Genomic DNA, 72,089 nt, shown 5'->3' on the forward strand with positions numbered 1-72,089 from the left:
TGGCACAGGTTGTGAGATCCGCGGTATTGTGCTGCTGGTAGATAAGAAAAATTGGAAGGAGGAGGGGAAGTGTGCGCTAGTCCATCCCACCCTACAACCAAATGTGTATGCATCAGGTCCTCCTATGCACTTCTGCCTTTGGTAAGTGACTGTGGGAGGAAGGTCAGGGTTCTCCTGAAGCTGCTGCCTGTCTGTTCTAAGTACAGGCAGCAGATTTAGTGGAATTATGTTTCTCTACATGCCCCTTTACCCCCCTTAAGTGCCTCCCCCATTAAAACCTAGATGAGTTTTCCCCTTGCCCCCACAGAGCCCCTGGCATGCTGTGTTTCCAGATGCCACTTTCTGATCCTTTTGTCCCCTTCTCCCCAGAGACTGGTCCCTTTATGTCCCCCTCAAAACTTGACCAGCATGACCACATCATGTGCAGTAATCCAGACCTGGGTGTATCTGCAATTGTTATTTTATTGTATATAGTTATTATGTGCTATGTATATTGTATATTATTTAGCCGTATCTTCCAGTAAAGAATATGGATGGCAAATGGTTGGCAAGAACAGGGCTAACCACCCTGTTTCTCCCCTATTGGTAGCAATGGGCTGGTCCTGCTTACTGCCAGGAGGGGGAGTTCCTGTAAAAACACAGAGAGGAGAGGGAGCACATGTGTGAGCTCCTACTTCTAGGAACCTGAGGTTATTCTGCTGTGATACTGTATCAACAATCCAGAGAGGCCAGCAAAATACAGCTTCAAGAAAGCATCTGTATAACAGGACAGCAGAGTAATCAGCAAAATACTGCTGTAAAGATACTGCTGCAAGGTGAGGGACCACGGTTCAGACACCATCACCTATACCACCACTAGGCCAGATAAAGCTCAAGTTGGAACCTTACAGTGGACATCTACTTTATACCTACAAGAGCCAATATATGGTCATCCAACCTGCCATCATACTTCATCAACGGGTGCCAGAAATTGCACTTTGTGTGTATTGCTGCTGCGGAGGTCGGTTGTGAGGGGACTTGTACATGTTCACATTACCCTAATCCTTGTGTATTTCCCAAAATCACAATCACAATGAATTTCAAATATACAGAATTATCTTTAACACTTAGAGACCTTGTCCTAGAGTAGAAATATTACAAGTCATGACATATCAGACATTGCTTGATAGAAGAGCTCAAAAATCTATAATTATCACCATCTGTAAATCTGCAACTAATCTATCTATCTATATCATATGTATCTACAGTGTCTCATATCTATCTATTTATCCTTAGCTCTCTCTCTTTCACAGCATTCACTTACTCGGAGGACATTATTTCATTAGTCCTGGCTCTGAAGAGGTTAACACATCTTAATTCTTCACCGAGCGGCTGCCCTGGAATAAGGAGCTCTCAGCAGCGTCTTACGCTCCTGCACGGTGATGGATCTCAGATCCACCGTTCGCTGCGTCGTGTCGCAGTCGGCTGTTTATTGTGTGTGTCTGGTCTCCATGGTAATGCGCTCACGCCGTTTCACTGATTTTATAACTTTCCTGTAAATGTTCAGTACGATCCTGGATTTATTTTAAACTGTCAACACCTAGAATGGAGCCCACCTCTTCACGTGGTCGGCCTGGCCAGACGCCGCCGTCTTTTTCTTCTTTTTTTTCTTCTTTTTATTTCCCTCTTGTTCGTTCGGAAGAGGGAAAAAAAGGAAAAAATTGGAAACAAAATGACAAAACAGCAACAATACAAAGCACGTGACTTTCCCGAAGGCTGAGCTCATAGCTAGCAGGAAAGGAATATGTGACTTATAGTGCGGTGGATGTATGTGGAGATAGAAGGCGGTTTAGTCTACAGGTTTTTTTTTTACGACACAATAAAATAGAGTTTTTTCCAAATAATCAGTAGTCGGTAGCCTGAAGTTCCAGATAATTGTATAGCTGTAAATAATTGGATGGAAATTTCTAGCAGTACTTGCCAGTTTCGCAAGAGACTTTTAACACATGACTCGAGGTTTTGAAGGAGCAGAGGCGATGAAACTCAGGTCCCAAACTGCTACATCCAGAAAGCATGGCAGAAATGTGCATTAACCCCTTAACCCACCATGACATACCCATTCGTCATAAGTGTTAGGGAGTTGTATGGGTCGGACTCAAGCACTCAGTTCGCTCGGAGATAACACAGAGATCCTGGTCATGTAGCCCCTCAAATGCCGCGGTCAATAGTGACTGTGGCATCTGTGGGGTTAGACAGAGGGAGAGTGCTATCTGATTGAATACTCTGCAGCAAAATCTCCAATCAGCTACCATGACACCTGGGGTCATCACATAACCTTATGGTGTATTGTTAAGTGTTCTTGCATGGCAAGACCACTTACTGTTATCTCACATATATATTCTTATTATTATAGCCAAATATACCACTCTTCCACAGTTTTTACACTACATAGACAGTAATATACCGAAACGTGCGGATTGTTCCTGATTGGTGTGCTATTACTTTGTGGAAAGTTTTGCCGAATGGTTAACAAAATATCGGCGTTTTTGTTGTGAAATTGGTCCCATAGGAATGAATGGCGGAATGTTCAAAACTAGAGTGGGAGTTGACAAAAGTTAGAGTGGGAGCTGCAAAATCAGCACATGATTTCTAAACTGCCACCACTCCCTCACTTTCAAGCCCACCTACACAAATCTTATATCAAAACGTTCAGCTATCCCTGCTGCCACTAAAAGCCATAGTCCTGATAGTTTTCACAATATGACCATTTGTTTGCAACTCACGCCGCCCATTGACATTCATTTAAACTCCACTCTAGCCACCTCAAATTTCAAGGGCAATTTCTAAACTGTGACTGTGCCTTCATTTATAATATTTCAGAGACATACTATGCAATGTAGGTCTGGGTCTTGTGATTCTCACAATATAAAGCTCTTCGCTGTAGGTTTTATAATTTTTAAACTACAGCCGTTTGAAGATGGCAACCGCCAGTGAAGTGAGCAAGTTGGAGCAGTTTGTTTTTAACCGCTCTTCTCTGCCCTTGCTGTAGAGTGAGTTGCCATAGGAACCCAGGTGTGTGAGCAGTCAGCAGAGTGACAAACGCTAGAGTGTGAGCTGAAAAATCAGGACATGATTTCTAAACTGCCACCACTCGCTCATTTTCAAGCCCACCTACACAAATCGGCTGCTAATGTTTTTATAAATGTATGTTTTAAAGAGGACCTTTCACTAGAATAGAAAATCTAAACTAACTATACAGACATGGAGAGCGGCGCCCAGGGATCTCCCTGCACTTACTGTTATACCTGGGCGCCGCTCCGTTCTCCCGGTATAGCCTCCAGTATCTTCATATGTTCGGCTCTACCCAGTTGAGCCTGCCGGCGTCTCTTTCTCCCAGGCTGTAGCGCTGGCCAATCGCAGTTCTCAGCTCATAGCCTGAGAGAAAAAAAAACTCTCAGGCTATGAGCTGAGCGCTGCGATTGGCCAGCGCTACAGCCTGGGAGAAGGAGACGCCGGCAGGTTCCCCTGGGTGGAGCCTAACTATGAAGATACCGGAGCCTATACCGGGCGAACGGAGCTGCGCCCAGGTATAACAGTAAGTGCAGGGGGATCCCTGGGCGCCGCTCTACATGTCTGTATAGTTAGTTTAGATTTTCTATTCTAGTGAAAGGTCCTCTTTAATGTAACTGTGAAGCACTTTGGGCAACAACATTGCAATTAAATGTGCTATATAAATAAATAAAAGTTTAAATGCATTTCTCACTCTATCAAGCTTGCCATGTGCACTTTTTAAATTTGATCAATCAATTGGTTAGTGTAATGATTACTATTTTTACTCACTCCAAACACTCCACACAGTTACTCTGCCCACTACATAAAGTTACTCTGCCCAGTCCAACCTTTCCACAGTTACTCCAGCCACTCCAACCACGCAACAGTTACTCCAGCCTCTCCACCCAGTTACTCCGCCCACTCCAGTTGTAGACTACTGGTTGAGGCAAGAACACTTCACACAATTTAGCCAGAAATTGTAGCTTTTCTAGTTAGGATATGCTGTAGCATTCAGATCGGTGAGGCTCTGGGGTCTGCTATCTGTCCCATCCTGAAAACTAAAGGTGCCATGCACCCTCTTAAAGGGGCTCTGTGCATTCTGGGCTTTAATTATCTGTGAATGAAGAACATAATTTACTAAGGGCAGGTTCCCACCTTAACTGATCCGGCCGGCTGTTCAGGCAGAGTTCACTGGATTTAGCCTATCTGGATACTGCTGTTGACAGCACAACCACATTGACTATAATGGGATCTAGAGGGCATCCGGCCAACTTTCTGGAGAAATGCCGACTTTCAACCGGACAAAAAACTTTGTCAAAGCTGTCAAAGAAATTATGTGGAGAACAGAAGTGCCTGACTAGGCCAGATCCAGTAAACTCCGGCAGGCTGTTGCGGTAAACAGAGGTGGGAACCTACCCTAATAAATGGATTACAGAAGCCAACCTAGGATCCACAACCAGTGACTAGTAAAAAGTGTAAGTCGGAACAATCTGTATCCATGTCAACATTGAGGCTTCCATCCCTATGTGTGTCCACCACTGATTAGACTAGATGATATGCTAATATTTAAGCCGCAATGTAATAAGAATGTCCTGATTTGTGGATGTTGTTGCAGATGTTTGTAAATCACCAAAATCAGTGTTCGCCAATCTATGGCTCTCCACTGCTCCACTCCACTGGTCGGTGGCAACTCAACTTCGCGCCTGGACAACCTGGATTGGCATGAGATGCCTGACAACTCCATCAGAGGCACTAGCTGTATCCACAACAACCAGTCAGCCTTAGGGTACTTTCACACTTGCGACAGAGTGATCTGGCAAGCAGTTCCGTCGCCGGAACTGCCTGCAGGATCAGGCAAAATGTATGCCAACTGATGGCATTAGTAAGACTGATCAGGATTCTGATCAGTCTTAAAAATGCCTGATCAGTCAAAAAAATGCATTGAAATGCCGGATCCGTCTTTCCGGTGTCATCTGGCCAAACGGATCCGGTATTTATTTTTTTCACCTTTTTTTCGGTCTGCACATGCGCAGACCGGAAGGACGGGTCCGGCATTCTGGTATTTTGAAAGCACTAATACATTCCTATAGAAAAAAAATTCTGGCAAATCGCCGGAGATAAGCATGCTACGGTTTTATCTTTTGCCTGATCAGTAAAAATGACTGATCTGAAGACATCCTGATGCATCCTGAACGGATTATTCTCCATTCAGAATGCATGGGGATATACCTGATCAGTTCTTTTCAGGCATTGAACCCTTTTGACGGAACTCAGTGCCGGAAAAGAAAAACGCTAGTGTGAAAGTAGCCTTAGAAAACTCAGCTCGTAGCTAGGTTGGCACTGTGTTGAGGTCAAAGAAGGAAAAAAGCTTGTCAACAGTCATACAGTACCATGTCTGGGGTCATCTCTGCCTACAATGAAACTTTGGCAAAACTATAGCCATCTTCAAACACTGGGATCTCCAGTTTTAGAATTCCCTGACAATAATGTTATTATAATCAGATTACATTGGTGGAGGTCAGGGAGCATTTCTAGTTTCTTAAACAGATATTAGGAGCCATCAGTATTGATCTATCTGGGCATCTATGGAATTTTTGCCATTACATTCTCTATAATCTGAACCTCCCACTCGCATCTTCAAGACTTCTCTTGAGCTGTACCAGTTCTCTGGAATGCGCTACCCCATAAAATCTGGTTAATTCCCCACACTCACGGCGTTAAGCAAGCCCAACACATCTTTTTAGGGGGGCCTATTCCCTACTCTAACTCTTTTCCTTTTACTGATCTTCTACAATAACCCTCAGAACCTGATCCCTTCAACCTACAGTCTCCCCCATACTCCATGCACCCCAGAGAACTTCATATCTGTGCAGTGGCGTAGCGTGGGTTGCCAGCACCCGGGGCAAGCCAACAATTGCACCCCCCCCCCAACCTGTGGTCACGCCCCTTTATACAGATAATGTAGTGGATATCACCTACAGTCCTATGTAACACCACAGATAACAGAGTGATAACTCTCTGTGTACAGATAATGTAGTAGATGGGTGTGAGCCCCCAGAATTCAGAACACCACAGTATGACCTGAAGTCTGGGGCCAGAATGCAGCAGGGTGGGCCAAATTCTATATCCACCCTCCCATTACTACAGAACATACAGGGTAATACAGCGCACATACCTCTTACATCCAGTGACGTCTCTTTGATGTAGATATTCCTTCCATCTTTCCTCATCTTCTCCTTTCAGACCTTCAGACCAGACCACTATTTTTCAGCCATTTCTCGTCTCTGCAGTTTGACAAAAAAAAATATAAGTTCACTACTTTTCCATCATCCTCCCATCTTCTGGACAAATCATCCTACCACCCCCAATACTGTGCTGCTGTTCTCCCTTATATTATACTGCAGAAACAGGTAAACCCCCTGATAATGGCAGTACCATGCAGATAGTGCCCTTTAATAATTATTGGCACACAATGCCCTAAAATAACTGCGCTCAGCAAATAGTGCCCATGACACTATTAGTGTAAACATAACGTTCCCCAAAAATAATTGTGGTAAGCTGATACTTTGCCAAGGTGCCCCCACATTAATAGTGCTCCCTAAAATCCCACCAATAGGAATAATTCTCTGTCAGAGCACACATGGTAGTAATAGTGCTCCTACAGTGCCCCCAACATGTCCCCACTGTGCCCCAGAAGTAATACTGTTCCCATAGTGCCCATACTAGTAATCATGTTCCCCCTAGACCCCAGTAGTAATAAATCCCACCATAATGCCCCCAGTAGTAATAATTCTCCTTATAATGTGACAGTGCAAAAAATACCCCCTTTTAATGCCCCCAGTTGAGCTAATGTCCACATAGTGCCCCCATAATGTGCCAGTATAAAATACCTCTATATAGTGCCCCCATTAAACTACCCATAGTGCCCCTCTCCCCCCTTCTTTCTAGTGCCCCTATAATGTACCAGTATAAAATGCCCCATATATAGTGCCCCAGTAGATGCCTTTATTTTCCCCCATAATTTGCAAGTATAAATTACCCCTTCTTAGTGCCCTTGTAGATGACCCCAAAGTACTCCTCTCTCCCCTTCTCAATAGTACCCACCATAATATGCCCCAGTATAAAATGCCCCTATACAGAGCCCCCCATATAAAATACTCCTTCTTTGTGGCCTCAGTAGATGCCCCCAATAATGTTCCAGTAAGAAGTGCCCCCATAGTGCCACCCAATAATGTGCCAGTAAAAAGTGCCCCCAATAATGTGCCAGTAAGAAGTGCCCCCATAGATGCCACCACAGTGCCCCCCAATAATGTGCCAGTAAGATGTGCCCCATAGATGGCCCCCCAATCATGTGCCAGTAACAAGTGCCCCCCCAATCATGTGCAAGTGAGAAGTTCCCCCCATAGATGGCCCCCCAATCATGTGCCAGTAACAATGCCCTCCAATAGTGTGACAGTTGCCAGTATTGTACCATATAAAAAAATAAACACTTATACTTACCTCCATGGCTGCGATGCGATGCAGGCCTCTTCCGCCTGTGTCCCACGCTGTACGGCTCAGGCAGCGCTATGACGACGTACCAGAGAAATGGGGAAGGGACACACCTCTCCCCTCCCCTGCCGCAACACAGCCATCTGTTTTGCTGTCCTGAGGACGGCGATACAGATGACTATGGGGATCAGCGCTTCCACAATGAAAGTGCTCATCTCCCTGTGCCCTGCCGCCGCCCCCCCACTTGTGAGCAGGGCTGCGCCGCCTGGGGGCGATCACCTCACTTTGCCTAATTGGCGGTGCGGCCCTGCTGGCTCCCCCTAAAATTTTGCGTCCGGGGCAACACCCCCCCCGACCCCCCCAAGCTATGCCACTGCATTTGTGCATATACACATATAGGCTGTTGACTGTTTCATGCAAATGTATGCATGCTAACTGTAGGAGTTCCTGTTTACTCTTCCCCTCCCCTCTCCATAGATTTGTATTTGTATGTGTAGTTGGATCCTTCAGTGAGATACTCAAGTTCTGGATGGATTAAAAAAATAAATTATCAATGGGAGGTGGGGGGGGGGGGGTTAAACAGCTGAGTGAAAAGTTAGTGACCATTTAAGGATTTTTTTCTTAAATATAAATATTGACATAGAAAATGGAAAAAAAATCACCAAAAATTGCATGCTTTCATGACAGCAATGAATTGCCCACTTACTGTTAGTATATATTTTTGTAATTGTTTGCTCTTTGCTTAGACCCGATGAAGTCCATAATCGAGGTCCAAAATGCAATGTATATACTGCCATATAGAAAGATTTTATTTCTCCCGATTCTTTGGATGGTTTCCTTGAGTTGTCACCTTATTGAACCTTTGATGTCACCTTATTGATCCTTTGATGTCTGTATTATTATGTGATTCCTTTGGGCAATTATAATACAGAAGGTGTGGCTCCAATTTGCCTACTGAACAGCTTTTGCTTGGGACTACTCCTAAGGGCATTGTCAAGGTGGACCTCTGGATTTCAACCTGTCACACCATTAGGGATCTAGATTTAACTGCATTGGCCACCAGGCCTCTACATCTAGGAGTAGTCTCTGTTCAGACACCGGTGCCAAGGCACCAAGGGGACATGCAAGAGTGTGGTGAGTGTACAAGCTGACATCAAAACAAGCAGAGTTCATGCAGTACAATAGTCAATAGGTCAGGGCAGGCAGCATGGGGTCAATTCAGTTATCAGGCAGAGGTCAAAACAGGCAGAGTTCATGCAGTACAATAGTCAATAGGTCTGGGCAAGTGCCACAGGGTCAATGCAATGATCAGGCAGAGGACAGACAAAGCTCTTGAAGTACGGTAGTCAGAACAGGCAGCACAAGGTCAATACGATGACCAGGGAGGGGTCAGGGCAGTCAGCACAGAATCATAAACAGCAAGGGGTCGGGCATGGGAGGGCAGAACAATACAATAGCACAACTTTGAAGGAGTAGAAAACCTAGGAACCTATAGCTCAGGCACATTCCCATAGTGGAAGACAACCTATATACCCCAGGGAATGCTGCCATTGGATTTCCCCCTGTACTTGCTAGCCCTTTAAGGTTCATGAAGAGTATGTGTGCCTTAAGGAAGCAAGTAGTAGGAAGCAGCCAGGCTTGCAAAAGAACACAGCGTGGAGCAGTGGGGTGGGTAAGAACTCAGGGGAAGAGGAGAGAAACCACCGTTATCACAGCAATCCAACTATTGTCAACAGAAATTATAAAATCAAAACTGCACACAATATAGAATGTAGCAGAGCTGAGATTGTCATAAAGTGATGGCATTATCTGTGCTTTCACATAAGACAGCAGGTAAAACTACAGCAGAATTATAATCATTCTGCTGTAACAATAAAGTCTAAAAGTTAAATGACAAGTGCGCCTCTGCTACATCCGCAACAATCTTCATGGATTGAGAGACTTGTGGTGCAAGGTATATTGTGTCCAGACATGGATGATTTCAGCGTCATCTCCTTTTCCTCAGCCCGTCTTTGAGTTGCCAGATCGTGCGGGAGTTTTCACAAATTCCACTGGTTTCTCCATTTCTCACGTTCACCTTGAGGAATAAGTGGATATGTCAGGAAGATTGGGGCGGAAAACAGCATTCCTAAGACAATTATACCAGTTCAGCTCCTTTCACCATATGTTTTGTCATCTTGTACAAATACACATCCAGAATCAAATCCTTAACCATGTCATTGCCTGAAATGATGAGGAAATTGTACATGTGATCCACTTTCAGAATAGCTATCAAAACCGGCCATAAACCCATTGATCAGGTGCTATAATAAATGGAGGCCAAATTAGTTAATTAAAGCCGTATCAACATTTATCCAGGACCCAACCCAACCTAAGTTAGATAGATAGTAGAGATGAGCTAATTATTTGAATAAATTCGACCTACGGTAAATTGAAAGTGCTCAGATTGTCCTAAAAATTTGTGTATGACACTCTGAGGTCTCCTGGGACTCATAATTTACTCTCTCTTGTCGTTCTCTCTTTTTACATTTTTCTTTCTCTCTCTCTCTTTTTTTCTCCCCTTTCAGCTCCTTAATGCAACAGTAATATCAGAGTGACGCTGACATATATAGCTATGGGTACACACATGGCTGATGGTATTACCAAAACAGCCTGTTTAATAACACACTGCATTGTAGGATTTGTTATAATTTTTAAAATTTTTAAATGTTCCAAAAATTGTCCCTTACTGGGGGAAGATGACTGCTGGTGTTTATACACCTATGGTAGTATAACAAAAAGCAGTGGCTTGTTTTGAACAAGCGGTCCAAAAAGTAAACTTTTTACAAGATCAGCATAGGACAGCATGGAACCTGATGGACAAGGCAGGTGGTGTGGCTATGTAGGGTAGCAGTAGTAGCCACAGCGACAGCAGTATAGTAAACAACCTGACAGGGGATGTGTGGCTGCGTAGGGGTAGTAGCAATAGCAGTAGGAAAAGCAGCAGCTGGAGCAGTAGCAGCAGCAATACAGTATGGAACACGATGGACAGGCAGACAGCAGTAGCAGCATTATTGGATCAGCGATAAATAGCCACTGTCAGCAATGGCAGATCTATTCATTGGCCAGCGGGAGGTGTATGAAAAATCCTCACCAATTCATTCATGAATCATTTTCATAAATGTAATGTGGAAGTTTATTTTGCCCACTTCTGTGTGACAATACCCCCAGTTCCAGCCACTGTTCCAGTCTGCTTCACAAGAAGGCTGTGGGGTCAGGGAACAGGGTATGAGCCGGGAAAAGGGCACAGTCTAGTTAGGACTGAACCTGGTTGTTCTGGTAGTGCATATCCATTTGCTGATGTGAAGATGGCGTGGCACTTGAAAAAACTGTTCCATCATCTTCAGCAAACTTAGTTGGCTACTGGTGGTGCTGCTGCGACTTCTGATACTTGGTGCAGAAGTAGCACCGGCAGAGCCAACAATTGCTCTAATATAAATATCAGGAGGATGACATCATTGATTCCACTGTTGTTCCTACTGACAAATTTATTTGAAGGAACTGCGACATGCATCCCTGATGATCTGCCACTGCCTGAGCTCAAAATAACATATGCTCCCTGCTGTGGGTGTCTGGTCCATGATGTAATCATTGATGGCTTTACCCTGCACATAAAGACGATCTAGCCAATGCAAGGTGGAATTCCAGCAAGTTTAAATGTCACAGATCACACGGTGCAAAGACAGACATTTCACTGCAAGCCCATCAGGGCCTTCTTAGCCGCATAAGAATGACTGAAATATGCAGACACTCTTCTGGATGTCACCAGCACCTCCTGCAAGCCACAATACATTTTCAAAAAGGGCTACACCACCAAATTTAACATGTGCGCCACACAGAGAGCATGTCTTATATGTACAAATGCAGTGTTGCCATTGTTGCTGATCATGCTTCCCAGTTGTAGTTGGCAGTGAATTAGCCAGCATGCAATTTGTTGCATGATGCAGAGTAGCAAAAGGTTTAGAACTCCTTTGTGGCTTCTCTCGCCCAGGCTCATCATTGGTAACACCGCATGACAACGCTTAATTTTGCACAAAGAGAGAAGTGGAGCGGAAGCAACACTCTGCCCTGTTTCTGTTGGGAACAGGAGAATTACCATTGAAGAGTGCATGGAGGAAGTAAATAAGCTCCTGGTGTGGGAACCAGACCGACACAAATGTGGAGGTGACAATAGGATCTGGCCTTTTTAGTGCAGCATCGTCTCTGCCAAGCAAAACATTAACCCAGTGGGTTATGAAAGATATATACTGTCCCTGCCCATAACAGCTGCTCCATGTGTCAATGGTAGCTTGCACTTTGCCACACAGGGTTGTGTGAGCATGTGTCATCAGTTCCCTAAAGGCAGTAAAATCCACTGAGTGGTATGGCAGCAACTGCACCAACAGCAGATTACTTCTTAAGGATGCAGCCTGGCTACTAGAATGGAAATGGGAGAAGGAGCAAAGTCTTGTTTCGACTGTTGGCCAGTTAGATTTTTCCATCGGATCTAGTTGTCACGAACCAGCGGGTGTGAACTCACTGTGCCACTGACTGGATATACTTTGGAGGGGCGTGTATAAGCAACTACCTGATTATCACTAGATCATGAGATGCTGAGGATAGACTTGAGCTGTTAGAGTAGTTGCCAGGGACTACTCCAGAGCAATCCCCGAGTCAGTGGCAGCTGGTCCAGGCGGACCAGAAGATACCTGGGTAGGTACCAGAAGTACACGCAAAGTCAGGCAAGTGGGATCGTTACCAGGAGCAACAGTGCAGTACCGAAGGATGAGGCAGAGGTGCAGTCAGAGAGGCAAAAGTTCAGGGCAGGCAGCACAGGTACAGGTCAGGCAATCTGGGTCGGCAACAGGAGAGACAAGGCAAGCAAGCAGGGATCAGACGATAAACAGAGTCCAGGGACGAGGTATAAATCAGGAGCACACGAGAGTATCAGGAACCAACAACTCAAGGACCTTGACACTGAGGCATCTGGGAAAAGGGCTGAGCCACTTAAATACCTGCAGGATAGCCAGGGTTGGTCAGTGAGATCACCTGACCTAATCCACACAGCCCGAGAGTAATGCGCTCCATCCTTATAGCAGTGTAACACAAAACCAGCTGACCTCATGCTGTGTCCAGGGCTGAGTGGAAGCTGTGGAGCGGAATCCTCAAAAGCAATACCACCTACAGAAACTGAGCCCAGGACCGCAGCAGTGAAATGGAAGCACCAACCACAGGTCACCGCTGAGCGCGACGCCCGGAACCGCTGCGATAAGCGAGGGAACAGCGGCGTACAGCAGCAGCTGTTACAGTACACCTCCCCCCCCCCCCGTACGCCCCCTTTTCTGGAGTCCATGACGGGACAATAACTTTTTTATCAGGTCCGGAGCATGAATATTCTCCTCCGGCTCCCAAGACCTCTCTTCCGGACTGAAGCCCTTACAATACACCAGCTAGTAGGTTTTCTCACCACGCCTCCTGAAGTCCAAGATGTCTTTGACCTTGAATGTCTCTTCCGAGTTTTCAGACACGGGAGTTGCCGTAGACGGAGCTGTAGAGAAGCGGTTAAGGACTACCGGTTTGAGCAAGGATACATGGAAGGCATTGGGGACACAAAGAGAGAGAGGTAGCCGTAACTTATAGGTCACTTCATTGATCTTCTTCACAATTACAAACGGTCCCAGGAACCTAGGGGCAAACTTGAAACTAGGAACCCTTAAATGGATGTTTATGGAGGAGAGCCATACCTTATCTCCAGGAGAGAACTGAGGCGGTCTTATTCTTTTCCTGATTTGGATGTAAGACTCACTGCAAACACGGCTCTGTGCCTCTGTCTAGTTTGAATCACCCCTTTCAAAAATGGCATACTGAGGAAGAAGTAGGGATCTACTTCGAAACGCGTCTGGTAACTACAATTTACTCGCAAAAGTCCTGAACAATTAGCATGGACATGCAACAAAGAAGGAATATATCTCGTCTCGCGATAACAGGAGCGAGTTTTACGGCATTCTGAGGACATTCCATCCACCTCACTGATTTGCCCTATCTCGCAAGAACGCTAGCGAGACACCGAGAACCGCCTATTGGCCGTACGTACCTGATCTACTCTGCATTCAGCAAAGCGCTGTCACACGTGGGACGCCACGAAACTTGCGCTACCAAAAGTGAGTACCAACAAGTTAATATCTTATATTGCCACATGTCGCTATATATTCCACACACTATGGACTGTACTAACTAACCATTGGAAAGAATCATTTGTTGACAACTGCAGGCTGACAATTGCAGTATTAACCAAATTAATTGCATCTTAGCTGATTCCCTTACTACTTATTAACCAGCTACATTATATTGGGAATAAACCGTATGCTGCGAATACTAACCACTATATTGATCTACAGACCAATCACCATACTAATATTAGTGGAAGATTTTATCAGGAAAGAGGAATAACTGTTTAACAGGAATAGGAATCACACCAATGACTGCTTTGATGTCCAAGACATATACTCATGCCTGATATGCCTTATATACAGCTATAGCTTCCTTTGATTTTTAATTGGCTATTGATTTTAATAGTATTTTCGGGTTTTTTACATTTTTTATATGTAATGTTCAATTCTATATTTTATATTTTATCTTCATTGAGTCATTAAAATTGCTTTGTACTTAATACTCTGTGGGGTTTGCTCTTCTCCAGGGGTCACTCACACAAGTATCTTCACCAGACACCAAGTTTAAGGTCCAAACATCGCTTTTATTTGGCACCTCAGCAAAACAAACATAAATCATACAAAATAAACACCTGCCCGGCTGGGCTCTAACTAAGCAAGGTATCTTCCTACCTTACTTAAAGCACCGTTCACACATGGTAATTACAAGCGGCACTTCCAGTACCTTTATGGGGAGGGTGGCCCAGTAGTCCCTCCGACTCTGGGCTTGTGACCCTTGCGCCCAGGCGTCACGGCTTCCCCCAATGCTCCGGCTAGCACCTAGCCCCGTGGCCTTTCAGCCAGCCCGGCCGAGACCACTAATACAAAGCCTCAAGCGGGACCCTATTGCACAATGAATCTCCTTTTTCTAGACTGACACCCTGGGAGGTTCTTTATGCCAGCCCGAGCACCTCCAGCTGGTCTCACCTGTGGAGGAATAGGGGTGTGGACCGCACTATCCACCCCTTCCTTGCCTCTCACCTCTGTGAGACTGTCACTATCTCACAACTCTCACGTGACCCCCAGTGTATGAGTGCCGGTCTTTATTCAAAGTAACACTTATTATTTTCCTGCCCGCATTCGTCTTCATGCGGGTCACTGCTTTATCGATGCAAATCTTGGTATCCTGACAGATCTTAAAAAAATCCCTAAAAGAGGAATCCGCCGCTGGTACCCCAGAAGATATAGTAACAGGGAGAGGAGTATGAGGATCTTGTCCAAAAACGACAAAGAAAGGAGATGACCCGTAGACTCACTAGTATGGTTATTGTAAGAGAACTCCTCCCAAGGTATCAATTGTACCCAGTTGTCGTGTTGAGCTGAAACAAAATGCTGAAGGTAATTCTCTAACTTGCCTGTTGGTTTGGGGGTGATAACCGCAGGAGAAGCCCAGGTCAACTTCTAGCAGTCGGCAAAGAGCTCTCCAGAGCTTGGAGGTAAACTGGACTCCCCAATTAGAAACAATATGCCCCGGCAAACCATGCAGACGGAATATATGTTTTACGAACAGTTTAGCAAGTTCTGCAGCCGAGGGCAATCGAGTCAGGGGAACGAAGTGTGCCATCTTGGAGAAGTGGTCCATCACCACCCAAATCACAGTACATATGGCCGAAGAGGGCAGATCTGTAATAAAGTCCATGGCAGTGTGTTGCCATGGAGCATCAGAAACAGGTAGCGGTAACAACAAACCAGGCAGTTTGTTCCTGGAGATTTTATTCTGAGCACAGACGGTGTAGGCAGAGACATAATAACGCACAACCTTGGATAATGTGGGCCACCAGTAGTGGCGAGACACCAATTCTGTGGTCTTGCAAATACCTGGGTGACCGGCCAGTTTGGAGCTGTGGCCCCACGTTAGGATTCGTTGGCAGATGGCATGAATGTTCTCCCGGGAGAAATGTCTCTTACCAGGACAGGAGCCACTGTGACCAAGCGAGCAGGATCTACAATTAATTGGGGTTCCACCTGCTGGTCTGCAAAATCAAATGACCTAGACAGAGCATCCGCCTTAATGTTGATGTTCTTGTCATCCGTGAATATTATCACTGGATGCTGGGCCCCTTCCAACAGATAACGCCACTCCTCCAAGGCAAGTTTTATGGCTAGAAGTTCTCTGTCTCCTATACATTAATTCCTCTCAGCCGGTGAGAAGAGTTTGGAGGAGAACCCACAGGTAAAAATCTTGCACTTGGAACCTTTCTGTAAAAGAACATCACCGTCTCTTATGGAGGAGGCGTCCACTTCTAGAAAGAATTGGTGGGAGACATTGGGATGACACAGAACTGGTGCGAAAGCAAAGGACTTCTTTAACTGGATTAAGGCAGCCTCTGCCTCAGGAGTCCATTTATTGACATTCACCCCTTTCCCAGTAAGAGCAGAGATCGGAGATGTAAGGGATGAAAAATTTAAGATGAATTGCCAATAGAAATTAGCGAATCCTAGGAAGCGCTGTATAGCCCGAAGACCCTGTGGGCGGGGCCAGTCCATTACTGCCTTCAACTTTTCAGGATCCATCTGCAACCCGGCATCCAAGATGACGTATCCGAGAAACGGTACAGTAGATTTTTGGAAAAGGCATTTCTCGAGTTTGGCGTAAAGACGATTTTCTCTCAACTGCTGTAATACTAAACGTACATGCTTCCGGTGAGTGGTTAAATCCGGGGAATAGATCAGTATATCATCCAGATACACTATTACGCAGACATAAACCAGATCCGGGAGGATGTCGTTCACCAACTCCTGGAATACCACGGGAGCATTGCACAGACCGAAGGGCATGACAAGATACTCATAGTGTCCGTCACAAGTGTTAAAAGCAATCTTCCACTTATCGCCCTTTTGAATGTGGATAAGATTATATGCGCCGCGCAGGTCAAATTTAGTAAAGACCTTAGCTCCCCGTATCCTGTTGGTTACGACATTAGCGGTAGAGGGTATCGGTTCTTGATTGTGACCTTATTCAGACTACGATAGTCAATACAGGGCCGTTATGATCCATCTTTTTTTTGCACAAATAAGAACCCAGCACCGTCTGGTGAAGTAGATTTCCGGGTAAACCCCTTCTCAAGATTTTCCTTAATGTACTCAGACATCGCTTGGGTCTTGGGAAGTGAGAGGGGGTAGACTCAACCACGAGGAGGAGTGGCACCAGGCAGAAGGTCGATCGGACAATCATACGGATGATGAGGAGGCAGGGTCTCCGCCTCTTTCTTGCTGAAAACCTCTGCAAAACTGGCGTACTGCTGCGGGAGTCCAGGCAGGTCTACTGGTACAGTAGGCGAGGAAGCAGGTCGGACCTCCGATAGACAGGTGGCATTACAGGATGATCTCCAGCGTAGAATCTGACCGGAGTTCCAGTCCAGAACTGGAGAGTGCTGACGCAGCCAGGGAAGACCGTGGATAACCCGATTCATGGACACTGGCAGCACGTAGAAGGAAATAATTTGAGCATGCAGAACCCCAATTTGCATTTTGAGGGGCATAGTCACGGAGGTCACTGGTTCAGGGAGTGGCAGTCCATTAACGGAGGCCACTGATAGAGGCCTTTTGAGATGGATGGTAGGAAGCTGGAACTGATGGAGCTTTCTGAATGAAATTACCGGCCGACCCAGAGTCCAGGAATGCAGGCACAGACAGCGTGACTCCCTTGTGCGAGAGAGTCACCGGAACAGAAAGTTTCAGAGAGGACTTCTCTTTGTCTATGACCACCTCTCCAACAGATCATAGACATTGGCGTTTTCCTGGCTTCAGGGGGCAATTACACACGAAGTGGGTCTTGTCTCCACAATACAGACACAGGTTCTCTGCTTTGCGGCGCAAACATTCCTGGTCAGACAATCGAAGGCACTCTATGTGCATGGGGTCTTCAGGTGGGGTGGACACTAGAGGAAGGACTGGCCTCTGGAAGGATGGCGCTAAACGAGGTGGCCTTCTGGTGCATGCAACCTCCTTAGAACGTTCCCTGAAAAGCATACCTATCCTTGTGGCCAAGGTGATCAGGTCATTCAGAGTGGACGGACGGCCGCGACCAGCTAATTCATCCTTAATCCGGTCAGAAAAACCCTCCCAGAACACCGCCAGTTGAGCCTTATTGTTCCATGCAAGTTCGGCAGCCAGGGTACAAAACTGGATGGCGTACTGACCCACAGACGAGGAACCTTGTCATCAGACAGCAGGGACACAATGAAGGCAACCTTGGACCGCTCAGTAGGAAACTTCTGCCCATGGAACTCAAAGTGGATCAGGCGACCCTGCAGTAGCTGGAGAAGAGATGGCCTCCAAACGAGCAGCAACGTCTTGCATGAAGTTCATCATGACATCCTGACGTTCGCTCTTGCGCCTCACTTCAATAAATAATTCCTGAACGACAGGCTTGGAGTGACAAGCGGGGTCCATGGCCTCAGTGTACTGTCTCGAACCAGCGGGTGTGAACTCACTGTGCCACTAACTGGCTAAATTTTGGAGGGGTGTGTCTAAGCAACTACATGATTTTCACTAGAGCCTCAGATGGTGAGGATAGACTTGAGCCGTTAGGGTAGTTGCCAGGGGCTACTCCAGAGCAATCCCCGAGTCAGTAGCAGCTGTTCCAGGCGGACCAGGAGATACCTGGGTAGGTACCAGAAGTACACGAGTAGTCAGGCAGGCGGGGTTGTTAGCAGGAGCAACAGTGCAGTACCGAAGGATGAGGCATAGGCGTAGTCAGACAGGCAAAATGTCAGGGTAGGTGGCACAGGTACAGGTCAGGCAATCTGGGTAAGCAACTGGAGAAACAAGGCAAGCAGGCAGGAATCAGACGATAAACGGAGTCCAGGGACGAGGTATGAATCAGGAGCACACGAGAGTATCGGGAACCAACAACTCAAGGACCTTGACACTGAGGCATCTGGGAAGAGGGCTGAGCCACTTAAATACCTGCAGGAGAGCCAGGGTTGGTCAGTGAGATCACCTGACCTAACCCACACAGCCCACCGAGTAATGCGCTCCGCCCTTAGAGCAGTGTAACTCAAAACCAGCCGACCTCATGCTGTGTCCAGAGTGGAAGCTGTGGAGCGAAATCCTCAAAAGCAATACCACCTACAGAAACTGAGCCCAGGTCCGCAGCAGTGAAATGGAAGCACCGACCTCAGGTCACCGCTGAGCGCGGCGCCTGGAACTACGGCGATAAGTGGGCGAGAAGCGGGGGAACAGCGGAGTACAGCATCCGCTGTTACACTAGTGATACCACTTTATGCATTTTGATACAGCATATTAGTGTCTGTGTTTGAATGCCCACAGAGTCAAAACGCGTAAAAAATATGTTACACGAGTGTGGATATAAAGAGTGGTATCCAAAATGCATAGGTAATTTTATTCACCTAATTTCCAGTTGTGGATCATGTTTTTTATGAGAAATCAATAAAGCATACTTTTTATGGAGAAGAGTGCTGAATATTTGTTACAGTATATGCAGTGGTTTACCCGGAAGCTGAAAAGTCAAGCACCAATTTGACGCATTAGGAGGATAATGGTATCAAGACACATGGATGTGGTGAGCTGGAAGATTTTTATATCTTCTATATTTAATGACAAATCTGCGACATCACCTATTCCTGAGCTGACCACAGTAGAAGCAAATCTGGCCCATGTCAGTTTATGTATGTTATGGATGTACATTTTCTCTGCCCTCTACTTTTTATTGCTGTCACCACCCTCATCCTCTGATGTCATCATGTCATCATCACCTTGATCTAATTCCCAGGTCCTGTCCAATACACAATCAACATCATAGTCATTGTGCACCCCAACACTTTTCTCAGACTGTGCTATTTCATGAGCTCCTTGCCTCTCTTGCATCCCGTATCTGTTCCATGTGCCACAGTGCCCATACTAGTACCACCATGTTTACAAGTGCCCCTACCACCACCTCCATGGCTACGAGTTCTTCTACTACCACCATCATCAACACAGCTATACATTTGCCATTAGGATTTTCGCCTCTGAACTCCATCATCATGGCAGTCCAAACACTGACTGTTGTCACACAGCTCATCAACAAAAAGACTATCTTGAGTATCTTCCATAAAACAGGGGGTGTTCTCTCTTCTTAGCAATTAAAAGGCACCACGTTAGAAGGGTGCAGTGAAGACAAAGGGTATGCAAATGAATGCCTTCTCTGGGGTTGCAAGGAGGAGGAAAAAGCAGGAGAAATGCACTGACCCAGGGCTTAAAGCCACGGTGACATCAACATCATCCTGCTGCGACTGAGAAGGAGTGAGCAATCCAGTCCACAATGTCTTCTTCTTTTTCTGTAATAAAAGTCTGTTTCCTAGTTTAACCAAGGGAGAACAATGACCTGATACTACTACTGGCTAAAGGGTTGGTGTCGAATGTGCTGCTATTGCCCACACTGCTACAGCCACCCACATTCTCACTTATGGATGATGTGGCACAGGAATTTTATTTTCCATTATCCCGCCCATTGCCACTCTGTCATCTTCCATTATTTTAAGTCTATTAAAAAATAAAAAGTCAGAAGTTTTGTACAGTGCACTGATTATTAAATGGGAAAACTTGCAACAGGTTTTGGGGAAAAATGGCACAATTGCACAACGTCTGTCACCAAAATATATCCTACTGGTCAGGCAGTAAAATTTGCTTATTGTACACTTATTAACTTTTCTACAAGTTTTAAAAAAGGGCACCCCTGCGACCAAAATACACCCTGCCAATGATGCTTGAAAATACACCTGTTGCACACATATTAACTGCGACGTGTTTTTGGGAAACAAATGGCACAATTACACAGCATCTTCTTATACTGTCAGTGACCTTGGAAATTACGCGTTTTGCACACTTATTAACTGTGAAAGCTTTGCATCAGGTTTTTGGGGAACATTTGCAAAACTAGAGAACATCGGCAGCAAAAATATACATTAGTGATGGTGCTTATTGTATGTAGTTTTTTTTTTTTTTTTAAATGGCACAATTGCGCAATGTGTACAGCAGAAATATATGCTGCTGGTCAGGGGCAGACACAGACAGCAGAAGGCCCCTGTGCAAAGAATTTGCCCTCCCCCCATCTTTTCCTCAGTTCTTTGTGACAAGGGGCATTGGTGCACCTAGCCTTTCTGCTGCCAGAGGCAAAAATTAATAGATAGATCTGTCTATAATTGCAAAAATATATATTGATCAGAGCAGGATACTTTCATCCCCACAGATGTTAGCTGAGCAGATTGCTTATAACATTGGACACTCGACTAGTTGATTAGCTGGTTATTTCACATCCGATGATGTCACTGCTCCTGGTGCTGTGATGTCAATAGTCCCAGCCTAGTGGCACCTATGGATGCCAGCCTATCCATGGATTGGCATTTTATTACCAACTAAAGTAAGCTTTTTTTTAAAAGACTTGCATCTTGCAAACTCCACTGAGTCAATGATGGAATCGTTCGTATTTAGAAATTCTTACTGGAAAACATAACAAAAATACAAACGTCTTTCATGTTTACTCATATTCTAGACCTTCAAAAAAACTAGCGACTGCAATGGAGGGTCTTAGGTTGGAAGGGTCGTGGATTGCAAGCATTTCCTTGTGGCCTTGACTCAAACATGGAATTCCGATATTTAATCAGCCGATTCCGGTTAGCCGAGATGATTTCATATTTCATTTCTCCCTGATTAGATGGCTCATATTTATTTGTTGTGATCTATTACGAGTGCGATGTCGGGAGAGACTTCTGTAAACAGCTTGCAGACTTCAGACACCGGGAGCATGATGATTGATGACTTGAGGTCTGGTCTTTGAAGTTAAATTTACCCTTCAGTGACTCAGTGTAAACTAGATTCAAGCTCCTTCATCCCATTGGTCAGCCAGTATTGTGGTTGATAATGTAATATACAGAACATCCTAAAAGCAAAAATCATTCTCCCTAGACATCTTCAATTATGATTAAAAGGTCATGTCTTTTTTCTTTCCACCCAATTTTTCATTATAGACATAGAGATATGATCAGACACTTATATTAATCTGAGCTTTGCTTCAAGTTTTCGTTTTTTATGTTAAACATATTTTTAAAGCATGTTTGACTTTGTTTTTTGTTTTCATCTTCCATGTCACCATATTAAAAAACTGAAATCTTGCAGTGAACTGCACTGCATCGACTGACACTTCCTGTTTTGTGGAGATCAGTCCTCAGCAGTCATCTCATTATCATCGCAGGCAAGATTACAATTATAGGTGACACAAGGAGCTCCATTCAGTTATTGCGCAGTCAACAGAGCAACAGGGACGTCAACAACATTTAATATTCTTAAAACAAAGGGTCGTTTTAGATGCTGGTCTTGATAAGGCCTTGTGTTGGCGGTAGACCCGCCGGAGTTATGAAAAGGCGCAGGCCTCTTCATAACTTGGGCGGATCCACTGCCGCTTCTAAAAAGAGCTTACTTGCTGTCTTACATTTAGACCATTTTCTACGCCTAAACCAGATGTAGAAAATGATAAATGAGACGAGCCTGCTGGCCCGTCCCCTTCCCCGCCCATCCCACAACCACCTTTTAAAACCTTCCGTGAACGTGGAGAAGTTGCAGACTGCAGCACAAAAGAACCACTGCGCCGCAATCTGTAACAGAAATACACCTAATTTACCCGTATTTCTGTTTAAAAAATGTCTCCATGTCTGGCATGATGATCTCCTCTGTCTCTGGCCATCATTCCAGTGCCTGAGTAGTAAGTTTATATTGGGCCACTGCTCTGTTGGTTTGACCCTGCTTATCTTCTGACCTCTGCCTTTCATTTACTGTATTGTCAAAACATTCCCTGTCTCTACCTTAGCTTGTCTACCATCATGAATAACCTCCACCTGCCCTGACTTCTGCCTGCCTGACTACAATTATTGCCTTGAATACAATTAATCAATGTGTCCAGTCTACCAACAGGTCAGCCAGAGTCAGACTGGCCCACCAGAATACCAGGGAATCCTGCTGTGGGCCTAGTGTCTGAAGCCATCATGGGCCCTAAAGGTCACTTGCAACTAGCATCTATTTCTTTGATTCAAATCCTATGAGGGTACAACCACACAGTCAGATTTACCGATACAGTTTTGAAAGCCAAAATCAGGAGTAGATCATAAAAGGAGAGAAAGTATAAAGGACAGATACGACTTCTCTTCTCCTTGAAGTAGAGGAGAATTCACTCCTGGTTTTGATTTCGAAAACTGCATCAGGAAACCTAAACATATTGCTATACCGTTAGACTTTTTTTTATAATATAGGGATTGGGCCTTGAGAATAATTTCTTCTGGTGGGCCCAAGGAACCCCAGTCTGATACGGACGCCAGTTGTTGCTAAAATATACTACTCTGGGGATTCCTTATGAAAAGGCTATATATCTCACAAGGATTGTAGGGTAAAGAACTCACAATCCCTTATTCGCGGCTCCCTGGTTTAGCTGAACATCAAATCTGTAGAAACCCACTGGGTTGGCTTCATCAAATGTTATTCCTCCAAGATATGTTAGATGCCGAGATACAACAGTTTTCTTCTAGCAGTTTTTGTAAATATAGGAGAGGTGATCTAACAGCAAAGTGAAGACTCTCTCTATTTGATTTTATATCACCACATTGTAGGACAGATTCCTTTTTAGGCATCATGCACATGACCGGTGTGTTTTGCGTTCTGCAAATTGCATATCCGCAAAACACGGATGGCGTCCGTGTGCGTTCCGCAATTTGCAGAATGGCACGGACAGCCATTAATATAACTGTCTATTCTTGTCCGCAAAACGCGGACAAGAATAGGACAGGTTATATTTTTTTTGCGGACCACGGAACGGAGCAACGGATGCGGACAGCACACAGAGTTAATGGGTCTGCATCCAAGCTGCCAAAACTGTGGCTTGGGTGCGGATCATGCTGGTGGTGGTGAGGTTGCTAGTGTTCACGCCCCTGCTCATTTTGGTACGGCACAGGTTGCAAATGACAATTTTTTTATCGTTGGCACTTTCCTTAAAAAAGCGCCAGACTGCAGATCACCTACCTCTTGGCAAGGGAGAATGCCGCAAGGGGGTGCTTTGGGGAACAGTTGCTGGCCTGTTTGGTGTGCCCCGCCTTCTCCCTATTGGGACCCCACTGCCTCTTCCAGCCTGTTGCAGTGCTGCTGATCCCTGCTCCTCTGTACTGCTGTCCTCGCTTGGCTTGCCACCTTCCCAGGTTGGGTCAGTGATTTCATCGTCCACCACCTCCTCTTCCACTTCCTCACTCTGGTCATCCTCCTAACTTTTTGACCTTACAAGAACCTCACTTATTGACAACTGTTTCTCATCCTCATCATCAACCTCTTGAGACACTAATTGCCGTTAACTTATTGGCAACTGTGTCTCATCATCATCATCCACCTCATGAAACACTTATTGCCGTTCCCCACAGTTATCTTTTACTGACTGTGGATGCTCAAGAGTTAGGGAATCAGTGCACACGATCTCCCCGAGAGGCCCAAAACAAGGAATGGCTATGAAAAGAGCCCCTCGGAATATCCGAGTGTGGGATCACTTGTTTGCCAAGACTCTCCATGGTGGGAGGAAGGAGGATCAGGGTGAGGATTCTGTTGACCAGACTCTTGGCTACTGAGACTGGACTTTGTGGAAGACAGGGTGGTTCTTAACTGACTGGAAGCATCTGCTGCAATGCAACCGACCACCTGGTCGCACTGGTGTGACTTAGAGAGTGGTTTCCTGCACTGCAAACTGGGACATGAAGCTAGGTATCGTGGATGAGTGTGTTTCTTGTGCTCTGGCAGCAGGCACAGTTTCACCGCGCCCAGGGCCACGGCCTCTGTGTGCACCATCAGGAGCATGGCCTCTTCCCCGTCCCTTACTGCTCGCCTTGAGCATATTAAATGGTATATATGCTTGCAAGTATGTCACACGTACAGTAGCGCAGGTTTTGTAAGTGTATGCGCAAATAAATTACACTGAATGATACAGATATTTAGGATGCGCAAACGTTATACAGGAGATGTAGCGCAGGTAATGTCGGTGTCACCAGCGGCGAAAAAATTGCACTGAATGTCACAGATATTTAGGATGGACAAACGTTATACATATGATGTAGCGCAGGTAATGTCGCTGTCTGCAGCGGCCAAACAATTGCACACAATTTAGCACAGGTTGCGCTAATTAGTGATGAGCAGCAGGGGCTATATTCGAATTTGCGATATTTCATGAATATTTAGTAGAATATTCGTCATATATTCGCGAATTCTAGATTATTTTATTGAATGCGATAAATCGCAATGTAAAAATCGCGTAATGCGAATTCATAATGCGAAATACAGGCGTGGGTCACTTTGGCTATATTTTTCAAGCTGGTATAAGTTTCCTGAGACTGGAGAATATGGTTGGCACGGCAGAACATTAGAATAGCTTTATATGCAGATAGAGTCAAGTGCTCCAATATATTTGTGATTGCGCTAATCGGCAGTGATTCGAATATTTTTTCGCACTACGTGCAACTTCACATTTTAGCAGGTCTGGCTACAGATTACTGATTGGTGCACTAAGTATTGATGTGAACTTGACATTGCTTCCTTCTCATTGACCCAAAAGCAAGAAGCAGAGAGGAATCATGTGTTCAGATGGAAAAAAAAATGCTGAATATTCAATATAACGAATATATAGCACTATATTCTAAATATTAGCAAATTCTCGAAGTAGCGATTTTCGCAATAAAAATTTGCTATTCGAATATTCGTGCTCAACACTAGCGCTAATAATGTATATTGCAGCCAGATAAAACAATGGTCCTTAAAAGGACTTTTGGGTCTCTAACACCTTTCAACACTAAACCCTGCCTAATAAAAACTATTCCTGTCCCTACACTATCTGTCCCTTCAGCTGCAGCTCTCCCTGACTAAGATTGAGCCGAACCACGTGTCATCGGGTGCTATATAGCACCCGATGATGCGTTTGGGCCAGCCAATCACTGTAATGCCAGTAAACAACATGGCTACGGCATTACAGTGAGTGCCAGTACTACCCCACACGTTTTTTGGCTGCGTAGCCAACAAACGTGCGAGGAGGAGACTCGAGCACATGCGGTGTTCGGCCGAACACTGCGATGTGCTGAGCATCGCGATGCTCGAGTTAAAATGGTGTTCGGCCGAGCATGCTTCATACATACATGCTACAGACAGACATAGTGCTGTGATGTGAAGTTCACAACAATGCTTAGTGCACCAATCAATAATATGTAGTCAGACCTGCTAAAATGTGAAGTTGCGTGTATTGCCCCAAAATATGTGCATCATTAATTGCCGATTTGCACAATCGCAAATATATTGGAGCACTCTATCTGCATATAATGCTATTGTAATGTTTTGTCGTGCCAACCATTTTCTCCAGTCTCAGGAAACTTCTAGCAGATTGAAAAATGTAGCAAAAGTGACCCACGCCTGTATTGAGTGCGCATTACGCGAATATTACATTGCCAATTTTTGCAATCAAGAAAATAATGACTAATTCGAATTTATGACGGATATTCGCCCAAATATTCGCAAAATATCACAAATTCAAATATTTCCCCTGTCGCTCATCCTTACAAAAGACTTGTCCCAACAAAATAACTCAATGAAAAGTGGCCAGCCTGGAAAGTAGGGTTCTCTTCATTCTATAATCAGGTAGAATAGAGAATTTAGATTATAGCCACAATTAAAAGATCATAATAATAAAAAGAAGACAAAAGAGAATAAAAAAAAAACACATAAAGCTGGAAATATAACAATGTCCTAATGAAAAACATTTGTTTAGTTTCCTTCTGTTGTACAACATGAACATAGATTGCCCCATAGACTGGACCATGGGGGATTATATCATTGGAGCAGCTATGGGACCACCAGCGTTCCCCGTGAAGCTGACAAAGCATTTCTTTTAAAAATCTAGGAAGAAAAACATTATTGGAGAAGCTGATCCTTAACAGACTACTACACAATGTTAAAAATCCACATACCCATTGACACGACACAGCGAGCCAAGGAATTAAACCTCTCCAGTGATACAGAAAACACAAGCTGGAATGAAAAGCCAAGCCATGATTCATTTGTATGGTTACAAGACAGAGAGATTAGGTTGCCCCAACTGGGACTCTTCTACTAATTGACTTTTTTCATGATTTGTCTCTGTTGGTCTTTCTTTGACAAAACTCAAGAGGTGGTACCAGACCGGGACACGAGGTCATAGAAGCTTCTCTGTGTGCATTCTCATTCCTGCTGCCCAAAACCATGAAAAGGAGCAACCAAACAGAAGAAAGCCCAGCTTGGCTTTAATAAATGAACCACAACTCCCAATGGGTGGATTTGCTCCTGTGTTAGCATTCTGCCTTGATGAGGAAATGCAGGTGAAGTGTAAAGAGAATAATCCTTTCGCCTCCCTCCCTTGCGCTCATTGTTGTATTAATTTAAGCCTGATGGTTTTAGTGGTGGTGTTAGCAAACCTACGAATGACAAAATGTAGAAAGGGCTGACAGGAAAGACCCCACTAGGGTAAAAAACAGGGATTACCACTAAGAACGGAGCAGAACATTATTAAGGCTTGAATCACAAGGCGCTTCTCCAGTAGACTTCTCCCTTGGCTTTGTTTTAAGGGATTATATCTGGTTGAGAGGTTTGTCCTTATCTCGGCAGGAGTCATTGTGTCACTGGATGATGTTTTCTGCACATTACGACATGACATGGTAACTAAGGTCAAAGTCAAATAGTTGAACGGAGGCTAATATGGGAGGTCATTATGATAGTAAAAAGTGGCATGCTATCCATTGTGTCTACAGCAGGAATTGGACAAATCCAAAGATACAGCATAGTCATCAGTTATGCTTTTAAAGGGATTCTGTCACCTCCCCTAACCCAAAATCGGATTTTAAAGCAGTCATGCAGCACAGCTTACCTTGAATCGGCTGTGCTCTTCTATCTTGTAATCCGTCCAGTAGTTTATGAGAAAAACGACTTTTATGATTATGTAAATTAGCCCTGAAGGTGCCCAGAGGGGCGTTTAATTCCCCTTAGTGTGCCCAGTAACGCCCCTCTTACAGTGCCCAGAACGCCTTCCTTCCGACTGCCTAACCGCCCACAGCCTCTCATCCCTCTCCTCCCCCTCCCTCACGGCCGAACGAACCAGATTTGCTGGAGACTGAGGGAAGAGCGAGCATCGGACGTCACTGGGCTCGGCGCATGCCCAGTGACGAGGATGAAGCTCCTGCCCTCAGTCTCCTGCAGATCGCACTGGCGCAGCCCTCAGTGGGTACTGCGCTTGCGCGAGAGTTCGTTCGGGCGTGAGGGAGGGGGAGGAGAGGGATGAGAGGCTGTGGGCGGTTAGGCAGTCGGAAGGAAGGTGTTTTGGGCACTGTAAGAAGGGCATTACTGGGCACACTAAGGGGAATAAAACGCCCCTCTGGGCACCTTCAGGGCTAATTTACATAATCATAAAAGTCGTTTTTCTCATAAACTACTGGACGGATTACAAGATAGAAGAGCACAGCCGATTCAAGGTAAGCTGTGCTGCATGACTGCTTTAAAATCCGATTTTGGGTTAGGGCAGGTGACAGAATCCCTTTAAAGGGGTTCTCCTAGGAAAGACTCATGCCCCTTTCATAGGATAGAGGATAACTATCTGACCGGCAGTGGTCTGACCACTGGGGCACCCACTGATCATGAGAACTGGGCTTCCATTACCCCATTTGAATGGGGTGGCAATTGCTCGTATCTGCTGCTGCTCCATTGAACTCTTTGGGACATCTGGAGATATACTGTAATCAGCTATATCTGACCATTAAGAATGCTTCCAGAACCCCCCATTTTTGTGAACAAGAAAGGTCTCAGTGGTCAGACCCCTGCTGATCAGACACAACAACCCTATCCTGTGGAAAAGAGATCAGTGTGTTTAGTTGGACAACCCCTTTAAGGTGGCCATACACATTCAATACTGTCAGATAAATACAGCTATTTTTCTGTCCCTCTCCATACACATCCATGCATAGTTTGGCTCGGCAATCTCCAGGTCTCCCATAGAAATGAATGGAATGGGGGCATGCATTTCCAACAAGCTCCTCTGTCCATTTCAGGGGGGCTCCACAGGGTACGGGTATGTTGTGATCGGTGGAGGTCCCAGTGGTAAGATAGGGGATAACTTGTTATAGCAAACATGGGATGTACATTCAATATGCATTAGATGGTGGGCCAGGCCTGGTGGGTCTCGGCTAACCTCGGTCCAATGTGTATGGCCAACTTTAAAGAACTGATTAAAGGAAAATTCCAGCCCATTAAGTAAGGCTATCAATCATTGAGCAGGACCATCCACTAGACTCTAAAGCTCAAAAAGAGCAGGGATTTAAATGAATACAGCACCTTACCCCAATCAAGTATTTTTTACTCAATCTACTCAGCTCCTTTTGCTCTATATCAGACTGTACAGGAAACTCAACATGAAAGGCTCCCTTTAACATGTTTTCAGCTTGACTTTGGTTCACCAAAGAGCTATGTCTACGGACAACTCCACAGTGGTGCACCTAGCCTGAGGCAAAAATGGTGCCCCCCTCCCCAAATCTTCTTACCCCTCCCCCCATGTCGAATTCTCAATCCAACCATTCCCTCCCATCCCAACTTTTTAAGACAGATTTGGATGGATATTACATACAGCGCTACAAAATATATTGGAGAATACAGCAACACATACCAGTGATGTCTCCTCTGATCTAGACATTCTCATTTCTCAGCTTCTTCATTAGGACCTGACCACGCTGATTACATATTTCACCCATGTCTCATCTCTGCAGAGTTTGACGCACAGACATCTTAGGTTCCTCATTTCACCATTATCCAATAGTGCACCTGAAATTCCCACCAATTGTAATAGTTCTCTCCTAGAGTGCTTTCATTAGTAAAAGTGATACCTATCGTACTACCATTAGTGACAATGCCCTCCAAGAATGCCTCCATTAGTAGCAATGCCCTCCATATTGTGCCCAAGAGTAATGTACCTACTGTATCCCAGTAGTAATAATGCCACCATCGTGCCCCCAGCAGTAATAAGGCCCCTTATAGAACAGGCGTTCATGACCACATCATCACACCACCCGAGACCTGGCACAGGAGGTTGTGATACGACCTCCTACACCATTTTACTGCCTCATAGGCATCAGGTCTAGAGACATGGACGGGAGCCATAGACTGCTGCCTGAAGCGAGATGCTCATTTTGCCTCATGGCAGATGCGGCCCTGCAACTCTGGAATTGACTCAACACATCTAGCCCCCCACTAATAAAGCCATAGTGGACTTCTATGACTATAGATCATATGTAAGGGAATTTTAATACTGTCTTGTTACTCAACGACTGTACCTGGATCTTCACTTTAATGAGCAATTTTGCTGCAGATTTGCAATTTACTAACAGTGACACTTCAGCTCATACACTGCATTCATTATATGTGAGGCCTGGGTTGTGTTACCACTCATTCTATGGATGCCAAACCTAAAAGGAACATCATTATCTTGGCTTTGAGCTGGTCAAGGTTGCCTCGGTTCATCTGTTTTATACATTGGTGCTTTTTTTTTTTCTTACTTTTTTTTTCAAATTTCATACTTGCCAAAGAAACCTTTCCCCCCTAGTTTTTGCACACGTTCGTGTTGATTTTGTGGTTTTTGAAACTGAATTCTGGCTCCCGGGTCCCTGTGTTTCCATGGTGAACTCAGGCCCTTATCTGCTACTGGAGATTGGCGCAGAGACAACAAGACCTTTCAGTGCAGTTCAGTTTATGCCTTTTTTTTAAATATTTTTTTTACTTTTTTCCTAAACCCTGTCATTTACAAATCACATAATTAATTGTGCAAATCCTGTGCCACATGGAGCTGCAGGAACTTTGAAGTTCCGATTGATCGTTTTATTGAGCCATGGTTACCATCGCCTTATAAACACAGTGCCCGGCGCCACAGACGGCCTGGTGGAATTTAGCTCGTCCAGCTTCAGGTACGATAAAGAAAACCTGGCATCTTCTGTTTGTTTTTCTAACATCCTTTCCAAGCTCGCCTTTTTCATACATAGGAAAAACCTTAGGGCTACGAGTTTATTTTTATTCTGCTAAGCTCTGCTCTCTTTAAATGCTTCATTTACCATTTTTTAATATACATATATGTAGCCCCCTCCCTCCCCCACAGATGCAGTCAGGTCATAAGTGAATGAGAAAAAGAATAACATAAGACACGACATACAAAGGAAAAACCTTAGGGCTTTGAGCCTAAGATCTATTCTCCTTAAATACTGTAATATATATATATATATATATATATATATATACAGTACAGACCAAAAGTTTGGACACACCTTCTCATTCAAAGAGTTTTCTTTATTTTCATGACTATGAAGGCATCAAAACTATGAATTAACACATGTGGAATTATATACATAACAAACAAGTGTGAAACAACTGAAAATATGTCATATTCTAGGTTCTTCAAAGTAGCCACCTTTTGCTTTGATTACTGCTTTGCACACTCTTGGCGTTCTCTTGATGAGCTTCAAGGGGTAGTCACCTGAAATGGTCTTCCAACAGTCTTGAAGGAGTTCCCAGAGATGCTTAGCACTTGTTGGCCCTTTTGCCTTCACTCCGCGGTCCAGCTCACGCCAAACCATCTCGATTGGGTTCAGGTCTGGTGACTGTGGAGGCCAGGTCATCTGGCGCAGCACCCCATCACTCTCCTTCATGGTCAAATAGCCCTTACTTTTAGTTTTCCCAATTTTTCGGCTGACTGACTGACCTTCATTTCTTAAAGTAATGATGGCCACTCGTTTTTCTTTACTTAGCTGCTTTTTTCTTGCCATAATACAAATTCTAACAGTCTATTCAGTAGGACTATCAGCTTTGTATCCACCTGACTTCTCCTCAACGCCACTGATGGTCCCAACCCCATTTATAAGGCAAGAAATCCCACTTATTAAACCTGATAAGGCACACCTGTGAAGTGAAAACCATTTCAGGGGACTACCTCTTGGAGCTCATCAAGAGAATGCCAAGAGTGTGCAAAGCAGTAATCAAAGCAAAAGGTGGCTACTTTGAAGAACCTAGAATATGACATATTTTCAGTTGTTTCACACTTGTTTGTTATGTATATAATTCCACATGTGTTTATTCATAGTTTTGATGCCTTCAGTGTGAATCTACAATTTTCATAGTCATGAAAATAAAGAAAACTGTTTGAATGAGAAGGTGTGTCCAAACTTTTGGTCTGTACTGTATATATCCCCCTCCCTCTCCCAAAGATGTAGTCAGATCATAAGTAAAAGAAGAATAAAAAAGAATAACACAATACACAAGATTCTTAGGAAAACCTTACAGCTTTGAGTTTACTTTTATTCTGCTCCATTCTCTTTAAAGGCTTTATTTATCTTTTTTATATACACAAACATACACTATTATTTTGACTGGTTTAACACATTAATGCAACAAAAACACATTAGAATAATAAAACAAATCACATAAAAATGACCATCCTGGAGTAGCTGGTGTCAAAATAACACTGGCTGTATATATGTAACTCCTCCTTAGATGCAGCCAGATCATAAGTTAATGAGAAAAGGAATAACACAAGACACAAAATACATAGGAAAAACTTTAGACCTTCAACTTTTATTTGCTTCATTTATTTATTTTATTATATATACACCCCCAAATCAGGAATTTGGATAGTCTATAAGGTCTCTATCCCACAGACAGTGTTTTGCATTGGGATTTGCTTATGATTTGGAAGCCAAAAGCTTGAGTAGGTCCAAAACATAGGCAAATATTTCCTTCACATCTCTGTTTTGGACCGACTCCTGTTTTTGCCCTACCAATACTGCTCAAATACTGGTGTTAAATACTGACTGTGTGATAGAGACCTCAGATCAGACCCTTATCAGACCTCAGATCAGACTCCCATAACATATCTCAGATCAGACCCTTATCATACCTCAGATCAAACCCTTATCAGACCTCAGATCAGATTCCCATAACAGACCTCAGATCAGACCTCAGATCAGACTCCCATATCAGACCTCAGATCAGACCCATATCTGACCTCAGATCAGACCCATATCTGACCTCAGATCAGACCCATATCTGACCTCAGATCAGACCCCCATCAGACCTCAGATTAGACCCCCATCAGACCTCAAACTCTTAACTCAAAGAGTTATCTTGAAATAAAAGCCATGAAAAGCAATTGAAGGTGTTTGCTTAACGCATTTACTTTAGATAACACGTCTCATAAAGCATGTGTGTTAACTCTACTACATCCATATATACAGTATATACAAAGTCATGGAAAAAAATACAGCTTCAGATTAACAAAACACAATAGTTTCTATTGTTTTATTATTTAACAAAAATGAAGTCAAAATGGACACCCCATGATTAGTTTGTAGAACCACCTTGACCAGCAAAAACTTGAAGTAATAATTTTCTGTATGACTTTATCAGTTTCTCACATCATTCTGGAGGAATCTTTACATTTCTTCAGTTCATTGAGGTACAGTTCTCAAGGTACAGCCCCAACATTTCAGCTGGGTTAAAGTCTGGACTTTGACTGAACTATTGCAACACCTTGACTCCATTCTTATTCAGCCTCTCTCTTGTAGATTTGCTAGTGTTCTTGAGATCATGGTCCTGGTGCATTGTTGCAATTATGACCAATAGTGTTGAGCGGCAGGGGCAATATTCGGTAGAATATTCGAATTCGAATTCGCGAATTCAGGATTATTTTTTTGATCGCGAAAAAGCGACAATGAAATACTTGCGTAATGAGCGCAAAATACAGGCGTTACATGGTCATTATTGATTCCGCTACCACGGACCACAACGGAATTCGGAATCCATATCGGGATCCTCCGCTAACCGGAAGCCGAACTTTAGACGCCGAACTTAAAACAGAAGTTCGCTCATCTCTGGTCACTATAGCTACTTTTTCAAGCTGCTAGAAGCTACTTTTTCAAGCTGCTAGAAGTTTCCTGAGACTGGAGAAAATGGTTGGCACGGCAGAACATTACAATAGCTTTATATGCAGATAGAGAGCTCCAATATATTTGTGATTGCGAAATCGGCACTAATGATGCGAATATTTTGGTGCAACTTCACATTTTAACAGGTCTGACGACTCTTTCGTGATTGGTGCACTAAGTATTGTTGTGAACTTGTGACATCACAGCACTATGTATGTAGCATGTTGGCCAACCACTGCCACCAATAAGGAGAGAGTGGGCGGAGGAGGGGAGGGACTGTGGCCACTGTCCCACCAATGATAATTAACCAGAGGACCTTTCATGGGTCCGGACTTTATTAACTAAGTAGCAGGACATGTAGAGAGGCGCCGAGAGATCTACCTGCACTTAATATTATTCCTGGGCACCGCTCCCTTCGCCCGCTGTGGCCCCCGTTACCGTCTCCCGTGCTGTATGCTAATTACTACTATCGGAACACCAGGGAGGAGACATCAGCTTCTCTCCCTGGGCGTTCCTTCTCCCTGGCTGTCTAATCACCGCGCAGAGTGTCACAGCCAGGGAGAAAAAAAACTTACCTTCTCCCTGGCTGTGACGCTCTGCGCTGCGATTTGACAGACCTACAGCCAGGGAGAGAAGCTGATGTCTCCTCCCTGGTGTTCCGATAGTAGTTATTAGCATACAGCGCGGGAGACGGTAATGGGTGCCACAGCGGGCGAACAGAGCTGCGCCCAGATATAAAAGTAAGTGCAGGGAGATCCCTGGGCGCCACTCTACATGTCCTGCTACTTAGTTAATAAAGTATGAAAGGTCCTCTTACAGATACAGGAGGCGGGTGCGGCACCTGAGGGGTTAACTGCCGCTGATCGCAGCTCCCTGTCAGAGGTCGGGTGCCGGCTATGTGATTTTGCCGCACCTGCCTCCTGTATCTGTATTAAAAGGTTAATTATCATTGGTAGCCCAGTGCACCCTCCACCCCAGTATTAAAATTGGTGGCAGTGGCAGCTTCTGATCGGAGTCCCGGCAGTGTAAGCCTGGGGCTCCGATCGGTTACCATGGCAGCTAGGACGCTACTGAAGCCCTGGCTGCCATGGTAATCTCCCTGCTGCTGTGTATACTATAAGGGTGAATAGGACAAGGGATAAAAAGATTCCAGGTTCTAGCCCCTAAGGGGGGGAATAGTTATTAAATAAAAAGTAAAAAAAAAAAAAGTAAAAAAAAAAAACAACAAAATATTAAGTATAAATCACCCCCTTTCCCAATTTTACATATAAAATATATAAACAATAAATAAATAAACATATTACATATCGTCATGTCTGAAAAGCCCAAACTATTAAAATATCAAAAAAATGGTGAGGGCCATAACAGAAAAAAATTAAAATAATAATTGTCTTGCATGAAACTGGTTCTTGGTGCAAAAAAGGTTGGGGACCTCTGAACTAACCTACACTCACTATCTCCCACTAACTATCTGTATTATATATATATATAAGCTAACTATCTAATGTAATGACACAGGAAAGAAGAGAGCACCCTGCCACCCCACATCGAAGACTACTTGGCAGCCAAACTGGATTTGTGGCCGCAACTGGCCGAGTTTGCCCTGGATAAGCTGTCCTGCCCGTCCAGTAGTGTGGCATCAGAGCGGGTGTTTAGTGTGGCGGGGGCCATAGTTACCCTAAGAAGAACTCGCCTGTCCACCCCAAATGTGGAGAGGCTGACTTTTGTCAAGATCAATCAGGTGTGGATCAGCCAGGATTTCCACCCACCAATGCCTGATGCATCAGACTAGATCATCCATGGTGCCACACCAACACTTTGACAAAAGAGTTTCTTGTGGCTACCAGCCTCAGCTACTATTCTGATGTTGCCACCCGCCTGATGCCACACATCTGATGCCAAGTGCTCCTTCTTTCACCCACCATCTTCAGCTGGCACTGGTATTGCCACCCACCTCCCCACTCTGTCACCGGGTCACTCTGTGGTCTCCTGATGCTGCTGCCACCTCCACACTGTCACCTTGCCACACTGTGGTCTCCTGAGGCTGCTGCCACATCTACACTATGCCACCTTGCCACTCTGTGGACTCCTAATGCTGCTTCTACCTCCACAATCTGTCATTGTGCCACCCTGTGGCCTCCTAAAGATGCTGCTGCCACCTCCACACTCTGTCATTGATCCACTCTGTGGTCTCTTCATGCTGCTGCTGCCACCTCCACAGTGTCATTGTGCCACTCTGTGGCCTCCTGATGCTGCTGCCACCTCCACACTGTCATTGTGCCACATTGTGACCTCCTCCTAATGCTGCTGCTGCCGCCACCTCCACTCTGTGGCCTCCTGATGCTGATACTGCCACCTCCACAGTCTGTCATTGTGCCACTCTGTGACTCTTGATGGTGCTGCTGCCACCTCCACACTCTGTCATTGTGCCACCCTGTGGCCTCCTCCTAATGATGCTTCTGCCACCTTCACACTGTGTCATTGTGCCACTCTGTGATTTCCTCATGCTGCTGCTGCCACCTTCACCCTGTCATTGTTCCACGTTGTGGCCTCCTCCTGATGCTGCCGCCACCTCCACACTGTCATTGTGCCACTCTGTAGCCTCCTCCTGATGCTGCTGCCACCTCCACACTCTGTCATTGTTCCACTCTGTGCCTCATGATGCTGCTACCTCCTCCACACTGTCATTGTGCCACTCTCATCTCCTGATGCTGCTGCTGCCACCTCCACACGGTCATTTTTCCACTCTGTGGCCTCCTCCTGATGCTGCTGCCACCTCCACACTGTCATTGTGCCACTCTGTGGCCTCCTGATGCTGCTGCTGCCACCTCCACACTGTCATTGTTCCACTCTGTGGCCTTCTCCTAATGCTGCTGCCACCTCTAGACTCTGTCATTAGGCCACTCTGTGGCCTCCTGATGCTGCTTCCACCTCCGCTCTGTCATTGGGCCACTCTGTGGCCTCCTCATGCTGCTTTCACCTCACCACTATGTCGTAGGGCCACTCTGTGGACTTCTTATGCTGTTCCCACCCTACCCACTTCATGACTGGGCCACTATTTTGCCTTTCGGCCTGCTTGACATCATCATTTATTTGATCCTTCTTCTGATCTGTCAGAAGGAAGGAAAGATGAGACGCATAACAGATCCTGTCTATGTAGCAGCTGTAAGGCCTGCATGACATGGTCCCAATTTTGCATCAGAATTGACTTATGATTCGGTAGCCAAAAGTAGGAGTGGGTACAAAACACAGAAGACATACAAATATTCCATTCACGTGTCATCTCTGTTTTGGATCCACTCCTGTTTTTTTAGGCTTTAGCAATACTGATGAATTACTGACCAAATGCTGACCGAGGGAAGACAGAAGCTTCACAGACAGGATCAGTTTTTTGGGGGTTATTGTTCTGATGGATCAGAGGAAGGGCAAAATAATCAGTGACGTCAACACAAACTTACGGCTGACACCCTCTCCACTCTGTTGGCGGGCTTCGACTTGTATAAGCGTTTAATAGAACAGGTTCTGTAGACATCTATGTGAAATCAGCTGCCGGCGGTGTAAAAGGAGTGCACTTCTTCTTGACGCTAACATTGACCTGTAAGGCTGAGTTCACACTTGAGTTATTTGGTCAGTTTTGGCACCGTAACTGCCCAAATAAGTGAAGTGTGCAGTGATTCTAAGAGCGACGCCTGTCATCTGCATGTCATACAGACTCGCAGTATTGTTTCACTACCACAGCAGACTTCCTATGTGTGTTACTGCAAGGCACAGTGTTCTACACCACTATAAAGGCTCTCTGCAGCCAGGAAATAGCCGTTTATGCGGGCATGGGAATGCTCCCCTATTCTATATAACGGCAACAAACTCTTTTTTCCCGGACTTCTCGAAAGAGGTTTAAAATATGAGACGTTTCTTCTGAACATATAGAGATATTCACACCCGCCATATTCTTTTACATTGTGAAGAACTTTAACCCATGACACATCCATCAGGTGGTGCAGGACAGCCAATTGAGACGTTTCAGCACATGGACGTACCCCCTACCCTATAAATAAACCTAATCTGGCCGCCATTTTACATTCAGTGTTTTGCCAGTGTAGGGAGAGGTTGCTGTGTGGAGCAGGGACAGACTGTTAGGGACACCAAACACTAGCTAATAGGGCCACAAAAGTATTTTTAAGGACTGGTATAGGTGTGCTATCGATAGGTGTGATACACAGAGGGGTGCGATATACTTATAATATACTTTTATAATGAGTCAAACACACATAGATCTATATAGTGATCACCTGGAAGTCAGGGGCCTAGGGGCTAGGGGCATACTAGGGCCACTTTTATATAGGGTAAGGTTCCGGACGAGGTCGCTCTTATCAGGGCAGGTGGTCTGTGGTTAGGCTATCAGGGCCTAATAGCACCTTCCTGTAGGGCAATATCAGGGACAGTTCTTTGCCCAACCTGCCTTTCAATACCACATCATCATCTAGCCCAGGGATGGATGGTGTTTGCTTTCCCTCCAGGATTCATGGATGTGCACTGGAACCCCCCGGATTGTGGTAGGACATATGGTTTCTGATTTGGTGCCGCCGAGCAACTGATTTAGAGCACTTGTTATTGCCTATCACATCTATGCTTTTTGCTTAACTTTAATAATTTAATTTATTTTCATTTTGAGGGATATCTTTTCCATTCACAAGTCCGCAAAATGGGTCCGCATCCGTTCCGCAATTTTGCTGAACAGGTGCAAACCTATTCATTTTCAATAGGGCCGGAATGTGGTGTTCGCATCCGCATTTGCAGATCCACATCCGCATTTGCGGATCCGCACTTCCGCATCTGTGTTTCCGTTTCCGCCAAAAAAATAGAACATGTCCTATTCTTGTCCGCAATTGCAGACAAGATTAGGCATTTTCTATTATAGTGCCGGCGAGGTGCGATCCGCAAATTGGGAATGCACATTGCCAGTGTCCGTGTTTTGTGGATCCGTAAAACACTTACGGACGTGTGAATGGACCCTCATAGTAACATTATTAAAGGTTACGTTTTATCTTCATGTATATTCTAATGGATTGCCTTCCTTGTACAATGTTATTATATACTTTCTATGTTAGACAGTATACAGGGAGTGCAGAATTATTAGGCAAGTTGTATTTTTGAAGATTAATTTTATTATTGAACAACAACCATGTTCTCAATGAACCCAAAAAACTCATTAATATCAAAGCTGAATATTTTTGGAAGTAGTTTTTAGTTTGTTTTTAGTTTTAGCTATTTTAGGGGGATATCTGTGTGTGCAGGTGACTATTACTGTGCATAATTATTAGATAACTTAACAAAAAACTAATATATACCCATTTCAATTATTTATTTTTACCAGTGAAACCAATATAACATCTCAACATTCACAAATATAAATTTCTGACATTCAAAAACAAAACAAAAACAAATCAGTGACCAATATAGCCACCTTTCTTTGCAAGGACACTCAAAAGCCTGCCATCCATGGATTCTGTCAGTGTTTTGATCTGTTCACCATCAACATTGCGTGCAGCAGCAACCACAGCCTCCCAGACACTGTTCAGAGAGGTGTACTGTTTTCCCTCCTTGTAAATCTCACATTTGATGATGGACCACAGGTTCTCAATGGGGTTCAGATCAGGTGAACAAGGAGGCCATGTCATTAGATTTTCTTCTTTTATACCCTTTCTTGCCAGCCACGCTGTGGAGTACTTGGACGCGTGTGATGGAGCATTGTCCTGCATGAAAATCATGTTTTTCTTGAAGGATGCAGACTTCTTCCTGTACCACTGCTTGAAGAAGGTGTCTTCCAGAAACTGGCAGTAGGACTGGGAGTTGAGCTTGACTCCATCCTCAACCCGAAAAGGCCCCACAAGCTCATCTTTGATGATACCAGCCCAAACCAGTACTCCACCTCCACCTTGCTGGCGTCTGAGTCGGACTAGAGCTCTCTGCCCTTTACCAATCCAGCCACGGCCCATCCATCTGGCCCATCAAGACTCACTCTCATTTCATCAGTCCATAAAACCTTAGAAAAATCAGTCAGAGATATTTCTTGGCCCAGTCTTGACGTTTCAGCTTGTGTGTCTTGTTCAGTGGTGGTCGTCTTTCAGCCTTTCTTACCTTGGCCATGTCTCTGAGTATTGCACACCTTGTGCTTTTGGGCACTCCAGTGATGTTGCAGCTCTGAAATATGGCCAAACTGGTGGCAAGTGGCATCTTGGCAGCTGCACGCTTGACTTTTCTCAGTTCATGGGCAGTTATTTTGCGCCTTGGTTTATCCACACGCTTCTTGCGACCCTGTTGACTATTTTGAATGAAACGCTTGATTGTTCGATGATCACGCTTCAGAAGCTTTGCAATTTTAAGAGTGCTGCATCCCTCTGCAAGATATCTCACTATTTTTGACTTTTCTGAGCCTGTCAAGTCCTTCTTTTGACCCATTTTGCCAAAGGAAAGGAAGTTGCCTAATAATTATGCACACCTAATATAGGGTGTTGATGTCATTAGACCACACCCCTTCTCATTACAGAGATGCACATCACCTAATATGCTTAATTGGTAGTAGGCTTTCGAGCCTATACAGCTTGGAGTAAGACAACATGCATAAAGAGGATGATGTGGTCAAAATACTCATTTGCCTAATAATTCTGCACGCAGTGTATTATAGTGCATTTGTATTGTGCGGCAGTTGTGTGCGGTTCTGCTGCGATACTGCAGGTATATAGAGGGACAAAGGTTATTGGAGCAAATAATTTCTACAGGTGTGATATACCAGTCATCCCCCCAAAAAACTGATTGAAGCGGGGTGTTATATACTAATATACTTTATAGTTCATTTGGGTACTGTATAGTGCATTTGCGCATGCGCGTACCCGAAAATGATATTGCCGATATTTCGCATTAAAAAAAATTATGAATGGAGATCGCAAATTTGAATAATACATCTGGTATGTCACTGTCCATGTTGTGGGACTATTTGTGCACTTCTAGTAATTATTTCTTGGCTGCAAATATGAGCTGAAGGTTTTTCAGGTTCACCTGCCATTAAAATGAATGGGACCCGCTGCAAACTTGCGGTTCGCGAACATCTGTTCGCGTTCACGAACCGTCCCGGCAGATGTTCGTCCATCACTACCTATCACCCTGCACTGGAACCTATCAGCTACACTATATCACTATCTAACCTACACTGACTATCTCCCACTAACTATCTGTATTATATATATAAGCTAACTAACTATCTAATGTAGTTAAACAGTAAAGCACAGAACACAGCAATCACACTCTGTCTCTCTCAGAACTCCATAAAACTGCAGAAAATGCTGCGGGGGAGGTTCTTATATAGTAAGGGGTAGACAACTTTCCTATTGGTTGCTAGGGATGTTGCTAAGCTCAGACAATGACATTGCAGCCTTCTCATTGGCCCACAAGCAAGAAGGGAGGTTACTGATGAAAAAAACTAATATATAGCACTATATTCAACATCTTCACGAATTCTCAAAGTGGCAATATTCGCAAATTAAAATTCACGATTCGAATATTCACAACAACACTAATCATAAATCAGCCAAAATCCAAGTAGTATGGGACAAGTTTTTATGGCATTTTTAAGGGGGTTACTTGTTAGTAATATTTCTCATTTAAGAAAGGGGTATGGGAGGAAGGAGAGGGCTCTTAAAGATGCCGCTTAAATGGGATGGATCAGTTTTCTCAGAAAAAAACTGTGGAAAACAGGAGAGTGATGCAAAATACAAGTAAGAAGTACTTGTTTTTCCTGGACAAGGCCCAACAAAGGTTATTTTTCAGGGGACAAAAACAATTCTGTGATTCATGCGCTGGAACCTAAGCCTAGCTGAAACTGTAACAAACCCTCAGCTAGGGAGCTGGAGATAAGAACAGGTGCAGGATCCAGCATCTTCCTAAGGCCTAGCCAGAACACACAACAAAAGAAAAGGAGTAGGACTTCGCTTAAGACGGATGGGGAGCAGGAGATCCACCAAACACCAGCTGGGAACTCCAGAAGCAAATATAAACCGCAAGGGCTATAGTGAGAGGGGGGTATAAATAGCACCACTAAATAGCTAATGAGCAGAACCTGTGGGGAGGTGGGATCCTGCCCTAAACCACAACAAAGAGAAACAGAACAATCTGTCAGATAGACTCAGGCCTCTCACAGGGCAGGGCGTGACACCTAGATTTTTAACTATGGTCAGGCTTTTGTATAATTCCCCTTGTGCGACACTGAACCTTAATGGTAGTTTGACTCCTTGTTTCACCCTGACTAGAGGTACTCGTCAAGGTTGTCCATTGTCACCACTATTTTTTTACTTCTACATTGAGCCCCTAGCATTTAGTATTAGACAAGATATAACCATTGAGGGCTTTGGAGTCTTGGGATCACAGGATCGGATCTTTTTATATGCAGACGATGTTTTATTTTATATAAACTATACCAAAATAACCCTCCTGAGAGTTATTTACACAGTTAACTCCTTTGGGGAAGTTTCCGGTCTAGATATTAACTGGTTAAAAACTACTCTTATGCCACTAGACAACTTTGAGTATTTGAGTGAGGGGCCTTTAAAAATGCTAAAAGTCTTTGACTCAGTAGAATATCTTGGTGTGAGGATATCGCCTAAGGTTGAGGATTATGTACAGCTTAACTTAATACCACTAATAAGCAGGCTGAGATCAAAAATCACCACATGGTTGCGACTACCATTGACTAAAGCAGATAAAATCTCCTTAATCAAAATGGTAATTCTCCCCCAACTCCTTTATATTCTCAGGAACTCCCCAATCTGGATCGAGGATACGTTTTTCAAACTCCTTGAGAGAATGATTAATGATCTACTTTGGGGAAGAAAGCGAGTAAGACTAAAATTTTAATATTTTTATAAACCGTTGGATCAGGGAGTACTGAATCTTCCCTACTTCAAGGGTTATTTTATAGCGGGGCAGTTATGGTTATATTGTCATTGGGAGAAGAGCGCTTTGTGTAAGAACTTGGTGGACCCTTTTGACAATATATTCACATTATTGGAATCGGGTCGGTTAATTAATATTGAACAAGAATATAGAGTAACTGGAAATTTATGGACCACCGTTAGAAAATGGATGGGGATAAAGGGCTCTTTTCAGTGGACTCCTCTTTGGTACAATTTTATTTTTTTCCAGGAAGTAGATAAATTACTTGGGGATAAGAGAGGCCGGACTAGAACGAGAGGTAGGGGGAGGCCGACATGAGAGGTTTTGGTAGGAAGGGCCAGGGCAGGAGTGAGTTAATTGATGTGGAGAGGGAGTGGTTAGGGTAATAAAGGGGGTGTGTTTTTAGGTTTTAAAGGAAGGTGGCCGGAGGTAAGCGGGTGCCATTTTGGGAGGAAAATGAACTGAGAGAACTCACCGGTCACGATGTCCCACTCAGTGGACGAAGTCTTGCAGAAGCTGAGGGCGGCAGCGGAAGCCAGGGGTCCGGACTGGCTACAGATGCAGGTAGCCAGCCTGTTGCAGGGTGGGGAGGCGGGTACAGCGAGCCCGCTGCCAAGTGTGATCTGGCCGCGGCGGGTACGACCGCCGACGCGCCTGAGCCCTGACATTACCCCCAGGGTCCGGCGCCGATTAAGGAGCCCCTCCGGGGACCCTCTGCACCGGGGGGACAGTGTGCAGACTCCTTCCAGGTCCTCCTGGCGTGGGAGGAATCCAGCAGTGCGGCGGGACCTAGTGAGGGGCGGGGTGACCAGTGCCCCGTCCGCAGCAGCATGCGGTGTGGTAACAGGAGCAGGTACTGCAGGCTCCCCTCTCTCAGTGAGGGGGGGGAGGGGGGAGGGCTGCTCGGCGTGGGAGAGGCAGCAGCAGCAGCATGGGACACGAGGCTGTGCACAGGCCTCAGCAGAGTGACAGACAGCCTTCCACTGGTCCTGCCCACGGGGAGGACTAAGCACGTCCAGCACAGAGGAGGCTGGGATGCCGTGTTCAAGCGGGCGGATGACATCTGGAGTGGTCGTGCCGATGACATCTGGGGTGCAGCGTCAGGATTCCGGAAATTTAGCTGCGGGGTACACAGCACCCCGGCAGCCAGGTGAGGCAGCATTGGGAGCATTTCTTGCGTTAGCACAGGGTGCTGGGCTGAGTGGGTTTGGCGGGGGGCAGAAGGAAGTAATTGGGGGATTGGGAAGGTTACTGTGTGGGATAGCGGATGTGGAGTCCGGGGGAGGGGTGTCGGGTGCAGCACCCCTGCAAGCTTGGGGGTTTGGGCCTGGGGTTAGTGTGGGGACAGGTGGTTTGGGCGTATCGGTGGGGGGTTCGGTGTCGGAAGATGACAGGCCCAGGGTGGATGATGCGGCGAGGGATGAGGTGTATGTGTGTTTTGAGGGCCCCCTGGGAGCGCACTTGAAGCAGGAGCTCAAGGACAGGATATGGCAGGGGGAATATGTAGATATTTTTTCACTTCTCCCCTTGGAGCGCTTTAATCTTGACTTAGGTAAAAAGGATGGGGGAAAAAAGGAAGAGGAGGAAAAACGGCGGTACCGGTTAATACCACGCACTTTTGCGAATTGGCTTCAGGCATTCGCCATATTAGCAAGTGTGATTGGGGAATGGGCACCGGACAGCTGTTCGGCGATTTTTTGGTATTTGGACGCTATAGGGGAGGCGTATAGGGTATACGGGGGTACTGGGTGGTTGAGGTATGACGAGCAGTTTTGTTAGAGGAAGGCGGTCCACCGTAGCATGCGGTGGGACCATAAAGACATAGGGTTGTGGATGAGGGTGATGGCGCCAGTTAGGTCGGGACAGCCCTTTCGGGGGGAGCATGGGGGGGCTGGTCAATCGGGTTTGCAACGGCAGCGGCTAAGGGCTTGTGCTTTCTCTTTAACGAAGGGAGTTGCAAGTTTGGGCAACAATGTAAATTCAAACATGAGTGTTCGTCCTGCGGGGGAGGTCACGGGGCTAGCTTTTGTTTCCGGGGAGCAAAACAGAGGGGGGGTGAGGTTGGTGCGAAGGGGTCAGACGCCAATGCGGGTGGACGGGATGGAGTGGTATCTAGATAGATACCCGTACAGGGGAGTGGCGGAATTTTTAAGGAAGGGTTTCACGGAGGGGTTTAGTATTCAGTCTTGCCTGGGGGAGCAGGTGATGGTGGTTAGGAAGAATCTGCGCTCGGCTTTGAAGCATCCGGAGGTAGTATCAGACAAATTGGCTAAGGAGGTGGCATTGGATAGTATGGATGGGCCGTTTGCGGAGTTACCGTTAGTGAATTTGCGGGTTTCCCCTTTGGGGGTGGTGCCTAAGAAGGAGCCGAACAAGTTTCGGCTCATTCATCACTTATCCTTTCCAAAGGGGGCGTCGGTCAACGAGGGTATTGATCCTGAACTCTGTTCGGTGGTCTATACCTCCTTTGATGCGGCTGTAGGTTGGGTACGTAAATTGGGGTCAGGGGCCTTGTTGGCAAAAGCGGACATTGAGGCGGCGTTTCGGCTGTTGCCCGTTAACCCAGATAGTTTGCATTTGCTAGGTTGTTTCTGGGATGGCGGGTACTTTGTGGATAGGTGTTTGCCAATGGGGTGCTCGGTGTCCTGTGCATACTTTTAGTTCCTTCCTGGAATGGGTAGTGAAGGATGTGTCGGGGTGTGCGTCGCTTATCCATTATCTTGATGATTTCCTATGCTTGGGTCCGGCGGATTTGCGGGTTTGTGTGTTATTGTTGTCCACGTTACAGTCGGTTTTTGAGGCGTTTGGGGTTCCGTTGGCGGCTGGGAAGACAGTCGGGCCCATGACGGAGTTGAGTTTTTTAGGTATAGTTATTGACACGATTAGAATGGAGTGTCGGTTGCCGGAGGATAAGGTGCAGGACTTGAGGATGGTGGTGGAAAATGCATTGCGGGCCCCTAAAATTCGTTAGGAAAGTAACATTTTGCCTGTCTAATTATTCTGATGGGGCAAATTTTTTGTAGGAGGTTGGCGTCAGCCACGGGGGGTGGGTGGTGGCCCCGCATCATTTGATTTGGTTGGGTCGTGAGTTGAAGGGAGATTTAGCGGTCTGGGAGGGGTTTTTGAGGAATTTTAATGGTAGAGCATTAGTTATGGGTGATGCAGTTGACAGTTTCGATTTTGATTTATATTCAGATGCTGCGGGGGGGGGGGGGGGGGGTGGAATTTGGGGTGTACTGCGATGGCCAGTGGTGTGCGGGGAAATGGCCTGAGTCTTGGGTGTTGAGGGGCTGGGTTAGGAACGTGGCATTGCTTGAGCTGTTTCCGATAGTGCTTGCAGTGGTACTCTGGGGGGATAGGTTCAGAAATCAAAAAGTTCTCTTTCATTGTGATAACTTGGGGGTGGTGCAGGCGATCAACGGTTTGACTGCTTCGTCTCCCCCAGTAGTTAGGTTATTGCAGCACTTTGTGTTATGTTGTTTAGCTGTCATGCCCCACTCTGACGATGTGCGGAGGTCGGCCAGGATAGCAGCACGAGTTTAGTATTTGTTTTGGTGCCGCGCTGGATCCGCCTCTCATCAGGTGCACTGGGTGGAGTCATTAGTTTAAATGGCCTCCTGCTAAGTGCTCTGAGCGGATTATACTGATCATTTTGGTCTGGGAAGTTTGGAGGGAAGGTTGGCTGTCAGTTCCTGCTCTGAAGATATGTGTCATTTCTAGTTTGGTTGTTTGTGTCATCTATCCCATCCAGGTTCTGTGCGAGCAGGCTGCTCCTATCTCCCCACTTCACCATCTCAGGGAGTTCAGGGTTTTGTCAGTCCAGACTGGAGGACATAGCACACCTACCTTCAAGGTCTGCCTGTGGGCTGAGCAGTGCAGGGAAAGAGGTCAGGGATAAACTAGGAGGTGACCCTTCCCCTGTCTCTCGTCCAGAGCCTGGTTGGTGTGTTATCTTTTATACTGAGTGCACGTCCGTCGTGACATTAGCGCTTAACGCTTGGGTTGTGGCTGTACATGTGCCGGGGGTTTACAATGGGGTGGCTGACTCTCTTTCTTGTTTGCAGTGGGAGCGTTTTCAGCAGCTGGCCCCGGAAGTGGAGGCAGACGAGCTGGTGTGTCCGGAGTTTCTTTGGGAGCTCTTGGAGGTACGGTAGCGGGGCTTTTGAGGGAGTCTCTGAGCGGTGGCACTTGGGTGGCATACGGTAAGGCATGGAGGGATAGGGAGCTATGGTGCGCTGAGTTGGGTGTGGGCATTGATGAGGGTTAGATTCCGTTAGTATTGTTCTTGGGGAATGTGGCAGAAAAAGGATGGTTGGTAGCGCAGGTGAATCGGGTTATTGCGGGTTTGGCGTTCGGTTTTAAATTGAGGGGCCTCCCGGACGTTATGAAAACCTTTTTGGTGAGACAGGTATTGAAAGGTTGTAGACGGGGTAAGTGCGTGGCTGATAGTAGGAGGCCGGTTTCGTTTGCTTTATTGTTGCAGATAGGTGTGCAGGTGGGCTCGGTTTGCAGATCAGCTCGGTTTGCAGATCAGCAAGTGAAGTGCGGTTGTTTAGGTTGGCCTTTTCTTTAGCTTTTTTCGGGGCTTTTCGCTTGTTGGAACTAGTGTGTACCAGTGTACCTAGTGTGGGGGGGTTGCGTGGGGAAGATGTGGACTTGTATGGTGACAGGGTGGTGGTGCGGATACGTGTATGTAAGACGGACAGGGAGGGTAGAGGTTGTAGCGTGACATTGTTTGAGGTTCCTGAGTGTTTGTTATGTCCGGTTCGCTGCTTAAGAGAATACGGGGGGGGGGGGGGGGAGTTTTGGGGAGGAAGGACCCCTGCTACGGCACGAAGACGGGTTCTTTCTGTCACAATTCCAGTTTGTGGCGGTTTAAAAAAAATGTTTTGGTGCGTTAGGGATGGACTCTAAGAATTTTATGGGTCATTCCTTTTGGATTGGGGCGGTGACTGAGGCGGCCAGGTTGGGTTGAGTGAGGAGGTAATTAAGAGAATACGGAGGTATGTTATGGGGGAGCGTGTTGAGGGAAGTGCACCGTTTTGCATGGTTGGATTGGGCCCCCGACATCTTGGTGTTGCATGTTGGGGGTAATGATTTGGGAGTCAGACCTTGCAGGGAATTGATCAAGGATATTAAGTTTGACCTTTTGAGACTGTGGTCCATGTTTCCGGGCCTAAGAACGGTATGGTCGGATATAGTGGCCCGTAAGACTTGGAGGGAAGCGCGCTCGGTGGAATGCCTTAATAAGGTCAGAGTGAAGGTGAATAGGGCGATTGGGAGGTTTATGGCACGTAATGGGGCAGTGGCGGTCAGGCATACTGATTTGGAGTCGGGGAGTGGAGGATTCTGGAGAGCGGATGGGGTTAATTTAAATGCTGTGGGCATTGATTTGTGGGCCTTGGGTTTGCAGGGAGGGATTGAATGGGCATTACGGTTGTGGAGGAACGCGCAGGCTTGAGGGAGGAGGTAGGGTCCAAGCTGTTTGTCGTTGGCGGTGGGAGATCCTAGAAGCTGGTGGTATATGACAGTATTGGAAAATGGGAGGGCCTCAATGGTGGGGCTGGACTCTCATAGTTTAAGGCACTTGGTTGGGTCGGAGAGGCGTCCATCAGTTGGTGTCTCTGAGCTGGTGTTTTACGGCTGGAGGCAAGATGGAATTGCCATGTTGGCTTCTTATGGATGGTAAAATTTTGGGGCTTCTACGATCTCCCTCGTCAGGGGTTAATGTTATTTATGTATGTATTTATTTTATTAATAAAAACGGCTGCTGTGGCCAATTTAATCCAAGCAGAGTGTGTGCGTGCTTATTGGGAAGGTCTTGGGGGAGGATAAAATTTGAGCATTATGTGGGAGGCCCTGAGTAATCAACCAATAACCTATTCAAGTTTTGGCAAAAAACTAATATTATGTACTTATCACAGGTAGTAAAGAAAGGAGAGGTATTGCCTATCTCGAGCATGGCACTATTGGGGAATTTAGATAATCTAAGCTGGTTTAGATACTTTCAGATACGTTCAGCGCTCTAAGACAAGCCTCACTGTTGGAGATAGACACTTCTTCACCTTCAAATGATTTGTTTGGAAGTAACGGTTATAAAGGTAAGATTTCCCAATTATATTAATTAATGCACTTTTTTATAAGACTGTTTCACCGGGCCAGAGAGCTTGGGAAACTGATTGCTCAATGATTATGTCGCAGGGGTGGGGTAATATAGGTACTCATTTAAAATTAGTTTTGCATAGTTTTAACCATACATTGATACAATTTAATATTATACACAGACTCTATATCACTTCTATCTGGCTCAAGAAATGTGGTTTACGAGAATTTTCAAGCTGCCCCCGGTGTGATGCACAGGGGCCGATTATTTGCACATTTTCTGGTGGTGTCGTGATGTAAAAACATATTGGAACTCAATCCATGACTTCATTGTTCAAAAATTTAAGATGGTGACCCCTTTGACACCTGAGTTTTGGCTATTAAGGGAGTTAAATTGCCATAAGTACCGGAAAATTCTTTTGGTTAAGATTGTGTTCTTGGCCAGACTCCTTATTACCCGAGCTTGGCTTTCTCAAAACACTCCAAAAAATTAAGGATTGGTTACACTTAGTAAATATGGTGAAGCGATATGAGAATATTTTATATAAACAAAGGAACTCTGTAGAAAAATGGTCCAGAATATGGGGAGACTGGTAGGTTTTACATACCAACTACCATCCTTCTTCCCCTTTGTTCTCCATCCTTTTCTCTTAACGTTTTTTTTCTATTTATTCTTTTTTTTTCTCTTTTTTTCCTATTTTAGAGATAACGAGACGCATCGCTAGGCTGGGTGGTCGGCGACAGGGTCGAATGGGTGGGAATCATTAGAAATGTATTAATTAAACTACTGATTGAATATGTAATTGTTTTATACTGTTATAAATAAAGCATTTAAATAAAAAAATAAAAAAAAATAAGTGTGCTTCTTGACGCTAATACAGACCTGATCAAAAGTTTTAGACCACTTTAAAAATGGCAAAAAATCATATTTTACATTGTTGGATCTTAACAAGGTTCCAAGTAGAGCTTCAACATGCAACAAGAAGAAATGAGAGTGAGACAAAACATTTTATGAGCATTCAATTTAATGAAAACAACGAATAAACTGAAACAGGCTGTTTTTCAGCTGATCAAAAGTTAAGGACCACATGCCTTTAAAAGGCCAAATCTGTGCAAAAATGTGGATTCATTGTCATTTTCTGTCAGGTAGTCACACGTTGTGATGGCAAAGGCAAAAAAACTCTCCCTTTTTGAACGTGGTCGGGTTGTTGAACTGCATAAGCAGGGTCTCTCACAGCGCGCCATCGCTGCTGAGGTGGGACACAGTAAGACAGTCATTTGGAATTTCTTAAATGATCCTGAGGGTTATGGAACAAAAAAGTCAAGTGGAAGATCCAAAAAAATGTCACCAGCACTGAGCCGGAGGATCCAATTGGCTGTCCGTCAAGACACTGGACGATCCTCGACCCAAATTAAGGCCCTTACTGGTGCTGACTGCAGCCCCATAACCATCAGACGGCATCTGAGACTGAAGGGCTTCAAAAACAAAAAACGTCTTCAAAGACCTCGTATCCTTGAACGCCACAGAACTGCTCGTTTGGACTTTGCAAGAGAGCACCAAACATGGGACATTCAAAGGTGGAAGAAACTTTTATTCTCTGATGAGAAAAAATGTAACCTTGATGGTCCTGATGGTTTCCAACGCTACTGGCATGACAAGCAGATCCCACCTGAGATGTTTTCTACGCGCCACAGTGGCCCCTCCACTGTGGCGCGTAGAAAACATCAAAAAAAAAACATCTAGAAAAAAAAAAAACATCTAGAAAACGCCATAATGGTCTGGGGTGCTTTTTTCCTTCAGTGGAACAATGGAGCTTCAGGAAGTGCAGGGGCGTCAAACGGCCACTGGCTATGTCCAGATGTTGCAGAGAGCATTCCTCATGACTGAGGGCCCTCGTCTGTGTGGTAACGACTGGGTTTTTCAACAGGACAACGCTACAGTACACAATGCCCGCAGGACAAGGGACTTCTTCCAGGAGAATAACATCACTCTTTTGGACCATCCTGCGTGTTCCCCTGATCTAAATCCAATTGAGAACCTTTGGGGATGGATGGCAAGGGAAGTTTACAAAAATGGACAACAGTTCCAGACAGTAGATGGCCTTCGTGCGGCCGTCTTCACCACTTGGAGAAATGTTCCCACTCACCTCATGGAAATGCTTGCATCAAGCATGCCGAAACAAATTTTTGAAGTGATCAACAATAACGGCGGAGCTACTCATTACTGAGTTCATGTTTGGAAGTTGGATTTCTGTTTTGGGGGGTTTAGTTTTTTTTTGGAGGTGTGGTCCTAAACTTTTGATCAGCTGAAAAACAGCCTGTTTCAGTTTATTCGTTGTTCTCATTCAATTGAATGCTCAAAAAATGTTTTGTCGCACTCCCATTTCTTCTTGTTGCATGTTGAAGCTCTACTTGGAACCTTGTTAAGATCCAGCCATGCTAAATAGGATTTTTTTGCCATTTTTCAAGTGGTCTTAAACTTTTGATCAAGACTGTATCGACCTGTAAGGCTGAGTTCACACTTGAGTTATTTGGTCAGTTTTGGCCCAGTAACTGCCCAAATAAGTGAAGTGTGCAGTGATTATAAGAGTGACGCCTGTCATCTACATGTCATACTGACTCACAGTATTGTTTCACTACCACAGTTGACTTCCTATGCGTGTTACTGCAAGGCACAGTGTTCTACACCACTATAAAGGCTCTCTGCAGCCAGAAAATAGCCATTTTTAACACGATTCCCCACGAATAAATTTGGCGAACCGGCTGAATCCAATTTTTAAAAAATTTGCTCAGCTCTAAACGTTATCCCAGAAGTCTTGCGGTTTGTTCAGATACAGCTTTGCAAACTTAAGCCGTGTTGCCTTGCTCTATTTAGAAAGATGATGCTTTCTCCTGACAATCCTTCCAAAGAGGCCATTTGAATTTCTCTGAACATTGCATGGTCTGACCTTGGGGTGAATTGGCTAGGACGTCTACTCCTAGGAAGGTTGTCAGCTGTCTTAAATGTTTCATACCTCTTCTCAATGTAGAAAGATGAACTTCAAAATGTTTGGCAAATGCTTATAACCCTTCCAAGATTGATGGGCAAAAGCAATTGCTTCTATAAGATCATTGCTGATTCCTTTCCTCCTTGGCATGTTACCACACACCTGAATGCTCCAGACCAGCAGACTGCCAAAACTTCTGCTTTTATAGAGGTGGTCACACTTGATAATGATTAATTAATCAAGGGCACTTGATCAGCAGCACCTGGCTCATACTTCCCCTGCTAATTCCCATAGAAGCTGTAAGGGTGTACTTACTTCAGCTCTTGAATTTTGTCATATGTAGTTGTTCACCTGAGGATGTTATTTACCTAATTTTAAGACCGGATGTTTTTTTTTTTTTTTATTATGTCCTGATATGTAAAACCATAGAATTTAAGGAGGGTGTTTTATACAGCTTCAGGACATAGTGCACACACGTGTACGCATTCTGGTCACAGTGCGGTGCGGGCCAGAGAAGACCAGGGAGCGTGACTGCAGGAGAGCCCGCCGAATCTGCAGATTGGCGGCAGAACAGGGTAGGTAAGTTAATTTATTAATTTTAGCTCTGATAGACATCTGATCTGAGGTCTGATATGGGGTCTGATATGAGTTCTGATATGGGGATCTGATCTGAGGTCTGATATGGGGGTTTGGTATGAGGATCTGATATGGGGATCTGATCTGAGGTCTGATTTGGTGTCTGATCTTAGGTCTGATATGGGGGTCTGATCTGAGATCTGATAGAGGGTCTGATATGAGGTATGATGAAGATTTAGGGGTCTGATCTGAGGTCTAATATGGGGGTCTGATCTGAGGTCTGATATGGGGAGCTGAAGTCTGATTTAGGGGTCTGATCTGAGGTTTGATATGGGAGTTTGGTAGGGATTATGGTGTATTTATATAAAACCCCTCCCTCCCCCACAGAATGAACAAGTTTAAGAATAACATAAGACACAAAATTTACATTATATAAGGCATAAAACCACATACTAGCTATACGAAAAAAAAAATAATCTAGCACCACTTGAGGTTCCTTAGGAAATGAAACAAGGCAGTTTTAAAAAGTCTTGATCAAAAGCAATGATGTCCAGACACCATGTGATACCCTATACTGTATTAGTATATATATATAAAAAAAAATCACTGCTGCTATGTAATCCCAAGGCCGTGCTATTGTCAATAGTATCACAGGAACTTTAGCCTCAACATACTTCTCTAATTGTGTCTAGCACAGGGGAATGTATATGTTAGGCATATTTTGAAATTACGGCTCTGAGGTAAGCCAGGGAACAGTGATGGCTTCATATTCTACTACTTTCTTATATACCAAGTAGTAAAAATTAGTGATTTTATACAAAGGTACGTCACACAATATATCACCAATATCTTGTGCTGCATTTGCTATACTGTCCACTATTTACATCGTAGGGGTCCCCGATTCGAATCTTAACAAAGGCAACATCGGCATGGAGTTGGTATGATCTCCCCTTTTTTGTGTGGGTTTCCTCTGGGTACTCCAAAAATTTACTAATAGGTTAATTTGGAATGTGAGATGATGAGCCCAATAAGGACAGGGACCTTCATGATTGATGACAGCTTTGTGCAGAATATGCTTATAATACCGGAAACCTCATCTTAAAAGTGGTCTCTGATGGGACAATTTCTCTAATGGGGTGGCTTCTTTGGCTACAGCCAAGGCTGGCTGAAAGAGAAATTTTAATACAGTGTGAACCTGGCCTCATGATCAATAGGAGACCACTGAGAAAAGAGGAGAAAAACAAGCTCCTCCATTCTCAAAGCTAACTTCTCGACAACTTTTTGCTCTGACCATATTGGCATCGCTTTGGTAGATATTCTTTTGAGAGAAAAAAATAATTTCATGACTCTGCATTTTTGTGTTAACATTTAAATTTGGTGTTTTATATATCAAATAGGTTTTTCAGGAACCAAAGCCACCTTGATTACCTCCACTCCTGAAATGCGTGGTCCCAATAAAGCGAACCTTCTTATCAAGCTACTGTACCTATACGATGGCTACTTCCTTGGCAGCGCTATCACACAAACTGCAACACTTGATCAAGTAGCTGGCTTCCCACCTTGATATCTTGAGAAATTAAGATACTTATAATCTTGAAGTTGTGTGAATTGGCCACTCGAGAAACCAGTGATATGACTACTTCTTCTGAAAATCCTGCTTCCTTTACATCAGGTTCAGGACTTTTCATCTCCTCAAACTCCTGGATCCACCTCATCTGTGCATGTACCAAGGGCAGAAACAGTTCTGGCCCCATCCACAGCCACTTCCCGTCCAGGGCTGTGGAACGAATGTAGGCCAAAGCTGGATTTTCAGAAGAAGATCATCATGTGAACCGTTCCTTAGAGGACCAACCACACAACTTTGAGATGATAAGTATATTACAAACTTTCTTCCACAAATGCAATATGAGCAATTAAGGTGAGTTTGCAGGGCTGCTGGGTTCCAGACAACTTGTCAGCAACTTACATGTCCGAGATCCAGCGCCGCAGTCTGGGGCTCAGGCACTGTAGCGCGGTGTCAGACACGCTGCCAGGCCGTGCCTCCCTGTTGATGTGCTGTCTAGACCACACCCCTTGGTGAGGCGTCACTTAGGCCATGTCCCGCCCCCTGGTTAGCACCACTTTAGCTACGCCTCCTGGTGATGTGACACTTGAGCCACGCCCTCCGGGTGATGTAAGCGCTCATGCTTGCTGAGGGTTATTAGTTCTCTATTTAAAGCCCCTGCTGGTAGTACTCCTTGCCAGTTATAAGTTTTTCCTTGCTGTGCTCCTGTGCTACTGCATGTTTTTGGATTGGTGATATTTGGAATTGACTTTGGCTTGACTTGGATCTCTCTCCCTGCTCTGCGATTTTGTACCCCGTTTCCCATCCGGTTTTGACCCTTGGCTTGGCTATTCGTGGCTACCCTTCTCTATGTGATTAGGTACTGTATTAATCTCCCGGCTTGACCTATTTCTGTACAACCGTTCTGTATGTGTTTGTTTTCTGTTGTGTGTGAACAGGTCCCTGCGGTTTTTACCACCGGTGCTAGGTTTGGTTCCCTGCACTTACCAGTATAGGGACGGTCGACTAGTTGTGGACTTGCCACTTAGGGATTGCTCTGCAGTGGGTTGGGTTCCAGCTAGGGCTCACTGTGAGTGTGCAATGCCCATACGTGCAACTAGGGTCCTTTTAGTATGTGGTAAACGTAATTTTTCGTGATGCCAGTTGCATTTCAGCAACGAGAGACCAGATCCCCCTATGTAGAAGGTATTGGTGGAACCCATGTGTAGGAATGCCAGAGGGCTGAGGGCTGCCTATAGTGTCCCTTAGGTGTGGCTTTAGCACTTGTCAAGGTGCTCCTACCTGGATATCCAGAACCCCAGGCGTAGCCAGACGAAGCAGAGCAAATAGGGTGAATAGGTGGTGGAGAGGATGATGAAAGATATTGAGTCCAGACTTTGTATATAGCTCAACTGCAGCTTTACTTTGCAGAAACGTTTCTTCACAGTTTACAGACTTGGTCTTGGTTACCAGCAAGTTTTAGCATGAAAATGGCAGGCAAACACATTTGGTTCTGCTACATCTGTCAGGGTTAAATAGGAACTTTTCTTTTTGCTTTCTGCTGCAACTTCTCTCTTTCTGTCTGACTCCATGGCAAGGCACAGGGCAACTTCTTCCTGGTTAATGAGACTTCTAGAAGTGGTCTTTCTGCTCCAACAGAACTGGAGGTGTTCTGGCTGGTGTGGTGCAGCACATGTCCAGGAGGGACGCAGCACTGCAGACCTGCTCCCTTAGCAAGGGTCATTAAGCACTTAACTCCCTGGAACTCACTGGTACCCACCCTTCCTGCAGGACCTGGGACTCGCCCACTCCTCCACAGGAGGGGGGGGGGGATTAGAATGGAATGGAAGGTTCCACTCTATTCTATCTACTGCTCTGCCATATTTGGAGAACCAGACACATTACATGTGAACATAAACAGATGCATAACAGGAAATGCACAATATATGGCACTTGGAATAAATGTATAAAATGACATTGAGATTGCATACCCAGACAGAAACAGGGTGTAGGTGTGGTAATGCCACTCGGGATGTTACAAGTGTGTCTCCCTCTCTAGTCGTGACACAAACCCTTCAAGGATTTTGATGAATAATCATACAAGGCCTGCATGCTTTCTCTTTAAAGTGTTTGTGTCATGAAGACAACCCTAGTCCAGATGCCTATATTAGCATATGGACATAATAGAGGGTGTCGCCAACTTAGCACACCCTCTATGTGTCAGAATAGACAGTCTGCTCTGTATAAGTGTCTCCTGTTGTGGTGAACTCAACCATCCTTGTATTACAAAGATTGCTATACACCAGACTGACTGCCTCTCCCCTCAGCAGAATCGCTCTGGAAACCTCATCTTAGAAGTGGTCTCTGATGGGACAATTTCTCTAATGGGAGGACTTCATTATTTTAGGTGCTTATCTAAAATGCAATTCCCTATTCCGACATTTAAAGTGGGTCAGTAGGGTACGTTGACGTCATAGAGGAAGATCTCCTTATATGAGCCCGAACAGAGAGCTGATCTATATGTGTCCCTAATTCTGGTAGACTTAAGCCATTCTTGTGTTATGAGGATGGTCTTTCATCCGGCTGGGCACAGCTTTCCCCGTCCAAATCCACTGATCACCCTGGAGAGGTTGTCTTTGAGGAATATGGATTGAAAGGGTTTGCTCTGTAGCCCCATCAATCTCAGGACTTGTGGGGGTCACAAAGGTCGGACCACCATCCATCATAAAGTGATGGAATATCCTAGAAATATAGCATGGAAATATTCCTAATCGTTTATCCTTCATATACTCTACGTATAAGTCAACAAGGTCTTTTAGCCATAACCTTCCTTTGTATTATCATCACCTGCAGTATCAAGTATTCCTATTGGAAAGATGGGTCATCTAGACATACTACTTCTTCCATCTTTGGAAATTGTTCCTTGCAGTTGTGTACTATTTCTGCCTGCACTTAGTACTCTTAACACTATTCACCTGGACTGCGATAGAATCATCTCCAAGTTAGTAGATAATAATGCTCCTCAGGTATGCGTGGAAAAGGTGAAATCCATAGAGCATGATCTAAAATGGTTCACCTCTAGCAATGAAAAGGTGGACTGAAAATAGCATCTGTCAGCAAGAACTGAAAGATGTCTGGAGAAGAATTAATAAAAAGCTTTGTAGTCCTGAATCCCAAGGACTCTAAAAAAAATGTATTGACTAAAAGCTAAACAATTCCTTTAAATAGTTTATACCATCTTCAGGGTGGTTTGTTTCCTTCATGTGGACACTCTGAAGTATGAAGCACCCTTCAGTATGAAGTTTTGCAGGAACTAAGGTCTTTATTACAGTGCTCCTCACAGTGACCCCAAAAAGTGATCAGAATAAAAGTGCCATAAACATTCCCAGTTCTAGGTAAAGCACATTTAAAAGGGAAACTCCATGATTAATGTAAAAAATTAAAATCAGGCATTATATAGTACATGACAATCTAACAAAGCTAGAACCAGCCCTGTACCAAACATAAATCCAAACATCTTCACATTTATTGCCGCAATTGCTCTGCTTGATTCTCTCCAGGCTGGCTGTTCAGGGAACGCATCCTTTATTGAATAGCTTAGTGGCTATACAATAGGTTTTTTTTTATTCCATGCAATTGCACAAGTATTTTGAAAAACGTCAAAGTGGTTTGAAAAATGTAGAATATTCCCGGTGCCGTACCTTTGTTATTTTTTATTCACATAGACCTATGAGGGCCTGTTTTGTGGGACAAGTTGTACTTTCTAATAGCGCCATTTAATATTGCATACGATGTAGTGGCGAGCCACAGTTTTATGGGTTTCATTTTAAAGGCGTTCACTATGACTTATTACCCTCATTCTGCTGATCAGTACTATTACATTAATATCACATTTTTTAAGTTTAAGTTTTAATACTTAAAAAAATCTAAAAACATTTGAAAATAACTTTTTTTTATATTTACTTCTATGAAGCTGTTAGGGCTTAAATATTTTTGGGGCAATCTGTAATTTCTATTGATATCATTATGGAAGTTGGAACTTTAACCCCTTAGGGACGCATGACGTACCGGTACGGCATGTTTCCCGAGTCCTTAAGGACCCTTGACGTACTGGTACGTCATGGCTTTAAAATGCAATTGCGGCGCCGCGGGGGTTAATCGGAACGGTATGCCCTCTGAAATCATTCAGAGGGCATCCTGTCACAATGCTGGGAGGGGGGTCATGTGACCCCCCCGTATCGGCGATCACAGAAAACCGCAGGTCAATTCAGACCTGCGGTTTGCTGCGTTTCCGGTCCATTCGGGTCTCCGGTGACCCGATGAACCGGAAAAAGACTGTGATCAGGGTGTGATTACACACCACCAATCGCAGTACGAACATTTGGGAGAGGCGGTGCTGGCCGTGGTGCTGAATGTCGCTGTCCAGGGTGCTGATTGGTGCGGAGAGAGAGGCGCAAGATTCAAAATTCCAGCGCTCCTCTCTCCCCTCCTCTTCCTGTTTAGCACCTGTCCTCACCAGGCTCCTGCAATCCCCCCCCATCGGCACCCATCACCCTCCTGCACCCATCACCCTCCAGGTAGGTTAGGGTCAGTGAGGGAGAGGCACCGTTAGGCAGGGATAGAAGGGAAAAGTTAGTTAGGAAAAAAAAAAAAAAAAACTTTATCTAAACTTATTATTTTCTAGTTTTGAGACCCTAGACCCCCCCCTGCCACTTGCCCCCCCCCCCCCCCCACCACCACATGCTAGGGACCCTGTGGCCCACCCTAGTACGAGCTGCCCTGGGGCTCGTACTGGTTTCCCGGCCCACCAAATAAGCCCACCGGAGCCCCCTGCCAGTGAACTTAGCTGGTGTCCCCCAGTGGATTTTGAGCCAGAGATTCCGGATTTTGTTTGCAATCCAGGAATCCAGATTCCCACAGTGGGGTTTACTGAAATGGACTTTTTTAGTTTTTTTTTCAGTGACCCATTTGTGAATCTGATGGTGGAGCAGACGAACCTGTACGCCCAACAGTTCGTTGCTCAGCACCCGGGCTCCTTTGTGGCTAGACCCGGTGGCTGGACGCCGGTCAGTGCAGCCGAGACGAGGACATTTTGGGGCCTCGTGCTGCACATGGGTCTAGTGCAAAAACCCAGTGTCAGGCAATACTGGAGTGGGGACGTCCTATACCAGACCCCACTGTACAGTATGGTCATGTCACGTCCCCGGTTTGAGGCCATCCGGAAATGTCTGCATTATTCAGATAATGCAGCATGTCCTGCCTATGACCGTCTGTATAAGATACGGCCGGTCATCGATCACTTCGGGGCCAAATTTGAGCAGGCCTGCGTACCTGGAAGGGAGGTCGCGGTTGATGAGTCTCTCGTTGCGTTCAAGGGGAGACTCAGTTTCCGCCAATACATTCCCACTAAGCGGACGAGGTATGGCGTGAAGCTGTACAAAATTTGTGAGAGTACCTCAAGGTACAATTACAAATTTCATGTGTACGACGGGCGAGATTCCCGTATTCAACCCCCAGAATGTCCCCCCACTCTGGGTGTTAGTGGGAAACTCGTGTGGGACCTTATGTACCCACTGCTAGATAAGGGTTACCACTTGTACGTGGATAACTTTTAAACTAGCATTCCCTTGTTCAGATCCCTTGCCGCCAGATCCACGTTCGCTTGTGGGACCTATCCCCAGGGGTGAGACCCGTGCCTTTACTAGTGGAAACCTGTTGCTGGTCAGGTATAAGGACAAGAGGGATGTCCTTGTACTGTCCACAATCTACGGTAACAGCACCACCCCTGTCTCTGTGCGAGGTACCACGGCAACGGTCCTCAAGCCCGATTGTATCGTCAACTACAATCGGTATATGGGAGGAGTTGATCTCTCTGATCAAGTCCTCAAGCCATATAATGCCATGCTCAAAACCCGGGCATGGTACAAAAACGTTGCAGTCTACTTGGTACAGGTTGCCATGTACAACTCTTTTGTACTATCCCGAAGCGCTGGTAGCACAGGGACATTCCTCCAATTCTATGAGGCAGTCCTCAAGGACCTGATTTTTTCAGACCGGGAAAGAGCAGGCCGGAGTACCTTGGGAATTGGAGGCGCCCGGATCGTCCCTGGCCAACATTTTCCAGGTGTGGTCCCCCATACTAGAAAGAAGGGACGAACCCAAAAAAGATGCAGAGTGTGTCACAAGAGGGGGATACGGAAGGACACCACCACTCAGTGCGACACTTGGCCTGCTCATCCGGGCTTCTGCGTTATCGATTGTTTCAGGGAGTATCACACTTCCATGGAGTACAACATTTTTATAATCCCCAACAGTCCCCTAGAGAATATAAAAAACTATGGCTCTCAGACTTTGGAGACACGGAAACAATTTTTTTCCCCAAAAAATATTAGTTTTAGTGCAGGCATCCTCAAACTGCGGCCCTCCAGATGTTGTAAAACTATAACTCCCAGCATGCCCAGACAACCTACAGCCATCAGCAGGGCATGGTGGGAATTGTAGTTTTACAACATCTGGAGGGCCGCAGTTTGAGGATCCCTGCTTAGTGTCTCCAAAGTCTGAGAGCCATACATATTGGGCATCGCCGCGTCCGTAAAAATCTTCTCTATAAAAATAACATGTAACCCACCCCGACCTACCCCCGGATGAACAGCGTTAAAAAAAAAAAATTGTAAAAAAAGCAATTTTTTGTCACCTAACATCACAAAAAGTGTAATAGCGAGCGATCAAAATGTCATATGCACCCCCAATTAGTGCCAATAAAACCGCCATTTCATCCCGCAAAAAATGACCCCCTACATTTGATAGTCGCCTAACAAAAAAAAAAAAAACTGTAGCTCCCAGGCTATGGAGATACTAAAATAATTTTTTGGGCTTCCTAAAATGATAATATAGTGTAAAATCGAAATAAATTTGAAAATGTAGACATATTAGGTATCGCCACATCCGTAAGAATCTTCCCTATAAAAATAACATTTGAGCAAACCCCTCGGATGAACAGCGTTAAAAATATAAAATAAAAACAGTGCCAAAACACGCATTTTTTGGCAAAATTTCCATTTGAATCCTTTTTTTACGGTAATAAAGCAAGGGTTAACAGCCAAACAAAACTAAATATTTATTGCCCTGATTCTGTAGTTTGCAGAAACACCCCATATGTGGTCGTAAATGGCTATATAGCCACACGGCAGGGCATAGAACGAAGGGAACGCCATATGGTTTCTGGACGGCCGATTTTGATGGACTGGTTTATTTACACCATGTCCCATTAGAAGCCCCCCCTGATGTAGCCTAGAGTAGAAACTCCAAAAAAGTGACCCCATCTAAGAAACTACCCCCTCAAGGTATTCAAAAGTTACTTTACAAACTTTGTTAACCCTATAGGTGTTCCACAAAACTAAATAGCGAATGTAGAAACAATTTTAGAATTACAATTTTTTGTTACCTTGCCTCAAAAAAGTGTAATATAGAGCAACCAAAATCATATTTACCCTAAGATAGTCCCAAAACAACAACCACCTTATACCGTAGTTTCCTAGATGGGGTCACTTTTATGGAGTTTCTACTCTAGGGGTGCATCAGGGGGGCTTGAAAGGGTACATGGTGTAAATAAACCAGTCCAGCAAAATCTGCCTTCCAAAAACCATATGGCGTTCCCCTTCTTCTATGTCCTGCCGTTTAGCCAAATAGTAGTTTACGACCACATATGGGGTGTTTCTGCAAACTACAGAATCAGGGCAACCCATATTGAGTTTTGTTTGGCTGTTAACCCATTTTTTTCAGTAATAAAGTAAGGGTTAAAATGGAAAATTTTCCAAAAAATAGAAATTCCAAAATTGTTTCTCCATCTGCCATTAACTCTTGTGGAACACCTAAAGGGTTAACAATGTTTGTAAACCCAGTTTTGAATACATTGAGGGGTGTACTTTCTTAGATGGAGTCACTTTTTTTGGAATTTCTATTCTAGGGGTGCAACGGGGGGCTTGAAATGGGACATGGTATAAACAAAACCAGTCCTGCAAAATCTGCCTTCCAAAACCCATATGGCGTTCCCCTCTTTCTATGTCCTCCCGTTTGGCCAAACAGTAGTTTACGACCACATATGGGGTGTTTTTGAAAACTACAGAATCAGGGCAACCCATATTGAGTTTTGTTTGGCAGTTAACCCTTACTTTATTACTGGAAAAAATGTGGTAAAATGGAAAATTTTCCCAAAAATTTAAATTCCAAAATTGTTTCTCCATCTGCCATTAACTCTTACCTTAGTCACCGTTCACACACACACGTGAACCCATGCGGCTTTCCCAGCCTAATGTTCATCAGCGTCCTGGCTGTTACCACACCGGTGTCTTCTTGGGGATTGTGGTCTAGTCGTCCGTCCGACGCTGACCATGCGACCCTTATCCCTAGGCGTCGCGGGACCCCCCAAACCTCAGGCCTCGTGGTCTCACAGTGCTCCCAGCTCAGACCACACAGAACCACTCCAGGCTTCTGTACAACACAAGACACATCTCTCTCACTTTGAGGACATCTTTATGCTCCGTTGATTGTGGCACCTGTTGCTGCCTCAGGCCTGACCACTGATGGGAAAGAGATGGATATGGCAAGAGATGGACTAGTAAGTATTCCTATACAGCAGAAGTCTCATTTTATTTATTTATTTTTATTTTTTAACTGGCCATGCAGCTCTATAGTGTAGTGGTAACATTCTTGGCTGTAATGTAGAAGGTTGTGAGTTTGAATCACACCAGACGCTTTTCAGAAATAGAGGCTGTGGCGAAACCGACCTCGCCACTGGGTTTTGGAGAGGACTGGCTGCTGGCCTCTTGCCCCAGGATTATGGGCCATATACTAACTTTTAAACCCCTGAACCGATTCAAGTGAATTTTGGATAGGTTTGTCCCCACGTTATACTGTTTGAATTAATGTAAGTTATATGTATGGCCAATGTAAACTCACAAAGTTGTAACAATCTATAATAATTGTAACTTGTCAGCTTGGGAGGAAAATGCTGGGTGTGTTTCTATTGTGCCATTGTCCCATTGTGTGTTTAAATGGTGATGTCTGTCCTGTTGTATCTACATGTGTATTGGCGATCTCCCTTTGTTCTGAGAGATAATTGGATTGCTCCTCAGGTTGTCTCCAGACAGAGGGGAGGAGACCATGATGCATTGTGGGGATATGTTGTCCTATGTCCCAGTCTTCATTCTGGTCCTCTGGGGGCGTGAACGATTGGTTGCTGTAGTTGCATTGTATGTGTTGTTAATTACTGATTGGTTGTATTTCAAACCCCTGTGGGCAGTACTATGTTTTTGGTTTGTGAATAAAAGAGGCTGTACGTGAAGTACAGTCAGTTCCTGTTTCACCTTCAACATAGAGCCTCGTCTCATGTGTGTGGGGATTGCTATACGTGTATACTCCCCTGGCTATAACTACTAGCTCTTTTAAGGGCTGTTCCTGATCTCTGGTTTTAGGAGAGGTCCACCCACTGGAGCCTGGAGCCTTGTCGTAGGTCCAGGGTGGGTAGGAGACGGTGAGACCTCAACCAAGCTTCGGCGGTTCGTGGGGTCTGCAGTGCGTACGGCGTCAAGTGGAGTGCTTGGAGTCCTCGGAAAGCACTAGGAGCATTCATTCAACGGAGGTACCCGGTCGGTGTACCAGGTGATCCGTTACATTGGTGGCAAGCAGTGGGATGGCGTCCTAGTGTGAGGAGAAGCAGCTCGGAGACACCGTTCGTGGATTTACTAAATTGAGGGTAACGCTAGTATCCGTACAGCGCCCCTGGCTACAGCAGGATGGAATCGGCTAGTCTTCAAACAGCGTTCCACTACGAGGATGAGGATGACCCGGACTGGAGGGATGCAGTCCGGAAAGGCGTCTGGTATGATGCCCTGGAAAATGCCCAGCGGCGGCGGGGCGAGTGTCTCCCCAGTGAGGAACAGCAGTTGCGGATGCGAGTGGCCCTGCGAATGCCCCTTCTGGGAGAGAAGCCCCTGAATGAGTGGGTGACAGAACTGGAGAGCCTGGTATGGAAGGAGCTTTGGCTAGATGACGCCTACCAGGCACTCTGGTGGTATGTGATTCGGCACTCCCCCTGGATGGCTGAGCACGACAGACCCGAGGGTGAGAATTCTGATGGCCCTGGCCTGTTGTTTGAGGCCTTCGCAGAACCGGAGTTCGGAGATGCTGGAGCGTCCCGGTTCTGGGATATCTATGACTACAGGGAGGCTATGCATGATTGGGCTACAGCGAGAGAGGTGAGACAAGACCTGGCATCTCTAGTGACAAAGGAGTGGGAGCTGGAGCAGGACTACCAATACTTCTTCAGCTCAATTCGGTCCCAATATACACTGCCAGAGAGCTGGGTGGCAGTCCCAGACCTACAACCCTACAGCTGGGAAGACCCGACTGAAGTATCCCCTGCTTCAGTACCAGCTACAGAGGTAGAAGTCCTCATAAACTGGTCCTGTGAGGAACCACAACAGGCAGGGGGAGACGGGACCGAGGTCTCTCCACCGGGATGCTGGGCAGCTGGCCCAGACCCTCAACAGCAGCCGGAGTTGCCAGGTGTGGACGCAGGTGGTCCTTACTCGCAAATGTTGAGGGACCTCACAGACTGGTCCTGGGAGGACCCACAGATGGCAGGTGGAGATGGGACCGAGGTCTCTCTACCAGTCCTACAGAGATGCTGGACGGTCGGTCCAGATCTCCAGCCATCTCCGCAGGGATACCAGGAGGAGGAGGGGGACAGCACCCCTAACTCCGATGGTGCAGATGGGACCGCGGTCTCTGCACCAGGCCTACCGGGATGCTGGACGGCCGGTTCAGATCCCCCACCAACCCTGCAGGAATGCCAGGAGGAGGAGGTAAGCGATTCCTCCTCTCCACAGCCGATCTGCAACAAGGTCCTGGGGATAGGATTCCCTGACCACATCCCAGCGGAAGAGCTGGCATCTGGGCAGAGCGCAGTCAGCCTCTGCCCTCCCCTATCCTCTTCTCCAGAGGCTGACTTTCCACAGGCTACCCCAGTGGAAGCGCTGGCATCTGGGCAGAGCACAGTCGGCCTCTGCCCTCCCCTATCCTCTTCTCCAGAGCCGGACTTCCCACAGGCTACCCCAGCGGAAGCGCTGGCATCTGGGCAGAGCGCAGTCGGCCTCTGCCCTCCCCTATCCTCTTCTCCAGAGCCGGACTTCCCACAGGCTACCCCAGCGGAAGAGCTGGCATCTGGGCAGAGCGCAGTCGGCCTCTGCCCTCCCCTATCCTCTTCTCCAGAGCCGGACTTCCCACAGGCTACCCCAGCGGAAGAGCTGGCATCTGGGCAGAGCGCAGTCGGCCTCTGCCCACCAAGTACCTACAGTTCCAAGCTGGAGAACCACAAGGAAGCGAGGAGTAGCAGATGCCCACTCAACAGCTGGGGACATACAGAACAGAGCCAGGCCCCAAGATTCAACAGGTCCAGTATTGGGTTGTGGTTGGACTGCCAGACTAACTCAGGTACTGACCGTGAGGTCAGGTATCTGGTTAGTCTTCCCTGGGAGGGGGAGATGTGTGGCGAAACCGACCTCGCCACTGGGTTTTGGAGAGGACTGGCTGCTGGCCTCTTGCCCCAGGATTATGGGCCATATACTAACTTTTAAACCCCTGAACCGATTCAAGTGAATTTTGGATAGGTTTGTCCCCACGTTATACTGTTTGAATTAATGTAAGTTATATGTATGGCCAATGTAAACTCACAAAGTTGTAACAATCTATAATAATTGTAACTTGTCAGCTTGGGAGGAAAATGCTGGGTGTGTTTCTATTGTGCCATTGTCCCATTGTGTGTTTAAATGGTGATGTCTGTCCTGTTGTATCTACATGTGTATTGGCGATCTCCCTTTGTTCTGAGAGATAATTGGATTGCTCCTCAGGTTGTCTCCAGACAGAGGGGAGGAGACCATGATGCATTGTGGGGATATGTTGTCCTATGTCCCAGTCTTCATTCTGGTCCTCTGGGGGCGTGAACGATTGGTTGCTGTAGTTGCATTGTATGTGTTGTTAATTACTGATTGGTTGTATTTCAAACCCCTGTGGGCAGTACTATGTTTTTGGTTTGTGAATAAAAGAGGCTGTACGTGAAGTACAGTCAGTTCCTGTTTCACCTTCAACATAGAGCCTCGTCTCATGTGTGTGGGGATTGCTATACGTGTATACTCCCCTGGCTATAACTACTAGCTCTTTTAAGGGCTGTTCCTGATCTCTGGTTTTAGGAGAGGTCCACCCACTGGAGCCTGGAGCCTTGTCGTAGGTCCAGGGTGGGTAGGAGACGGTGAGACCTCAACCAAGCTTCGGCGGTTCGTGGGGTCTGCAGTGCGTACGGCGTCAAGTGGAGTGCTTGGAGTCCTCGGAAAGCACTAGGAGCATTCATTCAACGGAGGTACCCGGTCGGTGTACCAGGTGATCCGTTACAGAGGCTAAACTAGATTTAAATACACTGACTCGAGCACTCGCTGAACACCGCATTGTGCGGAGCATACTCGCCCCAACAAACACTACTACTGAGTTATTCAATAAAATCAATCTGTATAGCGCCACCGGCTGTTTGCTCTTTTTCTATTTTCTCTGTCCAGCTCACTGAGACGGAAGCACATGCTCAGTTCCATCCTACAATTGCCACCAGCTGCAGCAGAAAGGACACACCCCCTGAGCTGACAGCTTGAAAATAAATCTAGCAGAACAATTGTAGCAATGAATGGGGGGATCTCTGGATCTATGTGAGGTCCAGGGCTGGTTCTAGCTTGGTTAGAAAGAGGCTGTCATGTACTGTCTGATGTCTGATTGTCATCTTTTACATAACCCCTTTAAGGGAAGGGGAGTCAGAACCAGACTTCTACACAAGGTAGGAATGATCCCTTCTCCTCACGTGGGCAAGGCTTCCTTCGTCTTTACTTCTTTTCGCATTTATCATGTTATTTCTGTCAATAGACGCCTTCACAGTTGTAACAATTTAGCCCTTGTGCGTCGTGTCGAGAGATTAATGGCAAACCACATTATTTTCACCTCCATAGGAGCGGCCACAATTAGCGCTCCCAGTTCTGCCGCTTGTTTTCAGTCATTGGCAGTGGAGCGCTGGACGTGTTCATGTCGCCCTCTGGGTTACATGTTTTCTCACGGGGGAATTCATTTTCTTCCTGTATACAATCCGTAGATTACTTTTCTGGAGCCAGGGAGGCGATGGTTACATTGTGTCAGATCTGTGAAAACAAATAAAACAGGAGAAGAAGAAAGAAAGAGAAATGAAAGCCCCGCTGGTCGCCTTTCCTCCGTAATTTAGATGCTGACTTACATAAGAATACAAATGAACACTGTATAGGATTTGTAGAGCTGATCAGCCCCTTAGAAGGTTTCTTGACCATGGGCTGATCTCAGGGGGTCTCTCCATGGTCAGGATAAATACTACAGGGTGTATAAGGAGGATACTGGACAGTATTCCTAACAGGGGCAGACTGGGAACGTAATGTGGCCCTGGGAAATAACCTTAAAGTGGCCCCATGTTGTAGGCGGGTCCCAATTGACAGAAGGCAACATAAGTATGTAGGGACAGTAATATTACAGTACAGGATAAAATACTGCTCCAGCAGAACCAGATACCACAGTACAGCACAGAATACTGCCCCAGCAGAACCCGATACCACAGTGCAGCACAGAATACTGCCCCAGCAGAACCAGATACCACAGTGCAGCACAGAATACTGCCCCAGCAGAACCAGATACATCAGTGCAGCACAGAATACTGCCCCAGCAGAACCAGATACCACAGTGCAGCACAGAATACTGCTCCAGCAGAACCAAATACCACAGTGCAGCACAGAATACTGCCCCAGCAGAACCAGATACCACAGTGCAGCACAAAATACTGCCCCAGCAGAACCAGATACCACAGTGCAGCACAGAATACTGCCCCAGCAGAACCAGATACCACAGTGCAGCACAGAATACTGCCCCAGCAGAACCAGATACCATAGTGCAGCACAGAATACTGCCTCAGCAGAACCAGATACCACAGTGCAGCACAGAATACTGCCCCAGCAGAACCAGATACCACAGTGCAGCACAGAATACTTCCCCAGCAGAACCAGATACCACAGTGCAGCACAATATACTGCCCCAGCAGAAGCAGATACCACTGTGCAGCACAATATATCACACCAGCAGAACCAGATACCACAGTGCAGCACAACATACCACCCCAGCAGAACCAGATACCACAGTGCAGCACAGACTACTGCCCCAGCAGAACCAGATACCACAGTGCAGCACAGAATACTGCCCCAGCAGAACCAGATACCACAGTGCAGCACAGAATACTGCCCCAGCAGAACCAGATACCACAGTGCAGCACAGAATACTGCCCCAGCAGAACCAAATACCACAGCACAGCACAGAATACTGCCCCAGCAGAACCAGATACCACAGTGTAGCACATAATACTGCCCCAGCAGAACCAGATACCACAGGGCAGCACAGAATACTGCCCCAGCAGAACCAAATACCACAGTGCAGCACAGAATACCGCCCCAACAGAACCAGATACCACAGTGCAGCACAGAATACTGCCCCAGCAGAACCAAATACCACAGTGCAGCACAGAATACTGCCCCAGCAGAACCAGATACCACAGTGCAGCACAGAATACTGCCCCAGCAGAACCAAATACCACAGTGCAGCACAGAATACTGCCCCAGCAGAACCAGATACCACAGTGCAGCACAGAATACTGCCCCAGCAGAACCAGATACCACAGTGCAGCACAGAATACTGCCCCAGCAGAACCAAATACCACAGTGCAGCACAGAATACAGCCCCAGCAGAACCAAATACCACAGTGCAGCACAGAATACTGCCCCAGCAGAACCAAATACCACAGTGCAGCACAAAATACTGCCCCAGCAGAACCAAATACCATAGTGCAGCACAATATACCACCCCAGCAGAACCAAATACCACAGTGCAGCACAGAATATTGCCCCAGCAGAACCAGATACCACAGTGCAGCACAATATACCACCCCAGCAGAAACAGATACCACAGTGCAGCACAATATACAACCCCAGCAGAACCAAATACCATAGTGCATCACAATATACCACCCCAGCAGAACCAAATACCACAGTGCAGCACAGAATACTGCCCCAGCAGAACCAGATACCACAGGGCAGCACAGAATACTGCCCCAGCAGAACCAGATACCACAGTGCAGCACAGAATACTGCCCCAGCAGAACCAGATACCACAGGGCAGCACAGAATACTGCCCCAGCAGAACCAGATACCACAGTGCAGCACAGAATACTGCCCCAGCAGAACCAGATACCACAGTGCAGCACAGAATACTGCCCCAGCAGAACCAGATACCACAGTGCAGCACAGCATACTGCCCCAGCAGAACCAGATACCACAGGGCAGCACAGAATACTGCCCCAGCAGAACCAAATACCACAGGGCAGCACAGAATACTGCCTCAGCAGAACCAAATACCACAGTGCAGTACAGAATACTGCCCCAGCAGAACCAGATACCACAGTGCAGCACAGAATACTGCCCCAGCAGAACCAGATACCACAGTGCAGCACAGAATACTGCCCCAGCAGAACCAGATACCACAGTGCAGCACAGAATACTGCCCCAGCAGAACCAGATACCACAGTGCAGCACAATATACCACCCCAGCAGAACCAAATACCACAGTGCAGCACATAATACTGCCTCAGCAGAACCAGATACCACAGTGCAGCACAGAATACCGCCCCAGCAGAACCAGATACCACAGTGCAGCACAGAATACTGCCCCAGCAGAACCAGATACCACAGTGCAGCACAATATACTGCCCCAGCAGAACCAGATACTACAGTGCAGCACAATATACTGCCCCAGCAGAACCAGATACCACGGTGTAGCACACAATACTTCCCCAGCAGAACCAGATACCACAGTGCAGCACAATATACTGCCCCAGCAGAACCAGATACCACGGTGTAGCACACAATACTGCCCCAGCAGAACCAGATACCACAGTGCAGCACAGAATACTGCCCCAGTAGAACCAGATGCCACAGTACAGCACAGAATACTGCCCCAGCAGAACCAGATACCACAGTGCAGCACAGAATACTGCCCCAGCAGAACCAGATACCACAGGGCAGCACAGAATACTGCCCCAGCAGAACCAGATACCACAGTGCAGCACAGAATACTGCCCCAGCAGAACCAGATACCACAGTGCAGCACAGAATACTGCCCCAGCAGAACCAGATCCCACAGTGCAGCACAGAATACTGCCCCAGCAGAACCAGATACCACAGTACAGCACAGAATACTGTCCCAGCAGAACCAGATACCACAGTGCAGCACAGAATACTGCCCCAGCAGAACCAGATACCACAGGGCAGCACAGAATACTGCCTCAGCAGAACCAGATACCACAGTGCAGCACAGAATACTGCCCCAGCAGAACCAGATACCACAGTGCAGCACAGAATACTGCCCCAGCAGAACCAAATACCACAGTACAGCACAGAATACCGCCCCAGCAGAACCAAATACCACAGTGCAGCACAGAATACTGCCCCAGCAGAACCAGATACCACAGTGCAGCACAGAATACTGCCCCAGCAGAACCAGATACCACAGTGCAGCACAGAATACTGCCTCAGCAGAACCAGATACCACAGTGCAGCACAGAATACTGCCCCAGCAGAACCAGATACCACAGTGCTGCACAATATACTGCCCCAGCAGAACCAAATACCACAGTGCAGCACAATATACCACCCCAGCAGAACCAAATACCACAGTGCAGCACAGAATATTGCCCCAGCAGAACCAGATACTACAGTGCAGCACAATATACTGCCCCAGCAGAACCAGATACCACAGTGCAGCACAGAATACTGCCCCAGCAGAACCAAATACCACAGTGCAGCACAGAATACTGCCCCAGCAGAACCAGATACCACAGTGCAGCACAATATACTGCCCCAGCAGAACCAGATACTACAGTGCAGCACAATATACTGCCCCAGCAGAACCAGATACCACGGTGTAGCACACAATACTGCCCCAGCAGAACCAAATACCACAGTGCAGCACAATATATCACCCCAGCAGAACCAGATACCACAGTGCAGCACAATATACCACCCAAGCAGAACCAGATACCACAGTGCAGCACAGACTACTGCCCCAGCAGAACCAGATACCACAGTGCAGCACAGAATACTGCCCCAGCAGAACCAAATACCACAGTGCAGCACAGAATACTGCCCCAGCAGAACCAGATACCACAGTGCAGCACAGAATACTGCCCCAGCAGAACCAAATACCACAGCACAGCACAGAATACCGCCCCAGCAGAACCAGATACCACAGTGTAGCACATAATACTGCCCCAGCAGAACCAGATACCACAGTGCAGCACAGAATACTGCCCCAGCAGAACCAGATACTACAGTGCAGCACAATATACTGCCCCAGCAGAACCAGATACCACAGTGCAGCACAGAATACTGCCTCAGCAGAACCAGATACCACGGTGTAGCACACAATACTGCCCCAGCAGAACCAAATACCACAGTGCAGCACAATATATCACCCCAGCAGAACCAGATACCACAGTGCAGCACATAATACCACCCCAGCAGAACCAGATACCACAGTGCAGCACAGACTACTGCCCCAGCAGAACCAGATACCACAGTGCAGCACAGAATACTGCCCCAGCAGAACCAGATACCACAGTGCAGCACAGAATACTGCCCCAGCAGAACCAGATACCACAGTGCAGCACAGAATACTGCCCCAGCAGAACCAAATACCACAGCACAGCACAGAATACTGCCCCAGCAGAACCAGATACCACAGTGTAGCACATAATACTGCCCCAGCAGAACCAGATACCACAGGGCAGCACAGAATACTGCCCCAGCAGAACCAAATACCACAGTGCAGCACAGAATACTGCCCCAACAGAACCAGATACCACAGTGCAGCACAGAATACTGCCCCAGCAGAACCAAATACCACAGCGCAGCACAATATATCGCCCCAGCAGAACCAGATACCACAGTGCAGCACAGAATACTGAACCAGCAGAACCAGATACCACAGTACAGCACAGAATACTGCCCCAGCAGAACCAAATACCACAGCGCAGCAAAAT

This window comes from Bufo bufo, chromosome 6 (genome assembly GCF_905171765.1).
Source record: "Bufo bufo chromosome 6, aBufBuf1.1, whole genome shotgun sequence".
Taxonomy (NCBI): Eukaryota; Metazoa; Chordata; class Amphibia; order Anura; family Bufonidae; genus Bufo; species Bufo bufo.